This window comes from Ascidiella aspersa, chromosome 4, assembly GCF_963924565.1.
Source record: "Ascidiella aspersa chromosome 4, kaAscAspe10.2, whole genome shotgun sequence".
NCBI lineage: Eukaryota > Metazoa > Chordata > Ascidiacea > Phlebobranchia > Ascidiidae > Ascidiella > Ascidiella aspersa.
The window spans coordinates 25,413,174-25,484,244 of record NC_139450.1 but is presented as its reverse complement, the minus strand read 5'-3'; the positions used below and the strand labels follow the sequence as shown (position 1 = coordinate 25,484,244).

General features: G+C 36.5%; 7 protein-coding genes across 8 annotated transcripts; 5 read left to right on the top strand and 2 right to left on the bottom strand.

The window, feature by feature from the left end:
* The first annotated feature begins 20,086 nt into the window (after window positions 1-20,086).
* LOC146157146 (adenylosuccinate lyase-like) lies at window positions 20,087-21,742 on the top strand. Its single transcript, XM_083386372.1, has one exon. It carries the CDS (start codon window positions 20,100-20,102, stop codon window positions 21,540-21,542), a length of 1,443 nt encoding a protein of 480 aa, XP_083242498.1. The 5' UTR covers window positions 20,087-20,099; the 3' UTR covers window positions 21,543-21,742.
* Window positions 21,743-21,752: 10 nt separating this feature from the next.
* LOC146157145 (RNA polymerase II subunit A C-terminal domain phosphatase SSU72-like) lies at window positions 21,753-26,922 on the top strand. The gene is made up of 5 exons (XM_083386373.1): window positions 21,753-21,902; window positions 22,201-22,344; window positions 26,028-26,167; window positions 26,231-26,349; window positions 26,467-26,922. The coding sequence occupies exons 1-5, from the start codon at window positions 21,817-21,819 to the stop codon at window positions 26,566-26,568; spliced, it is 591 nt and encodes a 196-aa protein (XP_083242499.1). The 5' UTR covers window positions 21,753-21,816; the 3' UTR covers window positions 26,569-26,922.
* Window positions 26,923-28,775: 1,853 nt separating this feature from the next.
* LOC146157144 (glutamate-rich WD repeat-containing protein 1-like) lies at window positions 28,776-30,266 on the top strand. The gene has a single exon (XM_083388669.1). It carries the CDS (start codon window positions 28,811-28,813, stop codon window positions 30,134-30,136), a length of 1,326 nt encoding a protein of 441 aa, XP_083244795.1. The 5' UTR covers window positions 28,776-28,810; the 3' UTR covers window positions 30,137-30,266.
* Window positions 30,203-34,533, top strand: LOC146157143 (EF-hand domain-containing protein D2-like). Its single transcript, XM_083388670.1, has 5 exons — window positions 30,203-30,438; window positions 30,896-31,021; window positions 31,396-31,543; window positions 32,284-32,415; window positions 33,677-34,533. The coding sequence occupies exons 1-5, from the start codon at window positions 30,275-30,277 to the stop codon at window positions 33,806-33,808; spliced, it is 702 nt and encodes a 233-aa protein (XP_083244796.1). The 5' UTR covers window positions 30,203-30,274; the 3' UTR covers window positions 33,809-34,533.
* Window positions 34,534-45,446: 10,913 nt separating this feature from the next.
* Window positions 45,447-63,546, top strand: LOC146157142 (uncharacterized). Its single transcript, XM_083387302.1, has 29 exons — window positions 45,447-45,539; window positions 45,773-45,923; window positions 46,055-46,125; window positions 46,337-46,442; window positions 46,738-46,843; window positions 47,113-47,217; window positions 47,659-47,740; window positions 48,214-48,341; window positions 48,953-49,052; window positions 49,213-49,311; window positions 50,311-50,391; window positions 50,679-50,811; window positions 51,079-51,168; window positions 51,313-51,440; window positions 51,687-51,830; window positions 52,333-52,416; window positions 53,011-53,078; window positions 53,386-53,791; window positions 54,183-54,384; window positions 54,717-54,825; window positions 55,079-55,190; window positions 55,652-55,740; window positions 56,511-56,733; window positions 57,565-57,698; window positions 59,426-59,573; window positions 60,040-60,259; window positions 61,210-61,324; window positions 61,751-61,986; window positions 62,793-63,546. Exons 1-29 carry the CDS (start codon window positions 45,447-45,449, stop codon window positions 63,038-63,040), a joined length of 4,011 nt encoding a protein of 1,336 aa, XP_083243428.1. The 3' UTR covers window positions 63,041-63,546.
* Window positions 63,547-64,635: 1,089 nt separating this feature from the next.
* LOC146157141 (migration and invasion enhancer 1-like) lies at window positions 64,636-66,551 on the bottom strand. Its single transcript, XM_083388099.1, has 4 exons — window positions 66,539-66,551; window positions 66,179-66,265; window positions 65,564-65,640; window positions 64,636-65,425 (listed from the first exon to the last, which is right to left on the bottom strand). Exons 1-4 carry the CDS (start codon window positions 66,549-66,551, stop codon window positions 65,342-65,344), a joined length of 261 nt encoding a protein of 86 aa, XP_083244225.1. The 3' UTR covers window positions 64,636-65,341.
* LOC146157140 (thioredoxin-like protein 4A) lies at window positions 66,410-70,785 on the bottom strand. 2 transcript variants are annotated; one of them, XM_083386582.1, is made up of 3 exons: window positions 70,558-70,785; window positions 67,243-67,345; window positions 66,410-66,994 (listed from the first exon to the last, which is right to left on the bottom strand). In XM_083386582.1, exons 1-3 carry the CDS (start codon window positions 70,688-70,690, stop codon window positions 66,823-66,825), a joined length of 408 nt encoding a protein of 135 aa, XP_083242708.1. In that variant the 5' UTR covers window positions 70,691-70,785; the 3' UTR covers window positions 66,410-66,822. The 2 variants fall into 2 exon arrangements, with proteins under 2 accessions (XP_083242708.1, XP_083242707.1); XM_083386581.1 differs by having other exon boundaries at window positions 67,243-67,370; window positions 70,562-70,785.
* Window positions 70,786-71,071: the final 286 nt, after the last annotated feature.

The following is a 71,071-nucleotide window of genomic DNA, read 5'->3' as shown; positions in this document are numbered from 1 at the left end:
AGACAAAAGTTTAAAAACTTAAAAGACTAATTCTCTTTGCGGACCCTCTGAAACTGCTGTACGGACCCCATTTGGTCCGCGGACCCCAGTTTGGGAACCGCTGGTCTAGAAGATTAGTACATATATGTAAGAATTTATTTAATATGCACCGTATTTTCATATTGCATTGCCGATTTCTTACATTTTGTACATATCCTGCTCAAAACCAAATTAAAAAAGCCAATATGATATGCAACCAAACCGACTCTAATGCAACTAACCGACTCCAGTTTTGAGTCGCAAATCAGAGCTCGAACACTGCTTCAAATAAGCAAAACTAAAACGTGTCCCCTTCATTGCAATCAAGGCAAGTCCAGTATTCCATAAAACACCAGTGCGCAAGGCTTTAGACAAGATAAATAGATCAGCTATCAACATTCCTGGCATTGACAATGACAAGTATCGAATGTCGGAATTTCGACGTTGAACGCATTTCGCGCCGGCCATGTTTAATCGATCGACAATAATTTGATGTTGATCTAACGTAAGGCCAACACAAACACACATCAAGCATTGTAGACCAGACGCGCCGGCAGCGAGGTTTCATCTGAGTCTGACGGGCCACACGCCAATGCCCCCCTTGAACTTGATATAAAAAGATGGAGCGCGCGTCGCCGGTCAAGGTGATCGCGAGTAAAATAACGTAGTCTCCGTTTTCAGTCTGGTCTAACTCTTCCGAATGTGAATGAGTCTCGCTTGAACAAACAATGCAAGTGAAAGGTTCTTTTCTTTCAGGTCTGAAAAGTCAATAAAGTAATTTTTTAATGAACTCGTCTGTCCACGAAACAAAGAATAAAGTTGTTTTCAGCACAGGGAACTGTTTCTAAGAAGTTTATAGGTTAAAATAAAGTTCAAATTTGCAATAAAGTTAAAATTTTGTAATAAAGTTAAAATTTTGTAATAAAGTTAAATTTGTCAAATTATGGCATTTGACAAAGTTTTTGTGTTTCTTGGGAGTAATTTTTTCTAAAAATCGTCCTGGAAGCATTGTAAATCGGGAACTGCGACACAATTAAACCATATTAACCCATAAAAGCAGGAATATGTCACAATGCCCACTAGGATCAGCAGTAACTTTTATCGCAAATTATCCATTGTTTATTCATTGTTACGTATTTAAATAATTCTTATAAAACAATTCCTCTTCATAAACGTGGTCTTTTCGAAGATTAACAGTTTGGATATTAGAAATAGCCTACTAACATTGTGTAATACAAAAATGGCTAAGCAAGCTAAATCGTCTTCAGCAAAAGTTAGACAGATATGTAGAGATTTTCCTGATGAATTTAATGCAACTCCCGGAGGTGATTTAAGGTGCAATTTTTGCGAGGTCTTAGTGAAGTTCGATAAAAATCATTTTGTTGAAAGCCACAGGAATAGTAAACGCCATCAAGCTGGATTGGAGCAAAAACAAGCATCGCAATCAAGGCAAACTTTTATTGAACAAGCCCCAACGAAAAAATTTACTGACATGGTAGTTTCTGCATTTTTCTCCGCTGACATTCCTCTACGTAAGCTTAATCAACCAGCTTTAAAATCCTTGTTTACCACTGCAGGAAAGAATTTGCCTTCTGAGACTGCTGCTCGAGCTAGCGTTGCCACGCTAGCAAGGCAAAAATAAAATGAAATCCGTGATTTAGTATATGATAAAAAAATTGTCATGGTCGTAGATGAGGCGGATGTGGCTGGGCAAAAGTACATCAACGTGCTTGTAGGAAGTCTAAAAACTCCTACTTAAACCTTCCTGATTGATTGTCTTGCTCGTGATGGTAGCATTAACAGCAGGAGCATTATTCACACTGTGGACGATGTCTTACGAAAACTCGGTGCTAAGCGTCAACATTTTGCTTTGCTTTTGACGGATGCTGCGAGATACATGATTCTTGCCGGCAGCACACTTAAATAATTTTATCTCTATCTACTTTCACGTCACTTAGCACACTTACTGCACAACTGCGCAATGCGAGTGCGTGCGTACTTCAAAAACATAGACGCAGTCGTAGCAACAGTAAAGGCGGCAACAGTTAAAAACAAAGACTGGTCCAAAGATTTTCGTGATGCCGGCTTACCGCCGCCTCCGTTACCTGTGGTTACGAGATGGGCAACCTGGCTTAGAGCTGCTTTTTACTACAGTGAGCACCTTCCTGCTGTTCGTCCAATTGTAAACAACTGGGCAAGCGGTGGAATTTCGGTCACCAGGGCAATGGAGGCTATAAACGAAAATCAGCTGGCATCAGACCTTGTCCTTCTTTCAAACTATCAGTCGCTTACAAACAACGTCGAACTCTTGGAAGCTAGTGACTGCAGCATGGAAGAAGCATTCAAGGTGATAAAAAACATGCAGTTTCACGAGGATCCCTGTTCAATTCGAGATTACATCGAGCAACGGTTAGCCAATTCAGATGTGGAAACAATAATGTGCTGTTCAAACTCGAGCATTCCACCAGCCACTTATGCGTTACTGCAAAAAGCTCAGCCAACATCAGCTACAGTTGAATCATTTTCTATGCTGAAAAAGCTATTCAGAAAAGACAGAAATTTCAAGCCTGAAAATGTTGAAAATTACATGATGCTGTATTACAATAAATAAGTTGAAACACTTTTCTGTAGTGATTTCTTTATAGCCGCGTGAAGGGGGTTACACTACTTCATCACTGTTTAATTTGCTGTTTATTAGAATTTACCATGTGGAGAAAATCGAAGCAAAGTGCCCTTTCAACAAGGACAAAATAACACAAGCTACCTAAATCTATCGCCAAAAAACACGACGAACTTTTTATAATCCATAAAACCCCGCGACTTTTCGACATAATATTACGCTTGGGTCTGAAATCAACGTAATATTATGTTTGGGTAACTGGTATCAATTCAAGGAGGAACTGTGGCCTCTACAAACAAGAAATTTCGTTAGGTTAAAATAAAGTTAAAATTTGATAATAATAAAGTTAAAATTTTTTTTTTTAGGTTAAAATCAAAATGGCCCTAGTGATAACCTTTTTTATTTTGAATGAGAAAGACAGGCGACGAAGCACAAACAAAATAAATCATTTAAAGTTTTTAAAGCACTGTTTTATTATGCGCCATATAGAAATGAAGATATATTTTATGGTATTTATATCTAGGCGATAAGCCGCATACAATCCTAGAATATCTGGTGCTGGTATACGATTTTAAACACGTCGCAATTTCGAATGGAATACAAACCGGAACTTTATGAACCGGTTTTGGGGCTGTTTTACTTGAACCGTTGTCGAACCTGAAAAGTTTTCATTTAAAAATGGAAAATGAATCTAATGATTTAGGGTCATTCGAAACTTGACCTAACCCTAACAGGTCAAAATACGGTTCACTCGAGCACGACGTTATAATTGTAAACAGTATATTATGGCGCAGGAAAATATTTAGTGCAAACTTATTTTCGTCTTCCTTTAGTTTGAAATTTAGTTTTGCCATTAGGCTCAGCAATGTATAACAATTCTACTGTACTTACAACTGTTTATTTGTATTATCTTTTTTATCTTTAAAGGATCAATATGAGACGATAACGAATCCCATGGTATGTAGACTTACACGCTGGACTACGGTCACAACAGAAACATTAACATCGAAATAAAACACAGTTCAGAATATGAGCAAAACACGACTATAATAGCTAATAGTCGAAATAACGTGTTAATGGAAATAACACTTTAAGTTTAACCAATCGGAATATCACCTAAATGATCAGAATAATGCCTATATACAACCTTTTACCTAATCTCCCTACCCAATACCCACTCCTAACCCCAGCAGGGGCCAACAATCCTTTGCCAGAACAACGGCACCCCAACGTCGCCTTTCAAACCAGCGCGCACAAACGTCGACACCAAAACGGTCAATGCCAGAGAGGTATCTCCCAGTTGTCCCATACCCTCTTTTTATAGTTTGTATTATTCTCTCCATTCAGGCCAGTGGTTCTCAAAGTATGGGTCGCGACCCAAACATGGCTCATGCAGGGTCAAAAAAAAGGGTCGCTCTAAAAAATGAGTCGTGATTTAATCTTGCGCAAGCGACCTTTTTTTAAGTATTTTCAATTCAATCATGACTAAATTATTGCATCATAAGCATTTTGGCTTCAACTCAATAACCTGGATTATTGCATCATAAGTTGTTTTCTGAACGTTTCGATGGCAGCACAGGATTGACAGTTAGGATTTTTTAAAGCCAAATTTGAAAATTTAGGCTTTTTTTGAACCCCTTTGGATTTTATTTTGAAAAAAATCCAAATGGAATTTGGGTTTTTACGCTTTTTTCGGTTTTATTTGAAAAATTTTATGAATGTTATGTTAAAAAAGAAATTAAACTAACAAAAAAGGGAAAACTTGCACAAAAAATCTTAAAAAGCGAAAAATTGCGAAGAAAAATTTACCAAAAGAGAAACATAAATGAATTTGCGACAAAATGAGAAATTTAATATATCAGCATGACCATTTATTACATTTTATTTATTTCAGGACAAACATAGACTCGTTAGGAGTTTTTATTAGATTTTTTTTTTTTAGAAGTTTGGCTTGTTTGAGCAAAATGCGGCTAATTCATATCTAATTTTGATTTTACAAAAAATGCTACTTTGTCCAATGCCATTTTAAGTCTTTCAGTTCAAACACAGAATTGCAATTAGCATTTTTTGGTTGGAAATACTTGTAGTTAATTTTACAGTCTAAAATAAACTAAAAATGCTCTAATTTTGAGTAAGTGAGAAAGTGTATTCCTGAAAAGATTTTTTTCAAATTTGGTATTCACTTCTATTAATGATCATAGTGCTTTGTTATGAAGTATTGTCGAACGAATCTAAGGAGAAAAACAAAACATCCGCAACGTGCGAAATCAGCAGCGAGAAGCGGAATGGAATCAAATTGCAATTAGCTGATCTGATTTCATCAAACCTATCTTATTGGAGCATTTAGAAAACCTTATCACGTAGTTCGATCACTACATCCCGGATATAAATCTGAGATCTCAGGTTTAGGTCAGAATCCCCGTTCATGGCAAAGGTTGGTGACTTATCAGAGGATATTGCAGGAGGCTACGGTAAGGGCTTATCGAACTATATCACGACCCTTTATCCCACAGCGTCGCTTGTAGAATTCTGGTGTTCGGTTAAAAAGAAAAAGCCAATAATTGGCAACGAAGCAATGACTTTTCTGCTCCCATTTAAGATCACCTATCTGTGCGAGCAAGGATTTAGGGAACTGACGGTTACCAAAACTAAGGCTAACAATCGCCTCGATCCAGGTGACGATCTTCGCATTGCGCTCTCGAAAATAGAGCCGTGCATCAAGGATATTATGAAAGAAAAATTTCAGTTTTATCAATCACACTAAAATAAATCAATCACATGTTTGTAATAATCATTGTTCCATCAAAACTGTGTACTACATCTGGTTGTCGGTGTCCTTTTCTATTTCATGCATATCAGAAAAAATATATTTTGTAATGTTTGAGGCTTGGGTCGTGAGATGTTCACAAAACTCAGATTTGGGTCGCGCTTAAAAGAGTTTGAGCACCACTGAATTAGGCACTATTGTTTTATATTTAGGACGTATTCCGACCGGTTTAGGTCTTATTTTAACGATTCTATATCGTGTTCTGCCTGATCATTTGGCCTTATTATATCTTTGTGTTTAATGCTATGGTATTCTCAATTAGATATTGTTGCTTCGTAAGTCATATTTTGTTTATACGCTGTACAAACAATTAACCCAACAATAGCTCGGGTAACTGACGAAAACGAGATAAAGGCTTCAACACTAGACTGAAAGATGACTGCAAAAGCCCATTCGTTAACAGCAGCGCATTTTTAGTGTTTAGTGATTTTGTAAGTTACTGACTCGTTTTATTTTTTATCCGCATTTTACATATAATTTTTACACCTTGGATTAAACATGGATTTAACAATGTTGTAATTTTTGACAAAGCGGTACTTTGTGAACCGGTTTTGATAATATCTTCGGTCAAACAAGGGTTGAACTGGAACTTTCGAATTGATCGACAGGATCAAAATATATTACAAAAGGAAATTTATAAATTGTTATAAAAAGGATTTATATAGGCCTAAACCTCTAAATCAGTGTATTTCGATTCGTACCGGTAGATTTTGATTTTATTTAAAACTTTATCCACACAAAACCAACGAACTATATTTGTTTTATTCTTCTTCAATCTTGCAGAAAGTTTTAAGGGTTGTCTATAGCCTACTCGTATTTTGCAAAAAATAAATTTCGTAATAATTGTTTCATTCTTGGGTACAGTTAATACTTATTGAATAAAAACTTTTCGCACTAAATACTAATAAATTTTAACAGAAGACAAACATTAACCAAGGGCTGTACTCCATAAAATTATACCCTACTAAATTCCAGGGAGTCAAATCGTTTGACTTTTCCGGTTGAGGTTCGGTTCGGGTTCAAGGATATTTTTAGATACCAGTTCAGTTCCGGTTTCGGTATGGAGCAATTATAAAGTTCCGGTTCAGCTCCGGTTCGACCATCGTTATTTCAAAACCGGTTCATAAAGTTCCGGTTCGGATACAATATATAGTTACGTTAAATCTAAAAATGTGGGTCAATAAATGTGAATATAATCTTTGAATTGTGAGTCATTTAATCTAAGTTCCGCGACGTGTTAAAAAAGCAGAAAGTCAATATTAAAATATCTAAAAAATAAAACATCAACATTTTATTAAATCAGCATTCATATTTGTTTTATTCAATTTCGAATATGGCATAGGCATAACTTGACTCTGTAAAATTCAAGTTATGACGTCATCTTTGAGTGAACCGCTTTTGTTAATAGGTTCAGGTTCGGTTAAGGTTCATGTTCTTTAAATTTTGTATTCAGTTCCGGTTCGGCTCCTTAAAATCTTAGGCTACAAAAAACGGTTCAGGTTCGGCTCCAGTTCGGAAAAAAAATGACCCAAAACCGGTTCATAAAGTTTCAATTGGATTCCGGTTCGACTCCCAGCTAAATTCTGAATCATAGCAAAGGCGCCTATCTCCTGAATGTTAGTTGTTGCTCATTACGTCATAGAATGTGTCGTGGGCCGATGGAATAATTTATGTTGGGCCTAAATATAATTATTACGCAATATTTGACTTTGTAGCACCTTACACATGTATAATTATTATACATATGTATGTATCATTATTCATAGGCATTTATTTGTGCGGTGTACGGTTATTTTAAGTAAATTCTAATACACACATGGCACATACCCTACTCCTGCACAGGGAAAATATTTCGCCTTAATCAAACGCCACTCACGGAAATGGGAAGAATGTTTATAGCAGGGTTTCTCAACCGTGGCCCTGGGGGGCCACGGAGCGGTCATTGGGGTGCCACGGGCATAACTCTCCAGCTAGATATTGCGAACACCCAAGTGTCACTATTTTCAAAATTTACCAGTTGACTTGATTTTGTGTTTTTATTATGACTGCAAACCTTTCTTGTAACGGTTTGTAACTCATTTTTCTGACACCTGCTTTGACTAGTAAGTAAGGATTTTAAACAATAGGCTACTGTGCCACGTAGCCATGCAGTTCGGCGTCAGCGTTTTTGTTCGGGCGGCTAATTATTACTTGGCGATACCCTTGGCCTAATCCATGAGTCGGCAACGTACGGCCCGCGGGCCGCCAATGAAAATCATTCGGCCCGCCGCCTCTTTGACAAACTAGACACGAGTCCATTTCAAATACTTTTTGACTATTTTAACTACCTAAGTGCGAACAATTTTACGTTTGGATGATGTCTTTTGAACTAGATCAACGCGTATTTACCGTTGCGTCGTGGAAGGCTGCCAACTGCGTCGCGGACATGGCTGTATTTGTTATTAACGTAAAGAAGTAAAACAAAAGAAAATACTTTAAACACAATGCTTGGTATTTTTAAAAGCAGGGGGGCCACCAGGGTCGAGAGCCTTTCAAAGGGGGCCACGAAGCATAAAAGGTTGAGAACCACTGGTTTATAGGATCTTTGTAATCCAAATTTTACAACATAAAGCGCAACATTTCCTTGTCAAAGACGCCTGTTCAGCGAATGATTGGCACTAGACGTCATTCAAGTACACTTAATGTTTAGTCTTCCTGCTTGTTGTGGTCTACGTTTTATATTACCCTTTTCAATCACTAGTTTTATTACATTACTGTTAAATAACATAGCTTTCGTACCCTGAGTTTTAAAACATACAAATATTTTAACATAACGAAGGATGAACTACAAAGCGACCTTATCTTAATTAAACATTTTTGTGGAATACTTGTTTTATGTTATACAAACAGAACATCAAATTCAAACCAAATGATATATATATTTTTTTTTACATAAACAATATTCCCGCAATACATTTACAAATCAAAAAAATTAATAGCCTACTAGGTACCTTTTAAGATAACAACTGCCACAATTCTATTATTTTCCAAAAGATATGTGTATTTAGGTCAAGCATTGTCTTTCTTTTGAAATTTGAGCAGGTGATTATAGAAAATTACGAAATGTTTCACTTTCTGTTGTTATTTTTTTTATCCTAAGTAGCTTATCATGTAGCCCAGTTTGTATAATGTTGAACACGTTTGCTATTATCCGCACGTTATTCTTCGTTATAATCGTTGATCATTGTAAGTTAACTATAGAATACGTGTTTTGTTATAAAACGGAAGCTTGTATGCTACGTAGTACGTAAAGTGAGGCATCGTCATTTTAAAGTTAGAGGCCTACCCCAGCTAGAAATTTGACGTCGCAGTGACGTAGATTTTTGGCTTAAGTTTGGTCGTTAGACGTTGCAGCCTAACGTCATTTTCCCGTAAAAGCGTCGACACCTTACGACGTAGAGGCGACGTTGTGCAACTACGTTACTTATACGTTTATAATGAACGTTAATTTTACGTAGAAGTGTCTACTCTAGACGACGTAGATTAGACGTTGTTAATTACAATGTTCATCAACGTTATACTTATACGTTTATCATAGACGTTTGTGTGATCCGGGCAAAGTTCATGCGACGTTGGAAATCACGTTGTATAACTAGGTTATTGAAAGCGTTCACATTGTTATGTTTGCGTAATAGTTTGGACTCCAAACACTACAAATTAAGTTTGCAATGACCTTACAAATTACGTTCGCAACTACGCTATTATGCACAAAAAAGAAACATAATAACGAACTTTTAAAACACTTTTACTTGTGACATATCTGACTGTAATTATCTTTCACTTGCAAATTCTTACTAAATCTTCTAAACAATTGCCATCCAGGAAAATATAGAAATAATATAGTATTGAAGTGAAACAAACACAGCAGTATAAAAATGTTGACAGTAAAGAACTCTAAAAGAGACGAGAAAACTGAGAAAATTGGGGCTCTATTACACTAACACTGTCTAAAAGACAAAATGTAAAAAGTTTTATGTTTCACAGACTATGTGTAAAACAATGCACATTAAAACAGGAAAGTAACAGCAACAACAACAACGACGTATTGGAAAAGTAGGAACAATACAAATCGGTTAAACAGCGAGGCCTTGGCAATGACAACTCAACTCTCTTCTCTGAACTTAATTGTCTGAGCGAATAAAACATAAAAGATTAGTACATATGTGTAAGAATTTATTTAATATGCACCGTTTTTTTCATAATGCATTGCCGATTTCTTACATTTTGTACATATCCTGCTCAAAATCAAATCAAACAATAGAATACGAACAATGCTAGTAGAAACCAAACCGACTCCAAAGGCGGCCCAGTTTTTAGTCGCGAATCAGGGCTCGAGAAACACTGCTTCAAATAAGCAAATCTAAAACGTGTCCCCTTCATTGCAATCAAGGCAAGTCCAGTATTCCATAAAGCACCAGTGCGCAAGGCTTTAGACAAGGTAAATGGGTCAGCTATCAACATTCCTGGCGTTGACAATGACAAGTATCGTATGTCGGAATTTCGACGTTGAACGCATTTCGCGCCGGCCATGTTTAATCGATCGACAATAATTTGATGTTGATCTAACGTAAGGCCAACACAAACACACATCAAGCATTGTCGACCAGACGCGCCGGCAGCGAGGTTCCATCCGAGTCTGACGGGCCCCACACCAAAGCTCCCGTTGAACTTGATATAAAAAGATGGAGCGCGCGTCGCCGGTCAAGGTGATCGCGAGTAAAATAACGTATTCTCCGTTTTCAATCCAATCTAACTCTTCCGAAAGTGAATGAGTCTCGCTTTTACAAACAATGCAAGTAAAAGGTTCTTTCTTCAGGTCTGATAAGTGATAACATTTTATATTTTGAATGAGAAAGACAGGCGACGAAGCACAAACAAAATAAATCATTTAAACTTTTTAAAGCACTATTTTATTATGCGCCATATAGAAATGAAGATATATTATATGGTATTTATATTTAGGCGATAAGCCGCATACAATTCTACAATATCTGGTGCAGGTATACGATTTTAAACAGGTCGCAATTTCGAATCGAATACAAACCGGAACTTTCCGGTTTTGGGGCTGTTTTACTTGAACCGTTGTCGAACCTGAACAGATTTCATTTGAAAACGAAAAATGAATCTAATGTTTTAGGGTCATTCGAAACTTAACCTAACCCTAACAGGTCAAAATACGGTTCACTCGAGCACGACGTTACAACTGTATACAGTATATTATGGTGCAGGAAAATATTTAGTGCAAACTTATTTTCGTCTTCCTTTTAGTTTTAAATTTTTTTTTTTAAGTTTGGCTTGTTTGAGCAAAATGTGGATAATTCATATCTAATTTTGATTTTACAAAAAATGCTACTTTGTCCAATGCCATTTTAAATCTCTCAGTTCAAACACAGAATTTCAATTAACATTTTTTTGGTTGGAAATACTTGTAGTTAATTTTACAGTCTAATAAAACTAAAAATGCTCAAAAAAAAAACTAAAAAAAACTTTGAGCAAGTGAGAAAGTGTATTCCTACGAAGAATTTTTTTAAATTTGGTATTCACTTCTATTAATGATCATAGTGCTTTGTCATGAAGTATTGTCGAACGAATCTAAGGAGAAAAACAAAACATCCGCAGCTTGAAATCAGCAGCGAGAAGCGGAATGGAATCAAATTGCAATTAGCTGATCTGATTTCATCAAACCTATCTTATTGGTGCATTTAGAAAACATTATCACGTAGTTCGATCACTACATCCCGGATATAAATCTGAGATCTCAGGTTTAGGTCAGAAACCCCGTTCATTGCAAAGGTTGATGGCTTATCAGAGGATATTGCAGGAGGCTACGGTAAGGGCTTATCTAACTATATCACGACCCTTTATCCCACAGCGTCGCTTGTAGAATTCTGGTGTTCGGTTGAAAAGAAATAGCCAATAATTGGCAACGAAGCAAAGACTTTTCTGCTCCCATTTGAGACCACCTATCTGTGCGAGCAAGGATTTAGGGAACTGACGGTTACCAAAACAAAGGCTAACAATCGCGTCGATCCAGGTGACGATCTTCGCATTGCGCTCTCGAAAATAGAGCCGTGCATCGAAGACATTATGAAAGAAAATTTTCAGTTTTATTAATCACACTAAAATAAATAAATCATATGTTTGTAATAATCATTGTTTCATCGAAACTGTATACTACCTCTGGTTGTCTGTGTCCTTTTCTATTTCATGCATATCAAAAAAAAAAAAATTTTTTAATGTTTGAGGATTGGGTCGTGAGATATTCACAAAAGATTTCTCGGATTTGGGTCGCGCTCAAAAAGGTTTGAGAACCACTGAATTACGCCCTACTCTTTTATATTTAGGACGTATCTCGACCGGTTTAGGTCTTATTTTAACGATTCTATATCGTGTTCTGCCATGGTTAATATCTGATCATTTGGCCTTATTATGTCGTTGTGTTTAATGCTATGGTATTCTCAATTAGATATTGTTGCTTCGTAAGTCATATTTTGTTTATACGCTATGCAAACAATTAACCCAACAATAGCTCGGGTAACTGACGAAAACGAGATAAAGGCTTCAACAGTAGACTGAAAGATGACTGCAAAAGCCCATTCGTTAACAGCAGCGCATTTTTAGTGTTTAGTGATTTTGTAAGTTACTGACTCGTTTTATTTTTTTATCCGCATTTTACATATATTTTTTACGCCTTGGATTAAACATGGGTTTACAATGTTGTAATTTTTGGCAAAGCGGTACTTTGTGAACCGGTTTTGATAATATCTTCGGTCAAACAAGGGTTGAACTGGAACTTTCGAATTGATCGACAGGATCAAAATATATTATAAAAGGAAATTTATAAATAGTTATAAAAAGGATTTATATAGGCCTAAACCTCTAAATCAGTGTATTTCGATTCGTACCGGTAGATTTTGATTTTATTTAAAACTTTATCCACACAAAACCAACGAACTATATTTGTTTTATTCTTCTTCAATCTTGCAGAAAGTTTTAAGGGTTGTCTATAGCCTACTCGTATTTTGCAAAAAATGAATTTCGTAATAATTGTTTTATTCTTGGGTACAGTTAATACTTATTGAATAAAAACTTTTCGCACTAAATACTAATAAATTTTAACAGAAGACAAAACATTAACCAAGGGCTGTACTCCATAAAATTATAGCCTACCCTACTAAATTCCAGGGAGTCGAACCGTTTGACTTTTCCGGTTGAGATTCGGTTCGGGTTCAAGAATTTTTTTAGATACCAGTTCAGTTCCGGTTTCGGTATGGAGCAATTATAAAGTTCGGGTTCAGCTCCGGTTCGACCATCGTTATTTCAAAACCGGTTCATAAAGTTCCGGTTCGGATACAATATATAGTTACGTTAAATCTAAAAATGTGGGTCAATAAATGTGAATATAATCTTTGAATTGTGAGTCATTTAATCTAAGTTCCGAGACGTGTTAAAAAAGTAGCAACTCAATATTAAAATATCTAAAAAACAAAACATCAACATTTATTTAATCAGAATTCATATTTGTTTTATTCAATTTCGAATGTGGCATAACTTGACTCTCTAAAATTCAAGTTGTGACGTCATGTTTGAGTGAACCGCTTTTGTTAATAGGTTCAGGTTCGGTTAAGGCTCTTGTTCTTTTAAATTATTAGGTTCAGTTACGGTTCGGTTCCTTAAAATATTACAAAAAACGGTTCAGGTTCGGCTACAGTTCGTTAAAATGACCTAAAACCGGTTCATAAAGTTTCAATTGGATTCCGGTTCAATCCCTGCTAAATTCTGAATCATAGCAAAGGCGCCTATCTCCTGAATGTTAGTTGTTACACATGTATAATTATTATACATATTTATGTATAATTTTTCATAGGCATTTATTTGTGCGGTCTACGGTTATTTTACGTAAATTCTAATACACACATGACACATACCCTACTCCTGCACAGGGAAAATATTTCGCGTCAATCAAACGTCACTCACGGAAATGGGAAGAATGCTTATAGGATCTTTGTAATCCAAATTTTACAACATAAAGCGCAACATTTCCTTGTCAAAGACGCCTGTTCAGCGAATGATTGGCACTAGACGTCATTCAAGTACACTTAATGTTTAGTCTTCCTGCTTGTTTTGATCTACGTTTTTATATTACCCTTTTCAGTCACGAGTTTTATTACATTACTGTTAAATAACATAGCTTTCGTACCCTGAGTTTTAAAACATACAAATATTTTAACGGAATGATCAACTATAAATCGACCTTATCTTAATAAAACATTTTTGTGGAATACATGTTTTATGTTATACAAACAGAACATCAAATTCAAACCAAATTATATATGAAGCAGGCGGGTTAAATTCGCAAGACCAATCAACCTCACTATTATTACTTCAAGGTATTTGCTGTAGTCTGATTACAAATTCACACAGTTTTTGTTGGCTAGTGTTGAGCTGGCCAGCCAGAAGCCGGCAAGCAACACAACCGCTTACTGTATTAACTAAACAAAACTGGATTATTTGGCTTGACACAAACTGATTATATTGATATAACGCGCTGCTTATATAAGTGAGAATTTTGCATGCACAATAAAAGGGGCGATACGGAAAAGCGGAAAGGATTTACAACCCGTAGCCTTTCTGGCTGGCGGGAACTGTTACAGCAACGCTTTCACACAGGTGAAATATTTTTATCTATAACGGAAATATGTGTCACGATATAACATTATTCATGTGTGAAACAGCCGAATGCTCTGTTCTCAGAAGGACAGCGAGTGTTTGGTAAAAGGCGTGAAAAAGTGACAAATCATAAATTGGAACATATTTGAGAAAAACACAATACAATAAATTCCAAATTATCCACTAATTATTACTTATGACGCTACATATATATATTTTTTTTTACATAAACCATATTTCCGCAAGTACATTTACAAATCAAAAAATAAATACCCTACTATATCTTTTAAGATGACAACTGCCATATATTCTATTATTTTCCAAAATATATGTGTATTTAGGTCAAGCATTGTCTTTCTTTTGAAAATTGAGCAGGTGATTGTAGAAAATTACGAAATGTTTTACTTTCTGTTTAGCTGTCAGCGGATACCTGTCTGGGTTTGGTTTTGGCCCGCGACTAGCAGAGAGGAAAAGGAACACCCTGATTTAATACAACCATTGTCATTACAACCATTCAGCAAACATTTTTTTTTAATTTTTCTGGCAGTTTACCACAAAGGTAAACCATTAAAAGTTTGATATAAGTTAATTATATAAATTACTAGGAAAATGATTGCCGGACAATTTCTTAAGTTACGGTATACACAATAATTACCAATATATTGAACTTTTAACATATTAACAGTATCTTTTGTTCACTAAGTTCATGCTTTTTAGTAAGTTTTGGTTTTCCAGAATAATCATGGGCGATTTTTCTAGACCATACTTAATAAAATACGATTAATCCTCTACGTAAAACTAGCTCAAAAACGTCTGTAAGCTCGTTATCAACAAGCGATACACAAGTAAACTGTCAGTAATATATAGCCTCGGGTTTATAGGCTACGGTTCTTCACGAGTGATTCTACTTTATGCTATTCCAGTGGTTCTCAACCTTTTATGCTTCGTGGCCCCCTTTGAAAGGCTCTCGACCCTCGTGGCTCCCCTCTTTATAAAAATACAAAGCATTGTGTAAGTCTTTTCACTTGTTTTACTTCTTCAGGATAATAACCAATACAGCCATTAATCAACGAATAAATGCTCTTACTTTCTTAACAAATAAGTAATTTTAATTTAAACCAACTTAGTTAGTCATTACAAACCTTGTTTTTCGACGTCGCCAAGGTATTTTTTATATTCGGCTCTGTTTTTTACTAAGCCAAGCGATGTCACTACATTCGTCAAGATGATTACTCGATTTTCGTTTTATTAATGCGTTACTATTCGCCTTCTTGACAAATAAGCTGTATAAACCGCTGAATGTTGGCATAAAAATGACCTTTTGAATAACCTGGTAGCGTACTTTATGCGTTTTACGGTGAAATGTCTCCTTTGCAACTGAACGCCCTTAAAAGGAAATTGCGAACCGTTGCACCTGGCAATACACACTATAGTTGTTCGCCTAACAGCATTTGTCGGACACTTGATGATTAGGCGAAGGGTATCGGCAAGTAATAATTGGCCGCTCGAAAAAAACGCTGACGCCGCACGAACATGACTATTGACTATCTAAAATGCAGCACAGTAATTGTTTCACCACAAAGACAGGTCTCTAACCAAACTTGCCACTCGCGGAAAACAAATTAGGCGTAATTTTCCGCGATAAAACGAATAAAAAAGATTCAATATTCTACTTTAAACATCCCTACTGACTAGTCAAAGCAGGTGTCAGAAAAATGTGGTACAAAACGTTACAAGAAAGGTTTACAGCAGGGGTCGGCAACCTTTTTTGCAATGCGGACCGGTTTAAAACTGAAATTTTGTCGCGGACCGGCCTTAAAAACAACACGTTCAGTAAAGGAAATTTACAACTTTTTTGAATGAACTAATAAAATGCATCGACATACTGTATGTACGATGAGTTAGATTTTAGAATAAAAAATGCATTTTTTGATGTTGTAAACTATGTAGGCTAACTCATATGGTCACCTCACGAGTGCTTGATAGGGATTTTTTTATAATACCAATTAACCATAGTATATTTAATCGCAATTTAATGCGTTTTGAATATAAAAATACATTAAATTTTTTTTTCCCTTTTTCGTTTGTTTTTCGGCCTTTTATTTACGGTTTAGGGTTTGATAACAATTTCAATCAGGCAACTCTCCTACGGACCGTTAACGAACTCCTCGTTGACCGGCGGTTGCCGACCACTGGTTTACAGTGATAATAAAAACACAAAATTAAGTTAACTGGTAAATTTAAAAATAGTGACACTTTAGTTTTCGCAATATCTAGCTGGAGAGTTAGGCCGGTGGTCCCCCAACGACCGCTCCGTGGCCCCCCAGGTGGGCCGAGAGCCACGGTTGAGAAACCCTATGCTATTCGATTAGATATCGTACAGATTAATACTAGCGGCTTGAATCTCAGCGTTATACGTTATCGTTGATACTGAAGTTAGTGAATATACTCAACGAGTAGGATAATATCAACTGATTAAAAATTTGGCGTCACACAAAACGCATACCAAACTGCAGAGCCAAAAAAATCAGATGGTGTTCTTGTTCGAGCTTGTAGAACCAACATTAAGCTTTCATAAAAAAAAGCTTTAGGGACAGTTTTCAAAAACGTCCTTGATTTCATCTTAACGCGTAAAAATTTTTGACCAAAATTTGAAAAAGTCATTTCGCTAAAGAGTTCTTAATCACATGAGTGGAGACCAGCCTTATTTTATTAAATATGTTGTATCGTAGCTGTATGGCAATTTTATCCACTTCCTCAGATGGGATAGTTTTCAAAATTGCCCATGATTTCTGCCTTTTGGCTGAATCCCCGCCGGTCTTCAGGCACGACGCGACGAATCATGTCTGACTGCTGGCTTGTCGCGTCGTGCCTAAAAGCGACTCCTGTCCAATCCCCACCGACAAAGCGCGCGAAACTTCAACTGGTAAAAGCTAAGCGATATAATTCAGTTGTGGCCATGGCGGAGGCAAACGAAATGAAAACTTTGGGAGAAATATGGATTTCGAAACGTAACAAGCGGTTTATACGGCAACACAAGTGCTGGGTACACCCTATTTGCAAAAATATATTAAGAGGGTGGTTCTTTCTAGTCGCTTTTTTACACTGTATTTAAACATCATTTTTAATCTCAAAATTGCGCAAGAATTTTGTCAAAATATGTTTTGACCGCAGGTTAGAACTTTCAAAGTTAAAATTGTATTATAGGGTAGATTAAATTCCTATTTAAGTTGGAAAAATACAAACAGCGTTTAAACGTAGGCTATGTAAAATTACAATTAGAACAAACTAAAAAAGGCTTTTCAACCGTTCCAGGATTACATTTCCGTAAAAAAAAAAAAAAAAAAACTCGTGGTTTCTATCACAAAACATCTTTAGTCACGGCGAAAAGTAATGCACGCGCTATCTCGCTAAAAACGTGTTTAATCGTGATTGTCTGGCAGGGCTGCGGAGTCGGTTAAAAACAACCCGAGTCCGAGTCACGAGTCCGACTCCGGCCAAATGTAAGATTTTGTCGAGTCCCGAGTCCAGCTCCGACTCTACAGCCTGTATTTTACCCATTTACGCAACTAAATTAAGGTGGATTTTCTGCAATCCACTTTTCTGCAATATTGGTGTCATAATTAATCCACCCGCATTACATGGTTTAAAAATATTTCACATTTGCTATTACGGTACACTTTAACAACTTACATTTTGCCGCCTTAACAGTTAAAAAATTTGATACAGCGCATGCGCACAACGGACTCGGGACTCGGGTAGTTTTACGCGGTCTTACACGAGTCCCGAGTCCAGAGTCCGACTCCGGCAAAACAAACCGACTCCGTCGAGGTCCCGAGTCCCGACTCCGACTCCGACTCCGACTCCGACTCCGACTCCGACTCCGACTCCGACTCCGACTCCGACTCCGCAGCCCTGCTGTCTGCTGTGCGTAAGATTTTCGTCAAGTCTGGTCGGTGGAGACGCGACAACAAAAGAAATAGCGTTCCATCTCATTAGTCGCAATCAGTCTGCTTTAAAGCGTTTTTGTCTAACCGGTGGGGATTCAGCCTTAGGCCTATATGCAAAATGCAATTTGATTTTTCCTTTAATATTAGGCCTCGAACAAATAATTTTGCTAAATATTTTTAATGGCGTGAGTGGAAGATCAATCATATTTTTTTTAAGTATTTTTTATCTTAAATATCGATTTTTATAAACTTTCTTAGATGGGATAGTTTTCAAAATCTTGTTCTTTAAAAATACTAGGCTTCGAAAAAATTAATTTATTAAGTATTAACTACTGTTAATATGTTTAAAGTTTTATTATATTAGTGATTATTATTTATACTTGAAATTAATCCCTTTTCAGTTTTTTTTACTAACAATTTGTTCAGAAGTTTATTTTATAATGGTCATGTATTTACTATGTGGCAAACAGCTATAAAAATTCAAAGAAAACAACGAAAAATTATCCAAAAAAAATATTTTGCCACAATGTCAATGAGCATGGTATAATCAACGGGATTGGTATAATTAACCTTTAAACAACTTAAGAATAGGATCACATAACGTTTTTAAACCATGAAAGGAATCTATTATGTGTTTCTAACTAATATATTTAAACACTCGTCGGGTAAATATAAATTAAGCATGTCTTGGCGGTGGTATAGAATCCTACCAAAACGAACATTATTTAGGTTAGGGACTAGATGCGGTAGCCGTCGCAGCAAACAATCGGAACATTAAAATTATCAATTCTTGTCTGGACAAGCCTAATAAAGTTTTCTTTGCGTAACAAATTATCCTCCATCGCTTGCTTGTCACTTTTTTACGTGACTTTTTTACTTGGGATAAAAGGATCCTCTGTATTAAACCTAATATTCAATCAACCTTAAATTTTTGACATTTAAAGACACATGTTTATAAATATTTGGGCTGATGGCGCTGGTCTAGAATCCTACCACAATTATTAAATCAACGCACAACATTTGGGTTAGGTGCGAGTTAGCGTTTGTCTGTGGGTGAGTCGAGTATATTCAGTATTTAATAATATTACTTGACCCACCCTAACCCAAATAATGTGCGTGGTGGTAGGATTCTAGACCAGCGCCCATTTTTATCTTTTTATCACGTTAAAAAGTATAGCCTGTACACTTAGACACACATTTAACGAAAGTTGCCAGAAAATATGTTTAGCCATGCAGATTTCAGTGAACGATGCAAAAACCTTGCGCTTAGGGTTTTTGGTAGTAAATTATTTACAGCCACGCAAACTTAATATAACATGATCCACAATCCTTAACGTTTTTTTAAGATTAAGTCACTGCGTTGGATTGTCGATCATGGCTAAAATGTCTATGTTAATTTGGTATCGAAATGGTATACCTATACCACCCTGGTTTTGGACTAGAACTGATACTATCATTTAGCATTTTTCGGAACGAGCTTGATCCAATATTATTAGAAATCCCTTCTGTGCAGTGCCAAATTTTAAATAAAGGTTTCATGCACACTAGAGGTTCAAAATTTCACAACTAAACCTTTGTAAAATTTAGATGTGCAACTTTAAAATAAAATACATTACTATGGTTTTACATCCGTCCACACAAGTTATAAATAATGGTGGGCTTTCTCTGAAATGTTTGAACAAAGGCACTGGGTCTTGAGGCAATTGTTGTTATAGGCCGCTCATGGTAGCTCCTGGGGGATAGATCAAGTAATTGGCAAACAATAATGTCCAAAAGTCCCAAGAATAAAAGGAATATATATAGTAAATCAATGATGTATTGTTTATATTTCAAGGTTCAACTCCTTAAAAAAGTACTGTGTTAACCCATTATTATTTATTTATACATGATTTGTCTTTCAACCTATTGATTTAATGTTAGATAAATTATAAAAACTATTTGCGTTGCCCTCAGGAAATTAATTTCTGTCTAAATTATGGATTTTAGTAAATACCAATCTCCACTTGTGTCCCGGTATGCCTCAGCTGAGATGTCACATAACTTTAGTGACCAAAAAAAGTTTTCTACTTGGAGATTGCTCTGGTTAAATTTAGCGAAAGCTGAAAAACAATTGGGACTGAGCATAGCTGATGATCAAATCAACCAGATGGAGTTGAACTTGCAAATAACTGAGGCAGATATAATGCTTGCCCAACAAGAGGAAAAGATACGACGGCATGATGTTATGTCTCATGTTCATGTGTTTGGTGTCAAATGCCCCCTGGCTGCTCCAATTATCCATTTGGGTGCAACATCTTGTTATGTTGGGGACAATACTGATCTTATTTTGATAAGAGATGGCCTAAAGATTATTTTACCTAAACTCGCCCGGTGCATTCAAAGACTACAAGTCTTTGCTAAAGATCATTCCAAACTGCCAACTTTGGGATTTACTCATTTTCAACCTGCTCAACTGACCACTGTTGGAAAAAGGGCTTGTTTATGGATTCAAGATCTGCTAATTGACATTCACAGCTTAGAACAGTGTCTTACAAATCTACGCTTTAGGGGAGTAAAGGGTGCTACAGGTACACAGGCCAGCTTTCTCACCCTATTCAATGGTAATAGTGAAAAAGTTTGTAAACTCGATCAACTTGTAACCCAACTCTGTGGGTTTTCTTCTTCCTACATTGTCACAGGTCAAACTTATCCCAGGAAAGTAGATGCTGATATTCTTTGTAAACTTGCTAGTCTGGGTTCTTCAGTCAGTAAGATATGTACCGATATTCGACTATTAGCTCACCTAAAGGAAATTGAAGAGCCTTTTGAATCGAGTCAGATTGGATCTAGCGCTATGGCTTACAAGCGAAATCCAATGAGAAGTGAACGCTGTTGTTCCCTAGCTCGGCATTTAATGACTTTGTGCATGAATCCCTTGCAAACTGCTTCCTGTCAGTGGTTTGAAAGAACTTTGGATGACAGTGCCAACAGGAGAATATGCATACCTGAAGCTTTTCTTACAGCAGACATTCTTCTTAACACTTTACAGAATGTCACGGAAGGTTTAGTTGTCTATCCTAAAGTAATCGCTAAACATGTCAACCAAGAGTTACCGTTTATGGCCACAGAAAATATCATAATGGCAATGGTCACAGATGGGGGCAAGAGTCGCCAAGATGTGCATGAAAAGCTTCGTGTTATGTCACATAAGGCTGGTCATATTGTGAAGGTTGATGGTGGTGAAAACAACTTGGTTGATCAAATTAAAGACGACCCCTATTTTTCCACTATCCATAACAAATTATCTGAACTGTTAGACCCCTCTTCTTTTGTGGGACTCGCACCACAACAAGTCGAAGAGTTCATTAAAACTGAAGTTGATCCAGTAATTGAGAAATACAAAGATGAACTTTCTGCAAGAGCATCTATTAGTGTGTAGTATTTAATAATAGGTTTACATTGCTATTATACTGATGAACAAATTTTGCAATGTTAAACAATTTGATTTGTGCATGCCAAGAGTGTTTTTTAAGAAGCACAGCTTGCAATATTTTTGACTAAATGTGCCAATCCTTTATTAAAACCATTTATTTAATAAAAAAATCACCAATTTGGGCAACAAAACAAACCAAAATGTTTTACCAGTAAACTAAGTTCGGTAATAGGTAGATAATTCAACACTGCTGAAACACGTTAAAAAATAAACTTTCCCAATGACTACATGTAAAAGAAAATTGCGATTTGCTGTTGTTTGTTCCAGCAACATGAACAGAAGCATGGAAGCCCACAGATTCATGAGGTTAGAATTAGAATTTTACCTGGGTATTAATTTGATTAATGCATTTGCATATAATTTCTAAACTATAAATAGCTTTAAGTTGTGTATTCTACTTGATATTTTTAACTGATAAACATACTACATAAATTTTTGAAATATATTTTTGGCAGTCCTAAATATTAATTTATGATTTTATGCTATTAAGTTTATGATTGTTTGACTAAAAATAGATAAATTGTTATAACCCAATTATGTGTCAAATTCGACCAGAATTAATGCCTGTAGTGCAATTTGTTTAAGTAATTTTTCTGTGTTTTAGCAAGAAAAACTTCAATGTGGAATCATTCGGGACTGGAAACCAAGTAAAACTTCCCGGCCCAGCCGCAGATAAACCTAATGTTTACAGTTTTGACTGGAAATATGATGACATTTTCCAAGAACTTAAAAAAAAAAATCGTGATTTGTATCCTTTTTTTAGCAAGTGTTAGCCACATTTCTCCATAATAATGATCACCTAATTTGTCCACGTATGTCCTATACATGTTTAGAATAACTCAAGAAATACGTTTTTACAAAAAATAGTTCTTTTTCATTGGGCCAATAAGTTTTCGTAAAAGTAAATTAAACCTTTTACATATATTACTAGCTGGATGTCTGCTGTCAATGTGTAAAACAAGGAAAACCCAAGAAAACGAAAAAAACATTTTAAAGTGTTATTTACGAGGTAAATTTGACTATTCTTTATTAAATATTTGCTTTTCAATATTCTTTGGACCAGTTCAGCTGAACCTTCCATTTGATCAGCATTTAGCACTTTGTGAGTTAGTATATCGTTTGTAGCAGTGTTTCCCAACACATGGGTTGCACCCCAAGTTGCCTGCTATTTGTTCTGGGTCCCTTGTCAAAAGACCGAGACAAATATTATGAAAATTTAAAGTGTCCCCGCTTGACATAATAGCATTATTACCTTCTGTGCAACATATTCCACAGAAATGACTTCGGTTATATATTATGCTCTAAACAGAAAAAAACGTATTTTTATCTCTATCATTGTTTTTTAAATTATGACTAAATAAAAAGTCTGGATATTAGAAACTAACAAGTGCAAAGTTTTTTCGCTTATCACAGGGTTGCCACAAAGTCTTAAAATTGATTTACGTATTGAGAAGTCTTTGAATAGTCCAAATTTTTTTATGTACAGCTTTATTGGACTTCATTAAAATCCCAATTCAATTACCCTCAAAATGGCACACCAGTGCGCCATAGAAGGCTGCCAGGTCTGCCATATGCAAATGAAACAAAAGTCTTCTGTACCATAATTTCTTCCCTCTTCCCTTACCTGGTGCCCTAACATGTTTCAAGAGCTTCACAGGCGTAAACAATGCTAAGAAAGCACTGACCTAATTGAAAACCCACTGTTATTAGGCGCATGAATGTTCTAATAATTTAATCTATTTTCAGAATTGATGATGGTCGCGCTGGGTAGAGTCTTGCATGGAATGAAGTTATCTTGGGTACTTTGATATCCCTTGGCAGGCTTGGCTCACTTTGCATATCATAGGGTTGTAGTATGAGACATTGTTGTCACAAAGAAAAGTGTCGGTTTAATGTAAATGTTTCACATAATCTAAAAATACCGTTCAAAACAGTGGTTGAATATTGCCATTTGTCCTGAAAGATGATAAAATAGCAATTATCTTCAATGTTTTTTTTGAATACCGCAAGTTTATTTTTGTTTCAGGCGGTAAAAATATGGTGGTATTGTTGTTTAAGCCAGAGGTACGCGAACTATGCGTCGCTTTAATTTTTCGAGGTCGTGGCCCAATTAAATTTCGTATGCAGACTTAAATGCGGTAACAAAACTTTTCTAAAAATCATTCTTACGAAAAGTACAGTGATTCGTTTTGATTTTCTGTTACGAACAAAAGAATAAATATATTATTGTTAATTTCCCTCTTGGTTGGGTCGCAAGATTCAACAAACGATGTAGGCCATGGCAAAAAAAATAAATTGTTTGAGAACCACTGGGTTAGGCTATCTAAACGAAACTAAATCTGATAGCTATTTGCGTACAGACTCGTGTTGTAGGATTTGTGGATTCACGATATATCCATCTACCATTGGCATTAAAATGTTACTGTGAGTTCTTTATGAAACAAACACAGTGTTTTTAGGAGGCAGCGGCTCAATCAGCAGATTAATAAGGCATTAAAGTTTGGTTGTGCATAAAATCTTAAGTGCTTTTTTTTTACTTTTTTGTGTATTTCCTGAAAATTTACATTCAGTAGCATTGTGTGTAGAGCGGCTTTTGAGAGCAATTTCACGTACGACGTGGACAGTAACGTTGTATTGCTCAACTCATAAAATCGTTACTTAGTTGAGCAAGTTTCTATACGATGTTGTGAAAGTTAGAAACGTCGGACTTGAAAAACACGTGTCCAAAGCCTCGAGCAATTATTCCAAACTAACCAGAACTTGGTGTTCACATTGAGCGTATTCTCTGGAACGAAGTTTGTCGTTATCCAGTGTTACTCTTCCTTTATAGTTTAATTGCAAATTGCCTGAACTGGAACAACCAGAAAAAGTCTTCCAGGGCGTCTACTGTTTATATTTTCTCCGCAGATCGACATCACATTTTTAACCAGTAGTGATTTTACTTTCAAAGTTCTATATTTTTCATACAAAGCAGCCTTCTCGATAAAAGGTATCCGTAATGACCTTGTCCGTCGTCATCGATGGTTCGCCAGGACTGATCAAGTTAGACGAGATGCAGTATCCCATTTCCACGTGGTGTGCAAGGTAATATGGCAGGTAAAATTGTGTTGCAGTATTTCCCTTTAAAGTGCTATATTTAATGTTTGTTAACTATATCGTGCCAGAAATCACGCCGAAAATCTCTCGAGCAAGGTCCGTCTTTTTTCTAGCGCCCTAGAACAAGTGGTATACGCATTTTTGAGTAAGCCTGTGTACAGGGAGTTTTAAACTGGGTACGCATACTCCCACGAGTTTTGGGGTTCTGACAAAAAGTTCTTTTTACTAGCACTGGGACAATTTTCCGTAATGTTGATTTTAAAGAAATCGTTGCTAGTGTTACCAACCAGAAATAAGTTTTGAGCTAAAAGCATTGTGTTGCCTGTTCCATAACAAGTGAGCTTTCACAATGGTTTGTGACGCTACGGGTCGCAACTAACGGTATGTGAGAGAATTTTAGTTTTTCTATTGCCATGCTAATTATGTAAGCCAGGGTTGTTTAGTAAAGTTGGGCACTCAAGTGCTGGCTCCAAACAAGGCATGAAGGTAAACCAAGTAAAAATCAGTAGGTATATTTTTTGTTAGACCATGGAACTTGAGTCATTTGGTATCGGGTCGCGACAATTTATTAGGGATAGGTATAAAATGTTGAATATCAGACATCCGTACTTCCAGCCGTGAAAATACGTGTTTTTGTACTTTCAGTTTATTGTTTTTAAAGGCTACGATATACATGCAAAAAGATCGAAGTTTACACAGCTAAAAACGTTTAAGAAACCCTGTAACAAGCACCAAAATAATTTTTGACTTAAAAAGGGCGTTCAAAGTGTACTTTTCGTGTTTGAAATAAATTGAGGTTGAAAAGTACTGTCGTTCGAGAGCAAGTTTAGTAGCCTTTTATCCTCTTCTGGTAGCGGCGCTACGTAGGCTGATCTCTGTGACTTCACAACTGTTTGTTGTAGCGTTTCAAGTTTCCGTACCTGTACCTATAAAATACAAGAAAAACGGCTATAGGGATAACATGCCTTTTACAATATACCTGTTTTGTAAGAAATTAAAAAACGCTCTTTAAACGTTGTGATTTTCAGTGTTTTTCAGGAAAGTATGGAATCAGCAATGCAGCAGCTGGTGTGATTTCTGCACGGAAGGTTTGAGTAAATCTATTGGCATTGTCCATTATTGTTATACACAATAAACGTTTTAAGTTGCAATGAGCTGGTGTTCCTACTTTGACGAAAGCTTTACGAAAGTTTCCAGCCGTTTTTTGCTAGACCCCTAGCGGATTTGTATTTCATTAATTTTATCCGCAAGGTGGTCCAACGCATTTGTTTTTTAAACCTTGCAAGTAAATTACTAACACAATGAGTTAATCCTTAACCATCGCGTCACCAAAAGATATACTCAAAACGGTGTTCTAAACATGTTGGATCGCAACCGGCGAATAAAGGACAGGCCACAACGCTTTCAAGATTGCGAACGTCAATTTGATATTGTTATATCACTAGAGGAAAGAGTCTATGATCAAATCATGGATGGTAAGATAACTAATTGTTTTCCCGATACAAATATCAAGTCACAAAACAACAACATTTGTTAAGATTTCAACAAAAAAGAGCCTGAACTTATGCAGCCCGTGCATATCATTAACTTTGACATTCCAGACAATCATGAGGAGGCAACAATCGGAGCGTTTCTTGTTTGTGAATTTGCGAAACTGGTAAGTATGGTACAAAATGTTAATGTAGGCGCTTCACGCGTTCGTAATATTGCTCCTTCTGATAAACCTTTCATCATTCTGGAGACACTGACACTTTTATTTTAATTTTTTGTTCAGGTTGAAGATACGAATGACCTTGATGATGAAATAGATGAATTGCTGCAAGGATATGAAGAAAAAACAAATCGGTCAATCATGCATTCGGTCCAGTTTTACTGACGCTCAATAAACGTAAACAATGTATTCTACAGGAGTGCGTGTCCAACTGTCCACCCATTCACAAAAATAGTGGAGAAAGACGCCTCACTAGCGAAAGACAACGTTTATTTATGTGCGCCACACTTCTTTTGTATTTCTGACCCCCTGTACAAATTACATTGTGGATCAATGTATATAATTTGACTTCCAGTAGTGCAACATGCTCTACTTCGTTACTGCTTGATGCAAACTTATTGTTTTTATTTTATCGCTTTCGTTTCTTACCTGTACAGTGTACACTTGTCATCGCCATTTTCTGTTTGACTTATAAAGCATAAGTTCCAAATTGTCATCTGTTTCGACGTACTCCATAGTTGCCAGATAAAAGTAGCAGCTTTTCAACTGTAAAGTGCAGCTGGGCTTCAAATGTAAACTTGCTTAAATTTAAGTGATAAAGTGAGTTATTTTATATGGCATTAAAGCAAAGCCTAACATTTTCTGCCGCTTCAGTCATTATGTTCCTGGAAGATATGTTTTATTCTTACCCAATTCAGGCTTACTTTCACCACTGGTTTCTTATAATATAGCTTTAACGTAGAGAATTAGTTTTACTTATATCTAGGTAAAGCATTTGTATTGGTTTAGGAGAGTTATAATTAAGGGAAAATATGGAGCAATAACACCCCCGTAATAAAACGGTATAACATAATACGCATTTAAGTCAAAGCGGTTTAGCACATCAAAAAGAGAAAAAAAACTAATTTTTCATTGGATATAAGCCGGCGTTTAACACTTAATTCCATTGATTTTTACCAGGTTCTGTGCAATTTACCCCTGAAATTTTAAGAATAATCAGTGATCAAAATGACCAAAAATATTTATCATTTAGTATCAGGTCATCGCTAAAATTTGTTTTTGAACCCAAAGAGAAATACTCTGTTTTTCTGCCCGCCACAACTGCCTGAATCTGCACTCCCCTAATCGCAGATTCAAGACAATGCTGACTTGACTGCTTCTATTTTACGTAATAAAAAGTAATTAGCTGTTACGTCATTTTAAGCTAATACCATGCTAATATATACCTAAAAAGTTAACATAATTTTCAAAAAACGTTATGGGAATATTTAAAGCTTCAACTTGGATTTAAATGCCGGTCGGAGCCTTCTGTCCCCACGTTTAAGCATTCTGCACTTCACTAATCCGGCGTTTTAAAAAGCACCTACATCCGCGTCTTGAAAAAAAGAAACACGACAAATTGATATTGACCGAAAATTTTGTTGTGGAGATTTAGAATCAGATGTCAGGTCATCGACTTGAATGAACTGTCTTTATTATAAATAATCAATTTTTGAGTAACGTTGCGGGTTAGTCTAGTATTCGAATGGGTGCTGGTCTAGAATCCTATCACAACGCAAATTATTTGGGTTAGAGTGCGGGTTAGCGTTTGGGTTAGGGAGGGTCAAGTATTATTATTAAATAATGAGTATAATAGTACTTGACCCAAGCGCTAACTCTCACCCTAACCCAAATATCGTGTGTTGATTGAATACCTCTGGTAGGATTCTAGACCAGCGCCTTTGAATGTTATAGGTATTGGATTATTGGTTAGAAAAAATAATTAGTTATTTAATTCTAATTTAACCCCTATAGCTGAAAGCCATAAGTACATATATGGGTGTGGTGTTAATTTTGTGTTACCTGCCGAACCAAAATGCATATTAATTAGATTAAAAAATTTGTATTTTTGCGTTAAATGTACCAGTGTACCACATCAAAAAAATAAGCACGTTTGATTGGCATTCTCGGCTGAACTAATTTACGGCGATTTTCCCTGAAATGCGCTATGACTGCTGTAGAGAGTACAACTACACTGGGGATTAGCTCAAAATTTATTGTGAAACACTGGGCCGCGCCAGTCTGCATTATGTAGAGCTTGTAGGCAGAACAGAACACCTAGATTTTTAAAGAAATTTGTGTACACAACTGAATTACTAGAAAAAACATGCAGCTAAATTTTGGAAAAAAGGTTAACTTTTGGCAGTATCACTAACCTCCGGTACACATAAAACATTAATTTTGTATTTGGAATTTGGATACTTAGCCCTGCACACCCAACAATTTGGAGAAAAGGGCCATGAACTGAAATGGGTGTGCATACCGGAGCGACTCAGGCAAATATATATCCCTTCATATTAACCTTCATTTTTTTCTAAATTTACGTAGTTTATTTTTACCATATAGTTTTTTGCAATAGTTTACTAAAATGGATGACAATGACTCTGGTCATCAAAGTGAAAGTGACAACAGTGAAATGGAGTGTGACGAAAACACCGAAACAAATGGCAACAACAAATCAAAGGTGTATCTTCCAGGAAAGGATTTGGAAGAAGGAGAACATTTAATTCATGATGAAACAGCTTATGTACTTTACCACCAAGCGCAAACAGGATCACCCTGTTTAAGTTTCGATATTATTAAGGATGATCTAGGTAACTGTCGTGAAAGTTTTCCTTTGTCAATGCATTTGGTGGCTGCTACTCAGTCTGAAAAAGGTAGAGGGAATCATGTCATTGTTATGAAAATGTCAAATTTACACCCAACTAAGAAACAGGAGGATGATGATGATGAAGATGACAGTGACCTTGAAGACGAGGATGGTGACCTTGAGAAGAAACCAGATCTTGAAACAGCAATGGTAATGCATAATGGAGGTGTGAATCGAATTAGATGTTCTACAGTGGGTGACAAACAATTGGCTGCCACATGGTCAGAAAGACGTTCTGTTCACATTTGGGATTTGAGCAGACAGATTGCTGCCGTTGATAATTCTGTAGCACTGGCAGAGTTTTTAAAAGACAGGCAGCTACGATTTACACCACCTCTTTTTACTTTCGCTGGTCATATGGCCGAAGGATTTGCAATGGATTGGTCGGACTTGTCAGAAGGGCAGCTTCTTACAGGCGACTGTAAAAGCAATATCCATTTCTGGAAACCTCAAGATGGGGCTTCCTGGCATGTCGACCAGCGACCTTTTGTTGGGCACACTGCTTCGGTCGAAGATTTGCAGTGGTCCCCAAATGAAAAGAGTGTGTTTGCATCTTGCTCTGTTGATCAGACTGTTAGGATTTGGGACATTCGAAGCAATCCATCGAAAGCTTGTATGTTAACCACCAACGCACACAGTATGGACGTGAATGTTTTAAGTTGGAACAAAAATGACCCTTTTATTGCAACTGGTGGTGATGATGGAGTCGTTAAAATTTGGGACTTACGACAATTTGCCAAAGGAACTGCTATTGCCTGCTTTAAACACCACACTGCGCCTATTACTTCCATCGAATGGCATCCGACCGACAAGAGTGTCTTTGCTGCATCTGGTGCAGATGACCAACTGACACAATGGGATCTTGCAGTTGAGGCCGATGACATTTCTCAGCCCGAAAACTTACAGGAAATACCGCCACAGTTGTTGTTTATACACCAGGGACAGAAAGACATAAAGGAACTCCACTGGCACCCACAGATACCTGGCCTCGTTATAAGCACAGCTCTGGATGGTTTTAATATATTTAAGACCATAAGTGTTTGATTAGGAATATTATTTTTGTGTAACTGTACATAGCTGCCAAGCTTTTGATTGCCAATCATGATTGTGTCATTGGTGCTTTCTTCTAGGTGCACAGGTTTTACATTGTCTCATTAAGATTAGATAGTAAAAAGTGACGCTATGTCTGATGAGTTAACGGCAAGATTGGCTCGAAGGCAAAAAATTATCGATGGAGATGAACCAGCCCCTACTGAAGGAGTGGAACCAAAGGCAATTATTAAAGATGATTGTGACAAAGGGACCGTTGATGCTGCAGACAATGAACTTGCTAATAAACTTCTAAGGTAATTGGTTGACCAAACCTAGAGCTGTAAAGGAATTTTGTTACACATACTTTTTAGGTTTCACCAACCTAAATATATTTATTGTATCAATTATTAAAGCAAAAAAAAGGAAATAGTAAATAAATGTATTTGTTTGATATATTAACAGAGTTGTGTTGTTTCTGTATTTTTGGTCCCATTGAGCAATATTATTGGTTGCTTAATGTATTCATTCATATTTCTTAATATGTTTTCTGCTGCTTGTCATATGTTATATCAACAATATTTTTTTGGTTTTATTACTTTCAATATTTAATGATATACTGTTTGTATTTTATATTAAATTTGTTTTTGTATTAATTTCAGATCTATTCAATATACACCCATGACCAGTTTGTTTTGATTTGGCAATATCTCCTATAATGTTCCACCAGCATTTCCTGGTACTTTCGTTTTAAATGACATTATTATTGTGTAGGCAAGGAAATATCAATGATGGCATACAATCAGGAAACAGCCCGTCGAAAAAGGTCTTCAACATTTACACCGAATTTAAAGAATTTTCCAGAAGTCAGATAAAAGAGTTCGAAAAAATGTTTAAAAAGTATGTTTTTTTCTTAGTAGTTAAAGGTTAGTGCTTGATGTTATTTTGCAAGCAACTTCCTGTAAGCCATTTTCGTTGTAACTCAAATGTCATTTGTGACACATGATGTATTATGTTTACTGATACTGCCAGTGTGCCGCCTACAAAATATGTTGTCAGATATGATTCATGTAAACATTCATATTCTATTTGAATCACAGTACTGTGAAGCCCATGCTAATTTAATTTTTTTAAGAGATTTATTTAATGCATCATGTTGTACACTTGGTACAGCCCAAGTAATTTAATTGATTTGTTTCAAAACAAAACTTTGTTTAATTACTAAAAGAAAATCCTATCTTCTTGCGGTTAAAACTGTAATTATTCCACTTTAGATATGACACTGGACATGATGGCTTTATTGATTTTGACGAACTTAAATATATGATGGAAAAACTTGGGGAGCCGCAAACACACCTGGCCCTAAAGAAAATGATCAAAGAAGTCGATGAAGACGAGGATAAAAAAATAAGTTTCGTTGAGGTACAAATATTACCTTCTTTTTTATAAATAGTTTGTTTAATACATTTAAGCTATTCAAATAATTGTAAAAATTATTCAAATTATTTGAGTGTAAATTAAGCAGTATATTTCCCTTTCACATCTTTGTCTGCTGCATTATAGTGGATAATAGTTCCTCTAACTAAACAGTTTCCGTAAAATTATTCATCCAATCACATTATGTTTTGTTGGAATCACTCATAGGCGCCAAACTTTCAAAATTCCAGGGCGTTATTTTGTAGACAGTGCAAAATTGATTATTAATTAAATAAAAAAATGTGAGCTCTTAGATAAGCTGTTGACTGTTATCGCAGAGCCAACCATTTTTCCTTTAAAAAAATAATTTTGCACCCTTGGGCTAAAAAAGTTTCTGTTGAAATAGGCAAATCGTAACAATTGTTAGAAAAAAATTGCATAAACCTAAAAAAAAAACATAGTTTGGGGATTGTATGGCCTCTTGTCTACGTGGTAATTCGGGAAAGTTTTAAACACTTTTGGTTAACTAAGACTGTGCTACAGAAATTACTTTGCACATTTATTTATAACTTGGCCGAATTCCAGGACGTTTTGACGCTGTACGAGAAATCCAGGCCATTTAAAAAAACTCTCTGCACACCGACGTTCGGCGCGTATGGTATCACCCATTCTATTCCTTAATTTGTATGCATTTTCTGTATATCCTTTTTACTCATAATACCAATAAAATATTGGATTGCTTTTAGTTCCTGCTTATTTTTCGAAAATCTGCCTGTGGGGAGCTTGAGGTTGATGGTTTGAAAAAGCTGGCTCATCTCTCTGAGATAGACGTTTCTGAGAAGGGAGTGGCGAGTGCTGCAAGCTTTTTTCAAGCCAAGGTTTGTCATTTGTTTATTCAGTCCGAGAAATTGAAATATTCAGTTCAGTTCCTGTTAAATACCACACATTTTTACCAAAGCGATTTCTGGATCCGTTATGTTTAAGGTAAAATGTTCCCCCAAAAACGGCATACTTTTCCCGTTATGGGAGGTAAAACGAATTTATGCACTGTTTTGCGTTGCAAAGCCGGATTTGGTTTGGCTCTGGCGTTTTAACGTTAATTTTTTGAAAGTTTGCATGGAGCTTCGCTGCTCCATGATAAAGATGTTATCTCTCTTGTCACATTAATTCAACCTGTCATCTAAAAAATTACGCGGCTAGCGCTGGTAACATTGTTTTTTTAATTCTTTTTATTTTAAGAAACTTAAGTAAATTTGAGTAAAATGTAATCTTTTAATACTAGATGGTCTGCAAGATAGTACAAAAATACAGATAATAAGAAATTAGTTAGAACCACTGTTTAAGCGGAAAGCGGCTTTACTTTCTTTTTAAAATATGACAAATGTGTTAAAAGCCCAACAGTGACTGGCTACAGCATAACGAAAGTATTTGGTCGCTGCACACCCCATATAAACTGCAAATAAACGATAAGAAAGCAAACTCATGTATTGCGACGAATTGTAGCAATATACCGTTTCAGTTTTTTGCTCGAAGTGCTTGCCGCTGACGTTTGGCATCGTGTCAAGTGTTTGTGTCTTCGTACAAACCAAAATTTTATTCCGATAACCAATTGGCGTTACGATTTTAAACAAATTGAGGCAACTGTCTTTTTCTGTACCATGTAGTAGTGCATGATTTATAACACTGTGCGTCCGTAGAGTTCGAAAGTTTAGATTATGACGACACGATGATTTACTTCTTCGCCATCGACAAACGACTAAAAATAGCGGCCGACGGTGATGAATGATAACTGATAACTAACATAAAATATATCAAACTTGAAAGCTGAAAGGCCAAAAAAACTCAAATAACATTTTTATGTCGTACTAGAAATATATTGTGCTTGTCTTTTTGTGACGTACTCAACTGCTATAGTAAATCGACACCATCTGGATAAGGACGTTTCGATACGCACTTGTACCATCATTAGTTAATAATTAACTGATGATTACAAGTGCGTATTGAAAGTTTAATCAAGATAATGCCGATCTACTGGAACTATCTGGATTTGACATCTTTTCCATCCTGCTATCTTTATTTTTTTTGTTAGTGCCGAAATTCTGCAATTGGTACCTGATTTAACATGTGTATGTTGTTAAGGCTAACGTTCTGGCTGAATCCAACAAATTTGAGGAAGAAATCAAAAAAGAACAAGAAGAAAAAAAGAAAGAGGCAGAAGCGAAAAAAGTCCGGCATCAGGCTTTCAAAGCCAAGGCGCAAATGTTTCAGTGAACATTTGATTGCCATTAATACATTTTGTTCACGTGGTTTATAATTTTTAAACTGGTGTTTAATTACTTTTATAGCTGTAATATATATTATTTGTATTTTTTTTACTAATCCATACATGATGTGCATAACTATTTTATTCTCAGTCATATATTTTGTATTCTGATGTTTAGGTTCTTACATGTAATTCTGTATTTACCAATAAAAGTTGTGTTTTAAATTTTCTCTCACTGTGTTTTAAGTATTATGCTTAATAATGTTCAGATAATTGTTTTGCTAGACACAAGTAAGTAACACGAACCAATATTTATACTCGGCACCAAATAGCAGTAGTTTCCGACAGTGTTTTTAATTTCATGTTGTTCTTGCCGCTGCCACACTCATTTGTAATTAGAAAAAGTTCGCCTACTTTGGTACTGTTGCCTATTATTTTCCAACGGTAGAAACCTAATTTTTGATGTGTCTTTCCGTTTTGAAAGTTATTGTTATGCTATCTGTTCATTGTTTTCGACATATTGAGTTAAAAAAATGATATTGAAAACTCTTATTTTTAAATAGTTCTTTTTGCTTAATAAACAAAAAGAACTCGAAAATTACAACACTATTTTGCTTTGTAAGTGCCTTTTTTCAGTTGTATCAAAATACGGTTTGTATGCATATTGGTTTCCTTAATCGTTTTTTCTATTATCATGCTTATATTCAGACAAATATATATTGTTAACCCTTTACAAGCTTTGGTGTATTGATTCATACTCTCAGCTGCCGATCTGTTGTAATTCGTTTCATGAAAGCATTTGTTAAATTGAAGGCGGTTGTTTGCGTGCCGTCGGTTGAACAAAATTCTCGGAAGTTTACTGTCAACTTTGAACGGGGACGTTATTATTTAAACTTGGTAAACATATATACACAGCATCTATTCATGTTTAAACAACTTGAGGAATGATTCAAGCAACTAAAGCGTAAATGTGTTAAAAAATATTTCTTATGACTATCCGACCATTTCAATTAATATAAAATTTAATTATTCATAAATTACATCAACGAAGTGTTGCGTGTTCGTATCTTCAAAAAGAGATATTCGCATATCACTTGCATTCGTAATCTAATTACAAAGAAACTGCATTTGTGGAGTTGACTCAGGCGACGCAGCATGCCATATGATGCATAACACAAACTGAGCTAAACAAAACTTCGCCTCACACATACAAAATATATAACGATCAAAAATAGACAACTAAAGCAATTAAAGGCTTTCCAGAGAATAACCCATTTATAATTAAAGGCACAGAGGGGCCGAAAATTTGACATTTTATATGGTATCTTCTGATTTTGCGGGTTAACAGTCTTCCTAAAATATCTTAAGACATCAGAACAAAATTAACGTCGGAATAAAACACGGTTTGGATTAAGACCAAACTAGGACTAAAACTTAATTGCCGTATAACGTCTAAACCCGTCGTAAACAAACCTATAAGTGGCTAGAATAAGGCCTATGCAACATTTCACCTAACCTCGAACCCAATTTTGGATTAACCATTAGGCTACCAAGGCTATATAGCCTTAGGCCCTGGAAAAATTCGGCCCTCAATTTTTGGTTAAATTTTTGTAAGGCTGGGATAGTGATACAGATCCAGTACCAGTGCAGTACAGTTTTTTATTAAAAACTAATGACTGAGCAGAGTTTTCATGTATGTATTTTTATTACGTTTTGTAGCTTGGTTTGCAAAATTAGGCCCTTCTCTAGTAAACATTAGGCCTCTTGTAGGCCTACCCTTAATATGGCCGTGCTCAAACCCAGCACTAAATTTATCACTAAAAACCCCCCTAATAATTCCAAACCTAACTTAATTTGTAACTCCACCCATTACCCACCACTAACCCAAAGAGGACAAATAACCTAATGCCAAAACAGAGACGTCCTTACGGCGCCGTAACTGCCATATAAACTAGAACTAGAGCACCTAAACGTCGACGCCAAAACATCCGATGCAAGACGGACGGGCCTCTGATCGCCCCATACCCCTTTCCCAACAGTTTCAGGCATTATTTTGGACATTTATAGGCCTTATTCCGATAACTTAGGACTTTCCCACAGGTTTGGTTCTTTTTTAAACGACTATAGATCTTAATTGTTCTGTCGATATTACAGTGAATTTGACTTGGTAGGTTAGTTCGTTGGTCTATGGTATTATAGGCTACTTTGGTATTATAGATTATTCCTCTTTAGACATTGTTGGTTTGCAGCAGGGCTGCGGAGTCGGACTCGGACGATAAAACAGAGAAACAATAAAGCACACACAAACGATAAATATTCGATGCAACATCCCCACCTTTACAATTTCGTTGCCCACCTGGGAAACATTGTTATTGGAAGGTTTCAACATCGGGGTAAAAGCGTGTTGTTTTTCTTGAACGCCTCGGTCTGGTGGAAGCGCTGGTGCCATCGGGCAGCAGACCAGTCTTGTGCTGTGATTCACGTCACCCGCGAGTTGGTGGCTGGTGCATTCAGTCGTTGGTTGTGGTTGTGTTTCAGGTGAACGTGGCGTTGTAGTCATGGTGAGGCGAAATCCGATGTCGGTTGGGTGATCCGTTGTTAGTTCTTCAGGGTTGTCTTCCTCGTCTTCTTCCTGTTGATTTTGGTGTGTGTAATTTTCACGGCTGCGCTTTAAACGGTTTAGATCAGTGTTTCCCAAACTTTTTTTCTCGCGTACCATTTTGAGCTTTTGTACAGTGTTCATGTACCACCTAAGTTACATCTGACTAGAATATCTCAAACTATACCTATTTTAGCATATAGATAAGAAAATGAGCATGTAGCTGTATTAGAGTTTAACAACTATCATTCCAGGAAGACTTAAAAGCCATAAATTAAGCAAAACACAGCAAATAGTTTTAATGCGATGGATGTAGTTGTTTTTTTCGCGACCAGCTGGTTGACATGTCGTCGGGAGTATGCTTGGTTTCATAGCTGAATTAGCAAGCGCCTTCATACAAACAACATATTGCGGAACAGCTTCTCTATTGTGTTCAATAGCTATAAACCCGTAGTTTATGTAGCCTAAGTCTGGCTGTACTTTCGTTTAGACATGTTCCTAGTATAGTTAAATTAAACAAAATTAAATTCTCACACTATTCCTCTATTTTAAAAGAAATTACAGTAGTTCAATATGATTGAAATATCATTATACTTCAGTTTATTACTACTTACATATTAAACCAGCCAAAAATTAACGTTTTATTATCTTCAACAAGCTAAGTGTTACGTCATAAACGTGCGAAACCTCAAATTAAAGGTAATTAAAACGCAACATTGCAAATACCCAATCTGAAAGTTTTAAAAGTTGAAAGTTTTCGCAAGTTTATACATATGCTTTAAAAAGTTTTCGCAGATTTATACGTAGTCGCGTACCACCTGAAAGACTCTCGCGTACCACCGGTGGTACGCGTACCACAGTTTGGGAACCACTGGTTTAGATGGACGTTCTGTTGTCGTCCGTTGGCCGCTTCTATTAAATAATTCACCGGTGGTCGCACTTCGATGACCTTGTACGTGCCTGCATAGGAAAAATTAAATTTTCGGTTTGATCCTACAGGGACTACGTTATCCCATAACAAAACTGAGTCGCCGACGTTAAATGCGGTGTCATCTGCGTTTCTGTTAAAATGCGCCTCCATTCGCTGGCGCTACTTGACGAGGGTAGTCCGAACAACATCTTCGGCACGAACAAGTCGGTCGTGAAGGCTCTTTATGTTGTCGTTAATGAACTGCGACTCTTCTGATCCTGCTCCGACCAAGTCCGCAGGTAGCCGCAATTGTCGACCTGTTAATAAGAAATGTGGTGAAAATCCTGTACTTTCGTGGGTACTTGCATTGTACGACGCCACAACAGCAGACAGTGCTTCATCCCAGGAGCGTTCATCTTTTTGAACGTAATTTGGAATCATCGAGATTATTGTCCTGTTGTTTCGTTCAACACCTTCGTTGCCGGCGGAATGGTAACTAGTCGTACGTGACTTACCGCAACCCATCAGCTGAAGCAACTCCTTGAACATCTTGCTTTCAAAATTTCCGCCACGATCTGAATGGATGATGTCGGGAACTCCGTGAACAGTCATCCAGCAGTGATACAATACGCTGGCGGTTTCAGATGCTGTTTGCGTACGCAAGGGCCAAGCTCGGACATATTTAGTAAACACGTCACAAGCAACAAGGACATATTGGTACCGGTGGCGTGTTAAAGGTAGCGGCCCCATAATGTCGACTTCTACCCTTTCTAAAGAACCTTCTTCGCAAGATGGTACCAAGGGGGCTTTTGGTGTTTTTGAAGATCTCTTGTTCAACTCGCACTCACGACATTCCATGCAATTCCGTTCAGTCTCCTCGCGCCAGCCTGGCCAGAAGTGTCGTTTAGCGACCTTGGCGCATGTTTTACGAATCCCCAGGTGACCACCGCCTAGCTTTGCATCGTGAAGTAAATCGAAGATTTTGGGCCTTAGTTCACGCTGAGTAACAAGTCTTAAAAGTGTTTTATCCTGGTCGTAGAAATGAATGAACCCGTCTCTAAGTTTCAGTTGGCCAAAGTGACTCCATAAGTGGCTGGTCATGCGTGATGCATTTGACACAGCGTTATATGGGGGTCTGTGTCTTTGGCTTAACAACTGAAAAGCTGGAGCTATTTCTGGATCTTGCTCTTGTGCTTGCGCAATCTCACCCATTGTCAAACCACTAGCTAGAGGCACGAACATCGATAGTGGCAATTTTCGGCGCATCGGTTAACTGGTCTTCGCCTATTCCACTAAGAGCGTCTGCATTTTTATGTTTGACACCCGGACGATGTATTAGATTAAAATCGTATTGCGACAGGTGCTCGACCCATCGGGCACACTGGCCATAAAGGTCCTTTGACTGATATAGCTACTTAAGAGAAGCGTGGTCTGTGCGCAAAGTGAAAGCTTGGCCTAGGAGGTAGCAGCGAAATACCTTGGTGGCATGAACGACCGCTAATAATTCTTTGCGAGTGGTCGAATAATTTCGTTCAGTTTTAGTTAAAGTCCTGCTGCAATAGGCTATAACAGGGGTCGGCAACCTTTTGCTAGTCGCGGGCCAAAACAACCTTAGCAAGTTCTCGGCGGGCCGTAATAAAATTCCACAAAAATTTTGTTATTAAAACGTGTGGTATTTAATTACACTGAATGGGGGTCAGACCTAAATGTTTTATGCAATTGAATAGAAATATTTCTTTTAAACTAAAAATTGAATAGAAATATTTCTTTTAAACTAAACGCGCAAAGCGCGAAAAAATTGCGTTTGTTTGGTTTACATTGCCTTTCGATTTGCAAGAAGACGTAACGCATTGCGCACACACAAAATTAAAATTAGACACATTTTTGATACCCTTTGGTGTAATTTTTATCATAAAAGACGGAATTCATCACAGAAAAGATTAAAAAGATTACGTTGGAGAAACTTTCATTTCAGAGTTCCATGCTACGATTAATTTCCACTTAAATAGTTTTTATGCGCATGGCCCTTTGGTCTTAGAAGACTCCCTTAAAAGAAGCATGTAGCAAAATTTTTTGCATTTTTGTATCGTACAAAAAGTTAATAATATGATGGATGACCTTGGGTCTATTTGAAAAAGAGGTCGCGGGCCGGATGATTTTCACTGGCGGGCCGGATCCGGCCCGCGGGCCGTAGGTTGCCGACCCCTGGGCTATAACGTGTTCCTTTCCCTCGTGCCATTGCGCTAACACGCATCCAATGGCAAAATCAGACGCATCGGTGTCTAATACGAAAGGCCTCTGGAAATCAGGGTAGCGAAGAACTGGTGATTTTATTAAAGACGATTTTAGTTTGGCAAAGCTTGTCTGACACTCGTCCGACCATGCGAATGGCGTCGACTTTTCTGTTAGACGGTGAAGCGGCGCAGCTATTTTGGCATAATCATTTTAACATAAATGAACTTGCGGTAATAAGAAGTTAAACCAACGAACTGTCGTACTTGCTTTGTATTCTTCGGGGCCGGCCATGATTTTACTCCAGCGAGTTTTTCGGGGTCACACAAAACACCTTCGGCAGAAACAATGTGGCCCAAAAATTTTACCTCGTTCTTGAAAAGAGTTCACTTCTTAGGCTTGAGTGTCAGGCCCGCGTCGGCAAGTCGTAGTAGCATGCCCTCCAATCGCTCCATATGCTCCTGAAAGGTGCGCCCATACACAATGATATCATCCAAATAAGCGAGTACTCCTTGCCATTCTATGCCATTGAAAACAATACGCATTAATCGCTGGAAACTAGCAGCGGAATTGCAAAGCCCCATTGGCATCACATTGAACTCGAACAGATCCATGTGGCTCGCGAAAGCGGTCTTTTCGCGGGAACTTTTATCCATGGGAATTGGCCAATACCCAGATTTTAAATCTAGTGTACTAAAATAGGTTGAGTTAGACAGTGTTGTAATGACTTAAGTCAATGACTTGACTTAAGTGCACTTAAGTCACTGTTTTTAAATGACTTGACTTGACTTAAGTCTTTTGGGCAAAATGACTTGACTTGACTTAAGTCTTTTGGGCAAATGACTTGACTTGACTTAAGTCATTTAGTCAAATGACTTGGGTTAAAATAAATTGTTTTAATTAAGCAATTATTTATAAAATTGCGTTATTTAGCCCAATATTTGCACATAAAAGAATTTTCTTGTTATATGCTGCTTTTATGTTATTTTTGACTTGAGTTGCTCATAATAATCGAAGAAGTTTGCCGGTTTTCATAATTTAAAGTTTTATTTTTTTGTCAAGGGCTGGACTTGAAGTTGACTTGCTCTAATTATGACTTGACTGGGACTTGACTTGGGCAACTGATGACTTGGACTGGGACTTGACTTGTTATTTATTCAAAAAGACTTGACTTGGACTTAAGTTATTTTACGAATAACTTAACTGGGACTTAAGTTATTTCAAAATGACTTGTTTACAACACTGGAGTTAGATAAAAGATCGAGGCTTTCGTCTACTTGTGGTATAGGGTAGCTGTTTTTCTTTGTTACCTCGTTAAGGCCGCGATAATCAATGCAAAAACGAGTTTCACTTGACTTTTTCCTCACGAGCACGATCGGGCTTGACCATGGGGATGATGATGGACGTATATGACCCTGGGTCTTCATCTCGTGTACGATTTCCTCCACTTTCTTCTTTTCGTGTGGTTCCATCCGACGAAAGGGTTGTCCCACTGGGCGAGCATCTCCACTGTTAATCACATTTTCGGCGAGATTTGTTCGTCCTATTTCTGCAGAGTGGGTCGCGAACGATCTGCGATACTGTTGCAGCAAGGCCCTGTGCTGAGTAACAAGTCTTAAAAAGTCAACAGTACCATATCATTTATTCTTAGAAACATTCACACAAATGTGTGTTAATAACTGAGATCTAGCCCTTCGAAGCTGCTTTTTGACCAACGACTACGGCTTACGTATAATTAGTACACCAAAAGCCATCGCAGACTCACCGAATCTGTTGATCTATGATGCAAGCAGAGTAGACTAAAAAAACTCAGAAGGGAACGAGTCGAGAAACTACCATGCGCCAATGCTTGCTGATTAAGGTAAAGGTCATAAAGTTTATACCAGTAAGACCTGCAAGGACAAAATGCCTGCCTTGATGACCATTTTTGTGTTAATTCTACTGTAAAAAGCACTTTTACAAAACGCAAGAAACACCCTTGAAACGTCGTCGCGACACCTGACATGGTCACGGCACACCAATTTCCGAGCACTGGTATTAATAAATTTCGTTATAAATGACAAAACATGTTAATGACGCATATAAGTTTTATAAATTATCTCTTTGCTTTAATTATAGCAGTGTTTCTTAACATTTTTAGCTTGGGGACGCATCTAGAGCTATTTTAAAACGTTGCGGCGCACATTGCGAGCGAAGCGAGCGCGAAATTTTTGAGGTGTACCTGTATTTCTCTTAAATTGCTTGCCATTTAATATTTTTAACCCTAGCCCAATTGCTAATACCACCAATTACCGCCTATAAGCCCAAACAGAGGCAAAAATCCGAGACCAAAACAGCGGCGCCCTAATTTCGACAGCAAACGGCCAATGCCAGACATGTGTCCCACAAACATCCCATACCCGTACCCTTTCGCTACAATCCTGGGCGTAATTTTGTCTTATTCCGATTAGTTTGGAGCTTAATTCGACATGTTTAGGTCTTATCTAGACTATTTTAGATTTTATTCTGTCGTGGTCATTAATGCGAATTTGGTCTTAGTAATATGGTATTATGGAAAATCTGACTTAGATATTGTTGCTTTGTAGGTATTCTTGTGTTTCTTACTTGAAAGTACTCTGGAATCAATGAGCTAAGCCTAATAGAAAAGTAAAAATACATGTTTTATATATTAAACTATTTTTTCCTTTTGCTCGTGGCGCACCTGGCAGCCTTCCATGGCGCACCGGTTGAGAAACGCTGAACTATATTATGCATGAGAAAACTGTTCGCCTTGTTGTTTTCGCCAATCATTAATATACAGCAATTATGCACGATCAGGCAATACACAAGCAAGCCCGCATTATTTAAATAGAAGTAGTGAACCCAAAACTGTTATTATGTTGTCGACCGCACGCGACAGATGATCTAAAACGAGTTGCATTTCTAAAATATATTTCGACTGAGATAACCAATAATAAGGTTAGAATTATAGAAAGCTAATATGTGTGAGTATTCTATGATTTATCTAAAATCAAGTGTTTTAAAGCAAATTGAATTGTGATTTCAGAAGAGTGCTTCGCCGCCACCAACAGCTGTTACGCTACGCTTAACTGATGTTCTCAAAGGTTTACAGATGATATGGTAACAACGTAGATCTTTCACCGTTTGTTTAAGCTTAAGAAGTTTTATTTTCATTACCAAATCGTAAATGTGTAAACTTAACTATAAATATTCACTCGAGAAAAGTGAGTTATTACCGTGACATAAGTAACAACACGCCTGCGCGCAATTTGCGGTATCAGTTGTTTTTTACATTATTTTTCCCCTAATTAATTTCTGTTTACGTAAATACCTATATATTTCAACCAGGGAAGATTTAGATTGGCAACAGAAACCAGGGAAAAATGGAAATCGCAACTAAGCCAGGTTGATTGTTCTGAAGTTTTAATCTATGTTGGGAATTGGCCACTGTGGAAAGTATGGCAAGTGCACCCGCGAGTTTTTTTCAACCTTGTAAAAGTGCACCCGGAAAAATATCGGAACTGCACCCCAAATATGTAAAATGCTCATGCGGCATACGTTTACAGTGCATTGTATGCAATACAGAATGCATCGGAAAATCATAAAGTGCACCCGAGGTGTACTTTTTTGACCTTTGTTGCACCCGGTCACCCGGATTTTTCCGACCGTGCACCCGCAAGATCTCGTCGAAACCTGCCATACTTTCCAGCAGTGGGAATTGGGGTCTGAATATGTGGCAGCCTAGTGAAACAGCGCCAAATGTTGAGATGTGAAGAGTACAATTAAGGTTGTATGCACAACTGACTATCAAAATCCTGCCATGGAATACCTGAAACACTGATACAAACTTTTGTTATTGTCTACTTATCTTAACTGCATTCAATACCTTGTGGCCGCCAAGGATTCATGCAAAACAGATTTTGGTTAAAATCCAACGATAAAATAAGATGATTTATAGACCAAACGAGCTATTTTTTATTGTAATTTCAGTTGACCAGCAATATTTCACGCCAAATAACGTCACTGCTTTATTTTTGGGCCACTCTGCATTTCATGACACTTTACACCGGGTGTCCGATATGTATCGCCAAATTTTGAGGTTTTATGTACACCTAAGGTTAAGGAATCTAGCACAACAACCTTTTTCTGGAATTTAGGCGTGCAAGTTGTTAATTCAAGTTTGCACACAAATTCCTTTTAAAATATGTTCAGTGTGCACCTGGCACAGAATGTAGGCCAGGTTTTTCGGGGAAGCATTTTTCGGGGAACATGCCCAGGTCTATTGGTAATTCAGTTTTTAGTGTATTACAATTCCCAACTTAAATTAGGTTTACTCACTTCTGTCTCACAAAACATAGTATGCTGCCAATGTTAATGTCATGTGTGAACATTTAACATCTTCAACTGCCATACAACTCTTTACAGTGTGACTTTTGTTGCTTTAACTTTACTACTTAGGGCAGCATATCCTGACGTACATGTTTGTTAGTATAAGTCAGTCAAGTTTATATATATATATATATATATATATATATATTAAAGGTAGAAAACCTGTTTTCCAAACAGGTACTAAAGCAGTGGTTCTCAACCTGGGGTACGCAAAGCGTTTTCAAGAGGTTCGCAAAAACTTCTAAATATACCTTTTTTAAATTTATTAACGCTGGGAAACATGAATAATCACAATCTTGTTAAGTGATAAAATCACATTGTAACATGTTGCAAATCGCATTGAATGTGACATAACACTTTTTTGTGATATAACACAAATAGATTGTGAAATGGAAGGCAGCATTATTGCAGCTCACATGTACTTGATTTTAGTTTATAATATCGATCGCCAAGATGGCATGCGTTTAGCATTGTTAAAACTCAAACACGCATTTCAAGACTTACTACGCACATTAAAATAAACGTGTCATAAAGCAATTTGGTGTTGTCTGTTACTTTACTCAACATATAGTGCACTCGGCAGATATATACTGAATTATTGAAAAGAACTAAATGCAGATATTACACCAGAAAAATGTAAGGGGTCCGCGACTATTTGAAAGCATAAAAAAGGGGCCACGGGTATAAAAAGGTTGAGAACTACTGCTAAGGTATATAATATTTTCATAACAAATCATGAATTTGTGAAGAATTAGTACTTTTACTTGACTACAGCCTTAAGGAGAAATATTTAGTAGTTGTGTTGCACGGTAATGTAGAATCAAATTAAATAACACAAAATGCTACGATAAGTCTTCAGATGTCCTGAAATGCAAAGAATAAGTAACCACAACCAATCTTTGCTGTTTTTTGCCGTTTTAAATGAATGAGCTAGATATCTAGGTAATTGGTGAACTTAACTAGAATTTAGTAAATTTATACAACCCTCACAATTTTAATCCCATCAGTAAATTTCTATTATTCGGTCTAATTTCCAGGTTAATAAGCAAATCACTTTGTAATTAATTGTGGAGAGACAGTGCTACTACATGCCATATTTTTTGCATGTTGAGCATGATAAAGTTGTGAAGTACAAAACTAACGAATGAGCAATTTCAGACTTAACCTTGAGTACACCCATGCTTGTGTATGCTGTTATGTGGCCACAAATTCGACTGTTGTCATTGCTCACCTACATAGTTACACCTTAAAAGAGGATTCCGCAGTTTGTCGTGAAGTTTAATCTTATGCCAGATTAGGCTGTGTTTAGCCTAATTATCTTTCCATAAAACTCTGACAAAGTTTCAGTGAGCCTAAAGTCTGACAAGTTTCAGAGTCTGTTGTTTTATGCAGCTTGTGGTTGGATGGGTCTAGTTTTCTTGAAGCCTTGTATACCAACATTTATAGTGTTTATTTTAAAACAGATGAATTGTATTGCGCTTGTTGTTTAAGTTTATAAGCAGGCAAACTGGTGAATATGGATTCTGGCAAAGATCCCTTATGGATGCAGCAAGGCACGAGAAGAAACACAAGAAGTTCTTCCAACCATGATAAAGAAAACAAGGACAAGGTAAAATAAACCTAATGAGCTAACAACTCTATGAAGAATGGTTTTAATGCTGCTCTCAACAAATATAAATTCCTGTCAATAGTACTTTTGTGTAAAAGGCATTGCTGTGCTTCCACGATGATTTGTTTTGAATATTGCACTCAATGTTAACTTAATGCAAATTATTGTTGTTGTATTTTTTTTCCCAATCTTCAAACTGTATTGTTCATTGAATTTTCATTTTGTCATTTCAGGTTGCCAGCAATCAACCTGATGATAACAAGAAGGAACAAAAAGAAGATTTGAAAAAAAGAGACAGTGGTACAACAGGTCATATTGTGCGTGGAGACCATAATGAAGTTGTGGAGTACAAAACTGACGAAGGGGAATCATACAAGTTGTTTGGTGTGCATTAAACATTTTTAACATTAGTATAACTTTTGTATAAAATCGTATATTTTAGCTTTGTCATCTACAAATGTATTATACAATATGTTTTTGGTCACATAAAATTTAAATATGATTATTTTATGTAGACTCTGCATATATAGCTACTGAAAGACCAGATAATCCCTACTTCATTGGGACCATTCAAGAAATTAAAGTGGTTCGTAAAAATATATTTTTATAACTAGCAACATGTGTTGCGCTAAACTTGTAACTTTTGACGATGGCTGTTTTGCAAGTTATGGTGTACACAATTTAATAATTTTAATGCATGTAGTAATATTTAATAATTAATTTGTCATTGACAGGCGCGTTAATAACTGTATACCTCAGAATTATGTTGGAAATTAATGTCGTTAAACTGTTGACAGAGCAAAAAAGACAATGCTGTGGTGGTCGTGAAGTGGTACTACAGACCTGGGGAAGTGCCTGATTCTGTATATCAAATGCTTGTAAAGGAGAGACTTGATGGAGCAGGTAAGTGTCTCTCAAGTGGAAAGCTTGTCTGAAAGTATTTGTTTTTCCAGTTTTCACCAAATTAACATTGGAAGCATTTCACATGATTATATATAAAATAAATCAGTTTTCTTTCGTGTTTCAGGCATAGTATCTTGCTTTTTGTTTTACATGTGATTGTAAAAAAAAATCCATAAAAACTACTTCTTTTATATCTGGAACTTTCTTTAAAACACTTTCACTTTTACAATATTATGAAAACCAGCGATTCTAGTTTTTAATTAATTGTTAGTACAATGTAATCTATTGTGTGCAGAAGATCAGAAAGAGAAGGAATTGATTCTAAAGAATGAGTGGCGAAACCGTGAACTCTTTGTGTCTGATGATGAAAATACTGACATTTTTCCAGTGTCCAGGCTTCGGTAAGTAAGAATTTGAGGCCCCAAACCATCCAATATAATCTACAAAGTATTTGTTCTTGACACCGGCAATTGAAATGATTGATAACAACTGTATTCTTAACAGGATGTCTGTTGGTGGGGATAAGCCACTAATCCGCCTTACTTATAAAATAATAATAATTAATCTATGGGTGTCTAATTATGATATTTTGTTATGTTATGCCTACAATGAGGGTTATTTCGATATAAACTGTTAATACATGTATGATTAATTACCACTATTTATTCAGGGGTAAATGCCTGGTGACGCATTTCAGTGACTTTCATGCTGTAAAAGACTATGGCCTTAAACCTGACAGCTTCTTTTATACACTGGGCTACAATCCTGAAACAAGGTATGATGTACATGATGTTTGACTAGAATTTACTTCAAGCTCTAAAAAACATGCAAACTTTTTCTAAACAATGTAGTATGTTTTATATATAACGAGTTTGTCTAAATTGAAAGAAAAACAAATGCAAACTATAACAGTTTAATAGCAAAAAGTAGCACATGGCAATGACATACTAAAATCGTATTGCCAACACAATATGTAAATACATATAAGTTTTAATTAATGAATTGCTCAACAAGTTGTTCCATAATAGTTCAATTTAGGTGTTTTATGTTTTGATTGTTTTAATTTTTTTAAATACAGAATCTGGTATCTATCTTTTCTCAGAAAATGAAATTTCGCGTTTAAAAGAAAGTTGGCTGGTTTTTAGATAATCCCAATTGTTTATTTGCAATTTAAAAAGTCACCTCAATCCTTTTTATCTAAAGATTGCTTTTTCAGACGGCTTACCAGCACACAAGGCGAGGTAAGAGTTGGGCCAAGTCACCAATGGAATGCTTCCACCAGAGGGATTTTTCAGAAGGTAATTTTTATTATGTTTTTTTTATCACTACAATCATGTAACATTAAACACAAACATCACAAATAATATATTAATGAAAACACAAAAGCCTGAACATTTTTTCAGATTAACACATTTTTTCCCTTATTACTTGGGATTTAATTGGTGTAAAAAATATTGTAATTTTTGTGCTGTTATTGAAATTACCCTGGAAACTAAGAACATGGTCATAAATTGACAAAAAAACATTTCTATGAGTGTAGCATAGTTATCTAGAAGCAAAGATTCTATTTTGGATAAATCTTTAAAAAATACAAGTTAGTGTTGGGAGTTTTTGATAGCACTATAACTGCTCAGTATCATCTGCTAAATGGATTTTATATTTTATACCTAGCCCATAGCATTTATTGAGAGACATTATCCCCAACACAAACATTTAATTTTCTAATTGTCATAGGAAACATTTCACCTCACTTTGATATTTCTATTAACAGGCTGTTATTCCTGATTTGTTGCCTCCATTAAAGCCAGCCAGCCAGAAAGTCAACACAGAATGTGAGGAGCTTGTTTGGGAGCCCGGAACAAACGACTGTGACCTTATAATGTACTTGCACTCTGCCAGGTAAATTTTATTAGTTTTTATGTTATTAAAATCGTCAGTAGAATTTTTCTCTTAAACTGGTGATGTGGCTTGTTTAAGACAAATGAATTTGAATGTTAAATGGTAGCTAAAAAACAAGCGCAAAATGAAATCTGAATGCCCTCTTTAAAATCTGACAGTGGTCTTTAAACAGCCTAACAAAGTAATTTGAAAGGCTTTATATGTACCGTGTAAATTGGAAAGATAAAAAGTGGGTAAAGATGGTGGGCAACATTTTTGAAAGCGGTTAAGCTGTTAGGTGTTAGCATAGACCTTGTTTGCCCACTGTTTGCTTATAATATGAACTGTTGTTCACACACTCTTAATGTTTGCTTCCCTGTCTTTACACAGCAATCAGGTTTATGTCTATGTATCCTGCGTTGGTGAATCAGCAATGCTGCAAGTTGCTTGGTACACATTTGCAAATACCTAAAAAAAACTTTATGGGTTTGCATCAAACTATTACTTTAATTATTCTTGGAATTAGATTTTTCTAAATTTGTTTATACTGCTTTGTCATTTTTTTTTGTAAAATGAAATATAAAATACATTACAGTATCACTCTTAAAAAATATAATATATTTGTTTTATAGGAGCATGGCAGCATTTGCTGGTATGTGCGATGGTGGCTCCACTGAAGAAGGTTGTATTATTGCTTCGAGAGACGAAACAACAATTAATGCTTTAAATGTTGTAAGTTATGTTGCATTTTGTTGTTAGCAATTCAGCTTTATAATACTTCCCATCTAAATTAATAGGCACTGCTGTGTTTTTAATTGCAGACCTTGTTGTAATACCACTTGTGGGCCATTTGATAAATAATTGACAATTTGTGTGCTTATTTTTTCTGCAGTTATTCCAGAACAAGGGTGACACTAGAGCAGCCTTACAAGTCGTTGTCAAGAACCCTTTGCCTTTGACAATTGAACGCAAGTGGACCGAAGATCAAGTGGTAAGCTTTCCTTGTTTTATGGGTGATAAAATATTCTGGTGTTAAACAGGCAAAGAAGATAATATTTCAATTAACCATTTGATAACTCTGTAAATTGTACATTGCTAGAGTCATCTTATCAGAGTCTTATATAATTTTTTTTTATAAAATCGATTATGGTAATTGACTTTACTTACTTCACCTGTGCAGCTATGTAAAGTGTTGAGTTGTTTTTCACTGAAGGTATAGAGCTGCCATAGGATTACACTGGCTGCTCTTTTTGAGTTATATTTGAAATGTTTTGAAGTTTCAAATTGCTGAGTTTAGTTTAAACAGTGCCAATTAAGAAAATCTACAAAACACCTCTGTTTGTGTGTAGGAGCTAAATGTTAGGCATTGTACCTTTGTAAGTATGTTCCACTTTGGCCTAAGCTGGCTTGTATGGCAGGCACCTTTTTCCTGTGTCGGGCTTTATGATTGTGTTGTCTCAACAACTGCCTGTGGTCGATGGCCGCTCACCTGAGCACCTATCTGCTCTCATTTACCACCGTTCATGTTTACACAACAAGCAGTGCCTGTGATTCTAAGTGATGGCCCGCCAGTTAAGCCCATGTAGCACTATTGCGCAGCGCTCGCCCAAAGTGTTTCCACGCCTCGCCTGCTTTCAATTGATGTCAAGTCAAGGTTTTGAACCTTGTGATCCCACTTGACTGAATCGCAAATCTGAGCCGTTAATCTACCCAGACAGTGTCGACGGGGCATATCGCAGGCATGTTGCTATCCAAACAAACACCTCAGCGGCATTGCACCTTTTATTACAGTTTCTGTATACTTAATTTAGTTTATAGACTATTCAAGTTACTGTTGTAAAACTATTGTTTTACCAGGAAACTTGCAACTTGTTAGGTATATCTTATAAAATTTTCTCATTGTGTATGATTTCATGAAATGTACAACATGTTTTTTTATATACAATTTTTATAAAAGATAATTAAAGTTTTTTGTGTATAATTCTTTCAGAAACGTTTTCAAAAGGGCCTAAGACAGAATGGAAAAAACTTTTTCAAAATCAAAAAAGACCTCTTACCTAACAAAGAAACGGTAAGTAGCGTAATGAGAGATTGTCTAAATCCTTTTGTGCGATCGAACAAAGTCTATGTTTGGCTGATGGATATCTCCATAATACCTGTGGGCACAGGGTTTTCAGCTGTACGTGTCATTAATCTTCAAACTACAGACAGGCCTAGACAAATATCACCTGACACTATATCAGATGTTTTAACTTTAAATTATATGAAACTCTGTATTTAATAAAATCAATCACAATTATGGCATTTGTTTACAGTCTCTACATTATTTATTTACTATTATTGTTTTATCTCCTGCAGTCTGAACTCGTTGAGTTTTATTACTTATGGAAAAAAGTTCAAGAAAATCTAATGGTTCAGCCTCAAAGCAAGAACAAGCGACAGGCATCCTTAAAAAGAATTGCAAAGCAAGCTGTTCCAACCGCTGAACCAGGTGACATTCCTATATTAGTTTTTAATATCGTAAAACTTAAATAATGAAATAATTTTTAATTGCAGTTTCCTAATAATTCTATATACATTGTTTATATATTCTTATATTTAACTGTCTAATAACACAATTATAAAGAAATGTCTTGTAATAGCATAATTCAGTACAAAATTATATATAAGCACAAACATACATTTATTAAAAATGAAAAGTATGTTTGAGTATTTTAATTTGCACGAATATTTATTGTTTATTAATATATAGCAGGAGGGGAAGGCAGCTCAAGTGATATGGTTTCCGACAGTGAAGAAAGTGACAAAGATACAACAAACTTCAGATGCATGCACTGCTGCACTACAAGTAAACATATCTTGCTCGTTCGTTCATCCTGTAAATCAGCCTGTATGTTTTTTTTTGATATAATATCAAATTCCTAAAAGTTGACAATCATGAAATTACACCTGTCCGCCCTGCTAATTCCCCACTTTTCACCTGTTGGTTTAGAATCGGAAGATTGGAATGTTGGAGGAAAGGAAGGTGTAATGCTGTGTACTAAGTGTAGAATCTTTTTTAAGAAGTATGGAGGATCTACAAAAGTTGATATTGATTTCGACAATGATACTCCGTCGGATGTAAGAGTTCGTTTATTGCAAATAAGGAAGCATAATCTTCCTGCAAAATAAATTATATTATTACTTTTTAAGAAATGACTGTTAAAAGTTAAAACACAAATGTATGTTTTCCAACCAAAAGTTATTCACATATATTTATATATTTATAAGCTGTATTTGAAAAAACTACATCATGTAGATACACTTACACTTATAAGCTGCATCCTCAGTGTAGGATTAACGACTAATATGTATACGCCTGATCAGGTTGAAGAAGTTGGCCGTGCTTGTGCCATTCAGCCTCCTCCTTTCATGTTTAAACCCATCAAGGAAAAAATGAGTGAAGAGCATCACCCTGTGCCAGAAAGTATGGACTGTGATGAAAATAGCCAAGACCAACATGAAGTAAAGGTATGTAGAAAACATGCAATCTATCATTGACTAATATTTTATATACAAGCTATTTTAGTAACATTTGTCATATCCAAATAATGTTAAAAATAATGTATAAAATTTGACCACAATAAGTCGTAATTGGGTCAGAATACAAACATAATAATTTATTGTTTATTATATGATAATAAATCACCACTAAACACTTCCTAAAAAGCATTGGTTTAAGGGTTAAACTGAAGACAAATATTGCTAACCCTAATTTAATTTATAATAAGTCACTATACCCCCTAAATGTTGGTTATCTACTAGCTGTCTAAAGCTACATTTGTTAGTTGAATTCAGGTAAAAGTTTAATTCCTAGAAAAATGGGTGAAATCAACTTTTGTGTTACCATTAAATTTTCTTATGTTTGTTGTATATACATTGCCATTTTTATACACCATTTTCGACCACTAAGCATAACCTTTTTTACTGAGATGTCTTCAGCAGCATAATTTTGGTTACATTTGTGTCTCAGTCATGTAAGCGAGAATGGGAAGCTGCAGATACATCTTCTTCATCTGACGAGAAAAATATTGACAAAAAGCGCATTAAAGCTGAGGTAATGAAATGTTAAAATACTAATTAAGTTTTATCAGAACTTTTTTTTACTTAAATAAATAATAGTTTTAAACCTCACAAAGATTCTCTTAATTTGTGTTTTTGTTGCATATTCCTGAGTTTGTTTACCAACAATTTTAAAGACAAGGCAGTGAAATGTTAAATACTATTTAAACTTGATCAGGACTTTTTTAGGAAAAATAGTTTTAAACCTCACAAAGATATTCTTGCCTGAAAATTTGTGTTTTTGTTGCGTATTCCCCAGTTTGTTTACCCCAAATTTATTGGTTTAAATTATGCATTACCACGATCATCTATTTACTTGTAAACCAGGTTTTCTGTGTATTGAAAGCCCCAAAGCTTTAGCCTTTCTGGCACTGTTGGGTGTTTCATGATTTATCCATCAGCATAAATAATTCATTTCAGACTAAGCGAAAAGTTACATATTAAAGGTCCAATGCGTCGTGCTGTAGATAGCTCAGCTGATTTGGGGTACAGCAAAGTGCCATTTTCTCATTAAAAATGTATGGGGGTGGTGCCTTGGCATGAAATTAATAAACATGGATTGTTGTCACTGCCTTTTATTATTCTACAGAATAAATCTCCAAGTGGATCTCCTACTCACATGCTCACCAAACCAAGCATTCCAAAGTGGCAAAATAGGTAAAATAAGTGCTTTCAACTTTTATACTTTTACGTTTGCCTTAGATTATTTTATATCAATATGTGCCGACAGTAGAATTTAAAAGTTAAACCCAGGAAAAGTTTAATACAAAATATATCATTGCATACAAAATATAGAGCCTGTAAAAAAGTTAAATTATCCGCCATTTCTTTGTATTTGAATGTTTTTTGCTTAAAGTCATATCGCTGTACTAATGTCTTGATTAATTGTCGTCGATTGTTGAAACACATCAAAATCAATTCGACCATTCGATTTGTCCAAATAACAGCAAATCTTTTCTTTCAGTTCGGAATCGATCGCCCTGGTTAAAGAGGCGCCCTTTCACCCTCCCCAGCTTCCCCCCAACCCAGAACTCCAGGCCTACAACCCCCCAAACGCGCACGGATTCACCTCGTACACCCGCCTTCCGTCGCATCAAGCAGTACCGGGAAAGCTTTCGCCGAAAATCGAGCCCCCTTTGCATACGACCAACGTGCGAACTTCGAATAGTGAAAACGCTGAAAATCCGATTGCAGTAGCGCCAGTACCACAACAACCGCCACCGCCTGTTTCCCTCCCGGTGGCTCACCCAACCTCGCTCCAGGGTTACGCCGTGCCCCACAGCACCCTTTTTTATCCCGTGGTAAAACCCCATGCCCAGCAGCCGGCTGTTGACATCAAGAACCGGACACCTTCTCCCAAACAGGCAAATGTGAGTTGAATCTCAGTAGAGGTTGTGGCCTATGCAACTAAAAAATACAAGTGACATAGTCCAGGGGCGAACCCAACGTTTTAAACCTAAATCTCGGCAAACTCATTACGTTTCTGCTGCTGGTTGAAAGGACGCCTTCAGTTTTAGGGATAAAGCATATAAATTTCGCATTTTTACCCGATTTTGCGATTTTCGGCAAAAATTCCAACTCGATTTCCTCACACCAATACATGTTCAAATGAGCTTAAATTTTGTATATAACGGTTTTAGGTGTTTATCTATCAAAACCCTAATAATATGAAAATTATACAAGCTGAAGGCTTTGTTTTAAATATTATTAAAGCATCGTTTGCATATGTACAAAAATAAAACCTGTTTGAACACTATTTAGAATGAGAATGCTGCTTTTACTGAGACTTCGGCGAATATCCCTGACAAGAACTTTGGAAAGATTCCGCACCAATATGTGCAGAACAAGCAGCCGATTGAGGGAACGTCGCACGACATGCAATACAACAACGCGTTGGGGTCGGAGAAGAAAACGCCACCTCAACAGCCACCGTCGCATCACGCTGAAAATTCTCTTCATGCAGGTTCATTATATGGCGCTTTATACCACCACAAACCCACACACCAGACAACGGTGTTACCTATAAGCTATAACATAATCCAATCATAGCCCTTTGCAATTCCAAAACACGAAGGAAAACTAGATTAAGAATTTTCAATTTGCTGCTGAAATTTAACGGTTAAAATATAAAAAAGCGTTTTTGCCGCCATTTAGTAAATACTAATTTGTTTACCGAAAGAATCAAATCTTGATTTTTATCCAAGACGTATTTTTAAATCGTACGTATGTCATGCCTTTAGGCTTTATCATTTTACCTCTACAGTTAGTGTATAGGACTTTTTACTTTTGTTACAGGACTGTATACCCCTGTCGATCAAAAAATACCAGCACAGGCTAACCCGCCTGTCGGTCCTATTGATACTCATAGAGAAAAAGGACAGGAAACAGGCAGAGCTGCCATAGTGTAAGTTTTTTTTAAGAATTATCTTGCTTAAAACCAATGTATAATAAAATTATATGTTTAAAACCATGTACTATTTATCTCTGTAAAAATATTTAAGCGATAATATTTTGTAAAAAAGTAAAACTAACCCTCTTCAATAAATTCGATAAATACACGAATGTTGTTATTACATGACGACTAGTATTTTTGTTTCTAAGAAATACAAAAAAGGCATGAAGTATAAAACAAGACATAAAATGGTTTTATTTCCCAGTAATCCCGGTCTTCCCAACCAAGAAATATTGAATTGTGACGGATCTCAGTCTGACGAGGAACCCGCCCCAAATATATTGCCTTCACATCATATTACAATTCCAGCTGGCCAGGTAACTAATGTCTATATTCCTGTTCCACAACTGCACTATAGAGTTTCTGCCAATCTGTATACCCATAGTTTTTAGTAGTGTGTTCCGTCAAGGTGTATTTTTTAGTATTTTAAATATTTTCTGTTACGTTTTAAAAGAATTAAAACGCAAAAAAGCATTATTGAGCATTTTATTGTTCAGCCGTTAATTTATAGAGTTTTTAATTATGTTGTATTAATAACGCGTAATTAGATCTTCTCATAATGTAAAGGTGTATTTTTTTAGTATTATAAATATTTTCTGTTACGTTTAAAACATTTAAAACGCAGAAAAATTATAATTACGATGTTCAGCCATTCATTTATAGAGTTTTCAATTATGTTGTTAGAACCACGCGTAATTAGAACCTCGTAAATAAAATCTGTTGTATGATTGTTGCAATTCATATTGCGGCCCATTTATAACACTTCTGTTGTTTTCAGCCATATCCAAGTAATTTCTGTCTTTTCAATGATGGCTTGCCACCCAGGAACACGAAGCGGACGACTTTATTTACCTACAGCAAAACAAGGTTTGTTCGTGTTTTAATTTAAATTTTAAACTTCTCATCCTTTACATAAGGAGTAAAATAAAAACATAAACATGCGTTTTATTTTGTAAGAAAGTGACTAAAAGTAGTACTAGAGCTTTTTGGTTTTTGTGAAGAAGATAAATGCTTTACATTTCAAACAAAAAAGGTCTGATTTCATTTCAAAAACTCACTTTAATTGTCTATGAAACAGTATGAAACAACTGTTTCATAATAATAAATAACTAATACGGAAAGTTTTGCCTGTGTAAAAAAACTTACTTAATCTTTGCCCCGCCGAGACCTTTTCGCGCAGGTTCGTTTGTTTACATGTATATTTGTTACCAAACTTAATCTCAGCGTCCTCACGGCCAATGTTTGCGGGCTTCCCGTGGTTACTACGAATTCGGGAAAGACTGGGTGAAAAATAATGCGTTGATTCGTTGAAACAACTTGTTGATATTAATGTGCTGTTGCTACCAGGCATAGTATACTAAAAAGAAGTTTTTCGCTACTTATTTATTTTATCCGACATTTCGGCTACCTATATTGCCAATGTCAGGGAATTATTCGTCACTTCGATAGGCAGAGAGATTATTTTTTTACAAGTTATTAATGCACAAAGGTTGAAACGACATTGTCCACTAGGTAGGAATCATTTTCAACAAAAAAAAAAACGTTTTCAAAAACCGCAACGATGTTTTGTAGGATGTTAAACTTAGCGACCTGTATGCCTAAAAAGCCGACACATAACCACACCCAACACTCCGTAGGCTGCTGGGGTTCTCCAATAAGCTGTGCAGTCGCACCGATCTGATGCTGGCGCCCAGTGTCGACGCCCGGACCAAGGCCAACCACAAGCAGTCTGGCCACTCGTCCATGTCTTCAACCGGACCCACCCCTGCCCCACGCCAGCAGACCCCGGTCCAGTCCAGGACCGCATCGTCGGACCGCGATCGCGACTCGGCCAAACGCTCGCGTGAGGAAAGGACACCAGTGAGTTGTTGCTTTGAAGTGTTCCTCTATCTGCGCGAATCGATGCTTCTTTTTTTCAATTTTTCGAGAATTTTGTGTCGTATTAAGCCAGTGGTTCTCAACCGGGGTGCCATATCTAATGCTCAAGGGTGCCGAGAGTTATTTAAGAATCTGATTTTTGCTTAACTCTTACAACTTTTTGTGTAAGATTAGAATGGAATAAACCCAATTAAAACTTCATACGTTGTACAGAGTTGATATGTGTTGTTTCAGTTTTTTATTGTGACATTCTAGTGAAGTACCTCGTGTAGGGGTGCCGTAATCTATTTATTATTTCTGAGGGGTGCCGCAAGCCATAAAAAGTTGAAAATCACTAAATTAAGCTGTGACACTTTTTCGCCTTTAGTATTTTACAAAACGTTATTCGAAATTCCTTATAAAGCTAAAAAATAATATATGTACGTCAGTGGTTAGGCAAAACTGTTTGCAAAAAACATTGTCTACTTTAAGACGTTATAAGAATATTAAAGCCCATACCGATGTAGATATCATTTTGAAAGTTTCGAATAACTCTTATTCATTTAAAACATGGAGTTTAATATTCTTATTACGTCTTACTATAACCTCCAACCACTATGCTCCATTGTCTACTTTGTACGCGGGTCGTTTGCAATTGCATTCTTTAAATAGCCGAATTTGTTTTCTATATATGCGGGCGAAGTAGCTGGACGTTAGAGCAAATCTATGAACCAAATAACGCGCAACACGTGAATCAGCTGGGCAGCGTTAATTCGAAATCACCTATCTCACAAATTTTGTCGACAAAAAGCAAAATAAAAGCTTATTTTTTAGTCACGCGGAGAGACGCCGTCCGTTAAGCGCGAAGCTTCAAGATCGGGGCCCCATGTTCCTCGTACCACCCCTGTCCACGTGACCCCCCAGCACAGATCAACCCCGACCCATCTGAGCAACTTCAGCCAACACAGGTTGGTTTATTGAATATTTAACAAATATATAAAGTGTTGCTACCAGGCTTGTAATATTAATTAAAAAAACGCTCCTCTTGTAATTATAACTCTTAACCAACGATTCGTCAACCTATGCAAGTCGCCCTAATTCGTCAGGGTAAATGACGCCGAAAGCTCGTAGTTTTTCCCTCTGTGTTTTTTATATATTGTACTACGAGCTTTCGGTGCCATTCACCCTGACGAAGGCGACTTGCATATGTTAACGAAACGTAGGTTAAGAATTACAATTACCAGAGGAGCTGTTTTTGAACAAACTGATATTTCAGACATATTATAAGCACTTGGCTATTTAAGGTGTTTTTCGTTATGTGTCCTCGGCTTACTTGACAGGGTCCCTGTTTTAAACTTTATACAATGTCGGTCAATACCACTGCGTAACATGCGTCAGGCTTTACACCAAAATCAATATCACTTTTCCAGTAAATCGAAAAACATTTCTATGGCGATTTATATTTCAAGTTTGTGCTTGGCAACTGAAGTAAACATTGCAGAATTTAAATCACTCAGCAACAATTGTAAAAATATTACATATTACATTTCGCTTGTTTAAAACTCTAAACTCGGTTTAACTATATATCAACTGATTCATTAATTTGTACCTTGATCAGCTCTGTTGTAAGGATACGCGTAAAACCATGCATGTTTTCACTGGTATCTGGCCCAGTGCAATGTGCATGTTATTACTAGTATCTGTCCCTCATAAGTCGCCCTAGCCCAGGATACTGTCACCCGCATCCGCTGTATATTGGCAGCCTTCAGGTGGCATTACATACTGTAAATTATCCGACTTCAAAACAGTGCTTCCAAGGAGGCCGCTCAAAGCTACTATTCTGTCTGGGGTAATCAGGTGGCACTATATAGAGACAAATTGTATTGAAATCTGGACAAGCTTTTGAACAACCGTGGTTCATCAGGTCAAAGTAGAAATAAAAAACAATTAAAAAAATGGAAGCATAAAGGCACAAGCTCGAGTAAAAGGCGAAAAAAATGACCAAGTCTAACATATCCACAGGCACGTGCTCACAAGGAGCATCTTCGAATCAGACAAATACGGCCATTTACAAAGATTGGTATTCTGTCACGAGATTCAAACTGCTAACCTCGGTTTTATGTTTTGTGGTATCGATCACAGTTTTTTAAGCCTCACTCACGCCCAAACTTGGACAACTAGATTTATTTTAGCTTTTTAAAATTAGATTAGAATTAGAATTACCGAATTCCTAAAAAAAAAAAAAATTCAACTAGAATTTGAACTAGAATCACATTTAATTATTTACATTCAGTTTAATTTAATCGCGAATTATTATTATACGAACGTCAAAATTAAAGATGTGTGTGCTATTTTTTATGCCTTTTTTAGACTGTAAAAATGACACCCGTCGTTCCAACCAAAGAGTTTTAGTTGAAATTTTGTGTTTTAACCGAGAGACTAAAAATGCCGTTAGACAAAATAGCAGTTTTGGAAAAATCCGAATTAGCTTAGAACTAGAATTAAAGCACACAAGGAATTCACAATTTTGCTCTAATTCAATGAATTAGAAAACTCAATTATCTAGTTGTCCAAGTCTGCTTCACGCCCCTAATCGCAGGTGTAACCACAAAGCGTTGACGAGATTTGTTTGTCCGGCAATCTGTTTTCCTCCTAAGGGAATTACAACTGTCTGCATATGCCTACTGTGTTATAGCAGAAGCTCACAACCGCACAGCTCACCGTACGCATTGGGGCCGGAGTCATCTGCTTCACACACACTCCGACAATACGCCTCCATCGACCGCGACTCGATGACCGCCATGATGCCCCCGGGACAGAACCTTATGCCCTATTACGTTCAAGTAACGATTTCTTTGTTTTCCTTTCTGTGTACATGTTGTTTCGGACACTCGCTACACACTTTTTATTTATATAATATTGCTCGCGTTGGAAAGCCGATCTTAATTGGAAATTTTTATTTCGCTTAGTTTCGAACATTACTTACATACTTCTTATTTCGGTTGAAGCTTCATAAACCGTAATTATTGTCTGAAGAGTAAAGTTTGATATAAAAGCTTCAAATACGGCATCTAGATTTTGCTGATCATAAATTAGTGATGGCCGTTCTGCTCCAAATAAAGGTTGAGACTTTGGACGAAGGTCAATACATATACTCTAACACGAATAGCACTATTTTATTAAACCTTAAAAAATCGTACAAAAAGTTCGATATTAGGTCATAGTTTTTCGCCCTCCAAGCATCTTAGTCATGCAGCTGGCTTATCACGGACATATGTTCGGAAACCTCACGAGTGTTGTGGCTTTCAGCAGAGCGAGCGAGACCTGAGAGAGCGCGAGTTGCGTGAGCGTGAACTGCGGGAGAGAATGCCGAAGCCGAGCGCCGAAAGCAAGTTCCTCGAGTCCCTGGACGCCCAGGCGGCCGCGGCCCAAGCACAGGCCATGATGCTGCAGAACCTGCACCCCGGCCTTATGCAGGGCCTTATCAACCAGCAAGCGTTCGAGCAAGGCCATCCCCCCAACCTGCCAGGTGACCCGAGGGTGTTTATTACTTAAGTTGCTTGTTCATGATATCCGAGATGGACGAACGCTTTTTTAGAGCCATTAGCGCACTCGCAACTTATCCAGTCCGCGGGCCTGATATGGTAAAATGAAGTTCCTTGGCGGGCGGGATTCCTAAATTGATACATTAATCGTGTATTTATCCACCTAAACACGGAATAACTTGTATTTTGTTGTACTCTTTACACATGGCAACACACTTTCATTGCAAACATACTGCTTTCTTGCCGATTTAAAGGAAAAAGTACTTTGACATTCAATCCTTGTTAAATTCGCGACGCTTTTTGTCAACTTTACGTTTCTGGGCAAAATCCGTGGGAAAATATTTATTGTAACTTCTAAATCTAATTTTAACCTAAAACAAAGAATCTAAAAACACAACGAAAACAAAGAAATAAAGAATAACCAACAATCACTATTTTTTGACGTAGTAAACAAGTAGTATGGGATTGTGACAAACTGTTCCTGGCCCGCGGGCTGTATGTTGCCCGCCCATGCATTAGCAAGTTGTATTAATTTCGGTAAGTTTAACATTTTGCAAGACATTTAGCCACGGTAAGCGATCGAGCACAGTGTAAATAGCAAAATATTTACTCTAGTGTTAAATTACTCTGGCCCTAAAGTTATTTATAATAATTCAACGGTATTTACTCCGGTTAATAATAAACCGGAGAATCAACAATACTACTTTTTACTACTGGACAAGCAATAAGGCATAAATATTTCCTTACGATTTAAAATCTTCGCTCACATACAGTTGGTAGAGCTAAGCAACTTGACCAACGCAATTTATGGTTCGATTTGTAATTAAGTTTTCATGTTCGTTCCATTAGGTAGGGTTATCGGCGCGTAAAGGAAGGGCGCATAACAAGCCGGAACTATTTTTCTGTTTAACTTTATTCTTTTGTCACTGTGCAGGTATGTTCCTTGGTGCTCCCGGCTCCACTCCGCATGTTCCTGGCATCCATCCCTTTATGGCCCACCCCGAGCTGCAGCTGCAACAGAACATGGCCGACCGGCTTGCAAACGAGAGGTCCGTTTCGCCTTTGTCGATTCAAATAATCAGACCTTTTTTTATTTGGACTAAAATGCTTGTAATGTCGGATAATATCGGACTGGTGCCGATACCCGATGCCAAGTGGTAGTATCGGTACTCTTCCGGTATCGGTGCCGATCCAATGGCCAACTAACATAGGATTTTTATCCTGGTTTGCGATTGAACCAGCGATTTTTATATTGAAACACAAATTTATCAAATGATATTAGGTTAACAACTAGAGATAACTTTTTTCATTTCTGATAACTTTAACCTGGAAAACATTACCGTTGAACGATTCACTTTCCACTATTATGCTTTTTCCAGCACGAAATATCGGGTATCGGAAGAAACAACATGTATCCCGCATCCCTACCGGTAACGTTGGATGTAGTAGAACTGACGCTAGCATTTCATTTTCAGAATTCACGCGGAAAGGGTGGCTGCCCTCGAGCAATACCAACGCGAGGTGCTGCAAAATCACCAGCACTCGCATGTTCACTCCCACCTTCACCTGCACCCTTCCAACCTGCCAGGAGCCCCGCCAGTCCCGACATCCATCCCCCCTGCCCCCCACGCCGACCCAGCCTTGGCCATGATGGCAATGCAGGCGCAAACCCAGCAGGCGTTTGCTGCCGGAATGGACCCACTTCAAGCCGGTAGGTTACACAGAAGTGGTTTTAATGCTCAATACTTCAAATATATTGCTTAATCTTCTTTTAAATGTACCAATGAGCTTCATGAGAATATACATTACAACTGTGTTAACTTACATCTTTAATATTAAAAGCTAGAGATCGCTTTTTTGGACCAATACCGATACCCGATTTTTTATAATTTATCAACCGATACCGATACCAATTTTTATATACCTGGGAAATGTTCATAACTTGAATTAATTTAAAATAAAATCTAAATCACATTTTAGTTTATATCTCTTTAATTATTAAACTATTATTTTATTAACTTGGTGTGATGCTAAAACCCTTAATAAAAAAATGGGTAAGTTGTTTGTTGTACAGAAAAATTATATCATATTTTCGTACTAAAATATCGGCCGAAGTATCGGCCTACATTTAGCGAGACCGGTAGAAAGTCAAATATCGGCCTATATATCGGTAGAAGCCAAATATCGATCGATAATATCTGTAAACCGATATATCGGCCTATCTCTATTAAAAACATGGACTATTTAAAATAACTGAAACGTACATACACAATGTGTATTCTGTGATCAAAACCATCTTTAAGTCGTTCTGGTCAACGGTAACGTCTGTGATTTTTTTTCAGCCTGGCCTTGCGTGTTCTATAATACTGATAACGCTGACTGATTTCGGTTAGCCATTTCGAAGGCATCTTGTGTACTACTTAAAATAAAAATTTGAATATAAATATGATTGGTTTTGTGAAATAACACTAACAACAGACTCCACTAAGTCTTCGACCTTTTTGAAATGATCTGTAGCGTCCATGTCCCACTCGATGTTCAACTTCGGTGGAATCAGGGGTCCGCCCGTCGGTTCAATGTTTCCCCCTGGGCTACAACCGCATCCCGGCTTGGCTCCAAGGCCAGAAGCCATCCAGCAATACCTTTCAGCCACGCAGCTTTCGGCCACCCAACATCTGCAGGCTGTCGCACAGGAACAGAGCATGATGGAACAGCAGCGCATTTTACAAGAGGAGTACTTGCGGGCACTCGGGCATAAGCCTTAGTTTTTTGGAGTAGCCCAATTTTACGCCTTCGTGAAATTTTCGCTCTCTCTGTCTCTCCAGCGCCGAAATTGTGTAAGGCGGTGTTGCAAAAACACGTGCTGCTTCTTTCTCTTGGTTATAAATTTATTGCTGCTGCTGCTTGAAAGGGGAAGACCTAAGTCAGCAATACTGTCGTTCTTTAATGTACTACTTTGTAAATCCGCTGTGATTGCGCGTTGGTGCAGTTCTTTTTTACATTTACCAACATTTTTTTCCGGTCTGCAACATTAAAGTTTTCTATCGGCGATATTCTCCTTTTGAATCGAGTCAACATTCTTCAAGTTTTTTGCCAATTATGATATGTATTTTCAAATATATAGGCCTATGACTTTTAAAAACATACGAATTGCGATTTTTTCCCTTTACTATAATTAAATTATGTTCCTGATATTTACCTCATTTAAATGCACTTTAATAAACGAAATCAATTTAAAGATTTTTTTAATTTCCATGTGTTGAAAATTGCTGTGACCCTGTATATAATATACAATACATCAATATGAAATACAATGACGTTTCCAAATAAATATCAAAGTGGGCTAGAGATTTGAAGCAAAATTTGTTCTTTTTTGATGGTTAGCACTCCTAAACTCGATTTTCAAGCATTGGGACTAATTATTGGAACGAAATAGTTTTCGCCAGAAATTATTACTTTATATTTGAAGGTAGGATCTTCCGGAGACATAAAATAATCGCTATAGTTTTTTCTGCACTATTGATAAATATGTGGTCTATTCAGTTAAGGTAGGATCAAGTAAGGGCGACTTCTTTAAGCGCCATAGCTTTGCTCCGATATTCAGTAGTTTAACATAATTACACGGTTGATTACGAATTGGTGACAGAACGCTATAAATGTAAAAATATTACGGAGTTCAACTTCATTTGCAACACAGAAACATATGGAATAGATCATAGAATATGCCCGTAGGCAGTGACCCAATCGAAGAGGAAACGTGGCCATGTTTGCCCCGACCTTTTTTACTTTTCCAGTGCGTACGTTTTCGCGTTCGTAGCTCTTTTAGGTTTTTCAGAAGGTCTTAGCGGCCCATAAAAAAATTGCTCGAAGACGCCGTGCGTTTCTTCAGATCCTCGAAAAATTTTTTTTGAACTTTTACGACATAAAATTGTGTTATTGCTTGCCCGAATCGATAACACCTATCTAATGGGTCCTTAGGCTACGCCGCCTGGATTTTTTACAACTGATTTGTATCAAGCAATTCAAAAGGAACATAATGCGTGTTTTTCTCTTTGCTCTTTAAATGGTGTCAAATAAGCAATTTTGCGTGAACTTTGGTGGTTTGTGTTTGTGGCCGCACTGTGCGAGCGGGCTAGTCTTTAAGTCATCAAAGCTAATTTAAATAGCATATAGCCTGCCATCCCGCAAAAATATCCCTTTTAAATAAAAAAAAATCCAGTATTCGAGGCAAACAGTCGGCAACTGACTGCACAGCACTTCTCGCAATTAATTAAAATTATAGCATGATGCAACCTGTATAATTACCTTTTCTAACAATACATTTAAAAAAACAATCTTACAATAAACAGTAATTATAGAACATGTTTTTATTTAGTGTTGAACTCTTGTTCTCTATTCGTACGCCAACGAAGGGAAGCATAGGCGCACAGTGACGTAATGAGGGATGGTAGGCTACGAGCAAACATTTCTTCGAATGCTCATTATGTTAACATCATAAATAACTAGAAAGGCAGTTAAGTACACTGGAATTATTAGATACGAAACGCTTTTTGAGTTTTCAACAAGAACGACACTTAAATTTGAAAAATTACAGGTTTAGCAATCTTAACGGGCTTGTACCATGGGAACACCGGTCGCAAAAAGTTTATAAAAATAAACGATTTGCAAAAGACATTTTCAAAAATTATAATTATTGACGCACTTGTGTTACTCTTAAATAAATAAAACAACGTGGTGCGCTGTTTAATTAAAGCGCTTTTTCGACCGCCCACTTGTAAGGTTTGACTAATGACTACACGTGTTTGCTTTTACTGTCACAATCGACCATAGGTCGTCAACAAAATCACACAAAGAAAGAGGTACGCGACGTAGTTCAGCGCTTTAATGTGCAAACGGCCCAGCAACTGACACAAGAGCCTCAGATTTAAACTGCAGGTTAGCAACCTGTTTGTGTTTAAACCGTCATACGCGTGTCGAGGGTGATCCGTGAACAACACAAAAGCGAAGAATAAAATTGTTTCTAACATGATAAAGATAAATCTAAAAAGAACGACGTTCGGCAAGATTTATAACAAAACACAAGGCAATTGACTGTTGTTGATGTTTTCTACTTCTTCGCCCATTTTTGCGGTTTCGATTGCGGACACAAGCTAAAAACAAAAAGCACCAGTTTCAAAAACAATTAATCTTTATTTAACTAAAAATGATTTACATGTTTATCATTTTAAATACAGCATTGACCCAAAATTACAGTATTTTTTGTTTTAAATTCTACAATGAATACGTACGTCTTTGGTATAAGGAAAACCGTATGTTGCAAGTTTAGAAAACACCGTTTTGTCGTTAATGGACACTTCAAATGAACCTGAAAACACAAACATATATTTTTTACTGAATGGCATGTTTTATAGAGCACAATTTCAAACAGACAACAACGATTATAAACCATCTTACAAAACCATCGAAAACTAGCTTTTGCGGGTTTAAAACAGGTTACAAGTAAAGATAAAATACATTAATTTTACTTTAAGGATAGTTTTTTTGGCTAAAATATTAAAGATGTTTTTCATACACACAGCTTCCATGAGTTTTACAGACAAACCATATATATATGTATATAGAGGGTGGCCAAAAAGTAGGTTTACAGTTATTCCACAGCGTTGGCTTTGAAAGAAGAGGTAGCATCGAATGGCCACCACGCTCACCTGACACCAATGGATTTCTTTTTGGGGGTGTTGTAAGAATAAGGTGTATGAGAAGAACCGCAAAACAATAAATTTACTCCCTATTTTTATAACTGTGAGCGTACTTTTGACCCACTCGGTATATTCTTTTCAACAACAAAACTAATATTTTATTTCGCCACAATCTAATGGTTTATTAAAAAGAAATGAGAATGTCACCTTCTCGGCCAACTGAACCCGTGACATTGATGTTGTCAACTTGAGATTCCAGTTCCTCTTTAAGGTCCACGAAGCGTCCATAGTACCCTCAGCTACCACTAAAATATGGAATTTATTATTTTCTTTACCAAGATTTTAAAATATTAATAAACGTCATCCTTACCAGTATTCTATGGAAACATCAACTTTTTTAACATTTTCAGTCATTTTATTGTGCTAATAAATATTAAATCTAAAATACAGCAAAAATTGAAATCAGTAAAATAAGCAACAAATAAGTCAAGGCAAAAACAACTGATGATGCAATTTAAGTGAAATCTCAATTGGCTCCAGGTGCATTTCAATGGTACTTGTAACAACTAAAAGTGGACATCCGGGTAGGATGTTTAAATATAGAGACAGTGCCTATCAGTTTTCTAGTTGAGCATTTCAATGCAAACAGAAGAAAAACTATCACAAACAACAGGATATAAAGATACCGGTTTTATGCACATAAAACCAACTAAAAAAAATCACAATTTGGATAGGTGTCACACAAGGACCACAAGTTGAAAGTGTATTATTCTAATAGTTAAAGAAAAACTTGGCTTTAAGCAGCGGGTGTAAAATAAAAACAGAGGTAACAGAATGCTTGTGGGGTAGCATTAATAGCGATATTTTGTTGAATAGTCTTTCGGTGACACAACTAAACCACGTCCTTTTCTTGCCCCCCTAAATATTGTTTCAAGAATGTCAATCATTTCTTGTTTATCTTCCATTGGCCAGTTGATTTTGTTGTTATTTCCAGTGCCCAAATCGATCATGATGTGTTTGTTTCTGAAAAACACAATTGAACAAAAAATCTTAATTGAGCATTTCTAAAATTCAGGTGATATTGTGTTAGTGTAGCATTCTTTCATCACAAAAATGATTTCATTTTTAACATAGTCTCTAAATATGGAAATAATGGCAAATAGAAGGTTGACATAAATTTAAATTCTGTATAATGGTTTGAATGATATATATTAAATTCACTGTCTTTATTTTTACATTAAACGGCACATAATGTAAAACATGCATCATACCTGTAGAAAAACATTGTTGTACATGGGTCATACAATTCATACATTTTATTGAAATCTTGGACTTCCGTAATGTCAACAAGATATATTGCAGCAAAGTTCTTTACTTTGTCTGCAATGCTGTACAGAGTCTGAAAATGTAAAAATTGATACACAATAAAAAGTGCTACATTTCATTCAACTATTGGGCCTGGGGGCACCTCTATCTTAAAGTTACCAGTTGTCTTATTTCATATTACTTTTAACTTTGGGTGCAGATAAAAAATCCACATGGAAGTGGGATCCATATCCTTTCTTATGCATGTGTAATTTTATAATTTTGTGTTTATACTATAAAAGTAAAATACTATTGCTATGTTAATTGTTCTTTATAAAAGCCTGTGGTACAGGTCAACAAACTAACCCCATTGCTTTCAGTTAAGAAAACTACGATTGATAATTTTACATTGATTTATAATCCCCAGATTTATTGAATAATTTTTAGGAAATCAATTGATGAAATCACAAATAATACAGTTGTTAACAAATCATTTAGAAATAACTTACTCCAAGCCAAGAAATTGAAAAAATTATCACATTCAACTTTCAAGCTATTCAGAAACAGTGATTACAACCCTGCTGAATGTGTATGTGGTATAATGTATATGTAGGGCTGCAAAGTTGGTCTGCGATTCAGTTGATAAAGTAAAGTTAGGCCCAGACTAGGGATGCTCAAAGTGGAATCCCAGAAGATTCTACAAATTAAGGTTTCGAATCTAGAATAACGAATCCAGAATATTGAATCCTAGTCTATATTTATTAAATTATTTAATCTCAATTTTGTTTGGGGCAAGGATTAATCTTAATATACCCTACTCGGCCCACAGTCACAGAAATAAATCGCAAAACAATTAGCTAACATATGTAAATTGTAATAAAAAAAATCTCCAGTTTAAAACTCTTAACAACTGTCATTCAAAGCAGTTGTGTGACTGTGATACATGTTCAGGTTGTTGCCAAAACCTAATATTTTGCCCATATAGTAAGTTTTTACAAACATTGTTTTGACCAACGTTATATGTTATGCAGTCAAATAATGTACTGCAAAGAATATAACATTACTATTGCCACAACTAATACTTGATGATTACACTATGCATATTGCATACCCTTGCTGAATATTGGCTTAAAGTTGACCTTAAGTAACCCTGTAGTGCATTTTGTCCAAGGCCAGCATGTTTTACGATAGAAATGCCAGTTTTGCAACTTGATGCAGTTAAGGAAATTGCAAACTTTGCAGCTTACACATTATTCGCTTGCCCAATAACGTCTGATTGACATTTAAATATTAGAAGGTTATCGCAAGATGCAAAGTAGCAGGTCGCCCGAATAAACGCTACCACTGCACTAATCTAACAGGTTACATTTAAAGCAAGCACTGTAAACATGTCGCCGCAGCGACAGGTCTTAATCTAAACTTGCCACTAGCGTTTGTACAATTAGGCGCAACCAACAACGGTAAAGCATTACATTTTAATGGTTCCAATCACCAAAATAAGCAGCAAAATTGGATACGAATCCCATTTGGATTCCAATCCAAGGATTTAATATTCTACTTTGTACATCCCTAGTTCAGACTCCATTTAGCATAGTTTGACGAGTCCCTAGTCAGGATTCAACTTGCAGCCCTGTATCTTATGCAGCCGAGTCTGCATTTCATGAGAGTTTTCACCAAGACCTCAAATGTGTGGCACCACATTTTAAGGTAAACATCTTTACGAGATCACGGTGCACGGCCAAAAAAAAACCAGGTGACTGGGTGCAACAAAGTTCAAAAAAGTGCACTCGGGCAAACTTTCAAATTTTTGGTTGTACTACATGATTTTCCAATTTACTCTGTATTGTGTACATTACACTGTATACATATAGCACAAAGGGGTGCAGTCTTAATTTTCATTTTTTTCGCAATTAACTTTTTTTTTTTCAGGAAGAAAAACTCAAAGGTGCATTCGCCATACTTTCCACAGTGGGCCATCCACATAACTAAAATAGGGCAAATATATTAAATATATACATCCATCCAGCCAAAGAGATGTGTCATGTCAACTCAGTCTGTATTTTATGGTACTTAACGTCAAGGTGTGTAGGTGTAAAATCATTTTATTGCACACCCGAGGTTGGAAATTCTACCACATTTCAACTTTGTTTTTTTAAATTGAAGCCTGCAGCTGCAATATACTAATTTAGGTGTACACACAAATTTTATTCAATGGGTGTGCACCAGCCACAGAATGCAGACTGGTCCACATGAAATACAAGGTAGAAGGGTACCTTAACAATTCAGTCTGTGTGTACTGCGCTAAGTGTAGCAAAGTAAACCTACTCTGCCAACCACCAAGTCCTGAGCATGGCTCACACTCTGCAGCCCTAAATACAATCATTAACTAATGCAGCATTGAAACTCAATTTGCCGGAAGGCGCTCTTTGGTTTTGATACGTTGCAAGTAACGAAACAAAAAACAAAAACAAAAAAGTCCGTCTACAATCATTTTAAGATTGTGAAAGCTGAGGAAGAGCATCTAAAATCCTCCCATAGCAATAAAACAATTTTTACATCAAAGCACAATTTTCGGTTTAGGATGCGGGTAAGCGTTTGGGTGTGGTAGGATTAAGTATTATTATTTAATATTAATACTTGACCTACCCAACTCAAACGCTAACCCGTGCGCAATCTTAAAATGAAAATAAATTGTAGACCATAACTTTTCATATTTTTATGATACTTCCTACATATCAAAACAAAAGAGCGTCAATTATTTTTACCAGTGTTGCAATGAGTTAAGTGCACTCAGGTCACTATTTAAAAAATGAAAAAAAAATGACTTGACTTAAGTCTTTTGACCAAAATGACTTGACTTGGCTCAAGTCTTTCGGACAAATGACTTGACTTGGACTTGTGTCATTTTACCAAATAACTTGGGATTAAATTAAGTGTTTTTCATTAAAATTTATCTCAAGTTTTGCACATTAAACACTTTTAGTGAAGTATAAAGCGTTTGTTTGTTTTTTAGTTAAATTCTTACATATAATCGGACGAATTTACCAATTTTAATAGTTAAACAGTTCAATTTTATGTCAATGACGTGGCTTGAAATGGACTTGGTCTCATAATAACTTGACTGGGACTTCACTTGGGGAATCAATGACTTGGATTGGGACTTGACTTGCTATATTTGCAAAAGACTTGTACTTAATTTATTTTTTCATGACTTGACTGGTACTTGAGTAATTTCAAAATGACTTGTACAACACTGATTTTACAATAAGATTATTTTAAACTAACCTCGTCCATTTTCATACATGCAGGATCCCAATCGTGACCGAATCGAATGACAACAACTCTTTCCTGTTCGTTTAAAATCGATTGGTCGACTTGCCAACCATTAGTCAAATGTGGAAGCATGTAAGACATTGTACTGATATATCGGTAACGAACGACTATAATAATCAAAATCTCTATATAAATTGGATAATAATGAGCTACCTATGAATGCGTTAGTATTAAACAAGTCACAGATGAATACACAAAATCAAAGTCCCTATAGAAATCACAAGTTGCGCAGCTAACTCGCTCTTAGTTATAGCGACATGGACGCCATCTTGTTTCCCAAATTACAATAGACGCTTATGGCAGAAAAGCAAAAAATCGCAATTTATTAACGATTTTGACCAATTAAAAACATTTGGATGAGTAACAATAATTAATACTAGTCAAACTAAATATTTTAGATCAAAATAAATATAATTTGCCTAAAAATGGCCGAAATATAGTCGATATTAGCGTGTCATGTCA

Bases quoted from the DNA above. Each gene is read 5' to 3' on its own strand.
- LOC146157146 (XM_083386372.1), top strand. From the start codon at position 20,100: ATGGATTTTAGTAAATACCAATCTCCACTTGTGTCCCGGTATGCCTCA.
- LOC146157145 (XM_083386373.1), top strand. From the start codon at position 21,817: ATGACTACATGTAAAAGAAAATTGCGATTTGCTGTTGTTTGTTCCAGC. The intron at 21,903-22,200 runs GTTAGAATTAGA...TCTGTGTTTTAG, and splicing joins GAAGCCCACAGATTCATGAG to CAAGAAAAACTTCAATGTGG. The intron at 26,350-26,466 runs GTAAGTATGGTA...TTTTTTGTTCAG, and splicing joins TTTGTGAATTTGCGAAACTG to GTTGAAGATACGAATGACCT.
- LOC146157144 (XM_083388669.1), top strand. From the start codon at position 28,811: ATGGATGACAATGACTCTGGTCATCAAAGTGAAAGTGACAACAGTGAA.
- LOC146157143 (XM_083388670.1), top strand. From the start codon at position 30,275: ATGTCTGATGAGTTAACGGCAAGATTGGCTCGAAGGCAAAAAATTATC. The intron at 31,022-31,395 runs GTATGTTTTTTT...ATTCCACTTTAG, and splicing joins TTCGAAAAAATGTTTAAAAA to ATATGACACTGGACATGATG. The intron at 31,544-32,283 runs GTACAAATATTA...GATTGCTTTTAG, and splicing joins AAAAAATAAGTTTCGTTGAG to TTCCTGCTTATTTTTCGAAA.
- LOC146157142 (XM_083387302.1), top strand. From the start codon at position 45,447: ATGGATTCTGGCAAAGATCCCTTATGGATGCAGCAAGGCACGAGAAGA. The intron at 50,812-51,078 runs GTGACATTCCTA...ATATAGCAGGAG, and splicing joins TGTTCCAACCGCTGAACCAG to GGGAAGGCAGCTCAAGTGAT. The intron at 56,734-57,564 runs GTGAGTTGTTGC...CTTATTTTTTAG, and splicing joins CGCGTGAGGAAAGGACACCA to TCACGCGGAGAGACGCCGTC.
- LOC146157141 (XM_083388099.1), bottom strand. The intron at 65,641-66,178 runs GTGACATTCTCA...TTGTGTTTTCAG, and splicing joins GGGTTCAGTTGGCCGAGAAG to GTTCATTTGAAGTGTCCATT. The intron at 65,426-65,563 runs GTACGTATTCAT...TTTTGTTTTTAG, and splicing joins GTTTTCCTTATACCAAAGAC to CTTGTGTCCGCAATCGAAAC.
- LOC146157140 (XM_083386581.1), bottom strand. From the start codon at position 70,690: ATGTCTTACATGCTTCCACATTTGACTAATGGTTGGCAAGTCGACCAA. The intron at 67,371-70,561 runs GTTAGTTTAAAA...TTACATTTTCAG, and splicing joins CATGTATGAAAATGGACGAG to ACTCTGTACAGCATTGCAGA. The intron at 66,995-67,242 runs GTATGATGCATG...TGTGTTTTTCAG, and splicing joins ACAACAATGTTTTTCTACAG to AAACAAACACATCATGATCG.